The sequence below is a fragment of the Leptinotarsa decemlineata genome, unplaced genomic scaffold (genome assembly GCF_025532065.1).
Source record: "Leptinotarsa decemlineata unplaced genomic scaffold, Ldec_3_MD MMD2_tig00004839_RagTag_RagTag, whole genome shotgun sequence".
NCBI classification, from domain to species: domain Eukaryota; kingdom Metazoa; phylum Arthropoda; class Insecta; order Coleoptera; family Chrysomelidae; genus Leptinotarsa; species Leptinotarsa decemlineata.
Window position 1 is genome coordinate 55,385 of NW_027412612.1, and position 72,089 is coordinate 127,473.

At 33.2% G+C, this 72,089-nt stretch overlaps 3 protein-coding genes and 1 long non-coding RNA gene across 11 annotated transcripts; 2 read left to right on the forward strand and 2 right to left on the reverse strand.

Annotated features, from left to right (window-relative positions):
• Positions 1-18,863: 18,863 nt before the first annotated feature.
• LOC141484154 (uncharacterized) lies at positions 18,864-24,944 on the reverse strand. The gene is made up of 2 exons (XM_074179242.1): positions 21,291-24,944; positions 18,864-21,232 (listed from the first exon to the last, which is right to left on the reverse strand). The coding sequence occupies exons 1-2, from the start codon at positions 21,700-21,702 to the stop codon at positions 18,864-18,866; spliced, it is 2,781 nt and encodes a 926-aa protein (XP_074035343.1). The 5' UTR covers positions 21,703-24,944.
• Positions 24,945-43,899: 18,955 nt separating this feature from the next.
• LOC141484157 (uncharacterized) lies at positions 43,900-47,853 on the forward strand. 4 transcript variants are annotated; one of them, XM_074179249.1, is made up of 4 exons: positions 43,900-44,084; positions 44,863-44,999; positions 47,427-47,548; positions 47,607-47,853. In XM_074179249.1, exons 1-4 carry the CDS (start codon positions 44,034-44,036, stop codon positions 47,618-47,620), a joined length of 324 nt encoding a protein of 107 aa, XP_074035350.1. In that variant the 5' UTR covers positions 43,900-44,033; the 3' UTR covers positions 47,621-47,853. The 4 variants fall into 4 exon arrangements, with proteins under 4 accessions (XP_074035350.1, XP_074035347.1, XP_074035348.1 ...); XM_074179246.1 differs by having other exon boundaries at positions 47,427-47,853; XM_074179247.1 differs by lacking the exons at positions 47,427-47,548; positions 47,607-47,853 and adding an exon at positions 45,064-47,059.
• A 1,993-nt stretch (positions 47,854-49,846) lies between these two features.
• On the forward strand, positions 49,847-67,475 carry Mtl (Rac family small GTPase Mtl). Of its 5 annotated transcripts, none has more exons than XM_023171717.2 (4): positions 49,847-49,956; positions 50,242-50,367; positions 50,538-50,770; positions 60,134-67,475. In XM_023171717.2, the coding sequence occupies exons 2-4, from the start codon at positions 50,252-50,254 to the stop codon at positions 60,370-60,372; spliced, it is 588 nt and encodes a 195-aa protein (XP_023027485.1). In that variant the 5' UTR covers positions 49,847-49,956; positions 50,242-50,251; the 3' UTR covers positions 60,373-67,475. The 5 variants fall into 5 exon arrangements, with proteins under 5 accessions (XP_023027485.1, XP_023027484.1, XP_023027483.1 ...); XM_023171716.2 differs by having other exon boundaries at positions 49,954-50,043; XM_023171715.2 differs by lacking the exon at positions 49,847-49,956 and adding an exon at positions 50,001-50,140.
• Positions 67,476-68,600: 1,125 nt separating this feature from the next.
• On the reverse strand, positions 68,601-69,319 carry LOC141484158 (uncharacterized). Its single transcript, XR_012466508.1, has 2 exons — positions 68,901-69,319; positions 68,601-68,844 (listed from the first exon to the last, which is right to left on the reverse strand). It is a non-coding gene; the product is annotated as an uncharacterized lncRNA (long non-coding RNA).
• Between the last annotated feature and the right edge of the window lie 2,770 nt (positions 69,320-72,089).

A 72,089-nucleotide genomic window follows, 5' to 3' on the forward strand; every position in this document is an offset into this window, starting at 1 on the left:
TATATTCATCGACGTGCCAAAAAAGATTTGCGTACCATACGTTCCTTCGGTGCGAAAAAAAGTTCCGTATATTCGGAACTGAATTACTCATAAAAGTCAAATTTCTCACTTATCAAAAATAGTTTGTCGATGAAAATTCCAGAAAACATTCTTCTATTCTTCTGAAATATATCTATCGAAGTGCTGAAACAGATTTGCGTACCTTCGATGCGAAAAAAATAGTTCCATATATTCGGAACTGAATTACTCAAAAAAAGTCAAACTTTTCACATATCAAAAATAGTTTGTAGATAAAAATTTCAGAAAATATTCTTTGAAAGTATATTTATCGACGTGCTGAAACAGATTTGCGTACCATACGTTCTTTCGGTGCAAAAAAAGTTTCGTATATTCGGAACTGAATTACTCATAAAAGTCAAATTCATCACTTATCAAAAATAGTTTGTCGATGAAAATTTCAGAATATATTCTTCTAGAGTATATCTATCGACGTACCCAAACAGATTTGCGTACCATACGTTCCTTGGGTGCGAAAAAAAATATTTCCATATATTCGGAACTGAATTACTCAAAAAAATCGAGTTTCTCACATATCAAGAATAGTTTGTCGATGAAAATTTCAGAATATATTATTCTAAAATACATCTATCGACGTGTTGAAACAGATTTGTGTACCATACGTTCCTTCTGTGCGAAAAAAAAAGTTTCGTATATTCGGAACTCAATTACTTAATAAAGTCAAATTTCTCACTTATCAAGAATAGTGTGTCGATGAAAATTTCAGAATATATTCTTTGAATGTATATTCATCGACATGCCAAAACAGATTTGCGAACCATACGTTCCTTGGGTGCGAAAAAAAAATAGTTACATATATTCGGAACTGAATTACTCAAAAATGTCAAACTTCTCATTTATCAAAAAAAGTTTGCAGATGAAAATTTCAGAATATATTCTTCTGAAGTATATCTATCGACGTATCGAAACAGATTTGCGTTCCATATGTTCTTTGGGTGCGAAAAAAAAAAGTTCCTTATATTCGCAACTGAATTACTCAAAAAAAGTCAAATTTCTCACTTATCAAATATAGTTAGTCGATAAAAGTTTCAGAATATATTCTTTGAAAATATATCTATCGACGTGCTCAAACAGATTTGCGTACCATACGTTCCTTGGGTGCGAAAAAAAATAGTTCCATATATTCGGAACTGAATTACTCAAAAAAAGTCGAATTTCTCACATATCAAAAATAGTTTGTCGAAGAAAATTCCAGAATATATTATTCTAAAATACATCTATCGATGTGCTGAAACAGATTTGCGTATCATACGTTCTTTCTGTGCGAAAAAAATGTTTCGTATATTCGGAACTCAATTACTTAATAAAGTCAAATTTCTCACTTATCAAGAATAGTGTGTCGATGAAAATTTCAGAATATATTCTTTGAAAGTATATTTATCGACGTGCCAAAACGGATTTGCGAACCATACGTTCCTTGGGTGCGAAAAAAAATAGTAACATATATTCGGAACTGAATTACTCAAAAATGACAAATTTCTCATTTATCAAAAAAAGTTTGCAGATGAAAATTTCAGAATATATTTTTCTGAAGTATATCTATCAACGTATTGAAACAGATTTGCGTTCCATACGTTTTTTGAGTGCGAAAAAAAAAGTTCCGTATATTCGGAACTGAATTACTCATAAAAGTCAAATTTCTCACTTATCAAAAATAGTTTGTCGATGAAAATTTCAGAATATATTCCTCTAAAATACATTCATCGACGTGCTGAAACAGATTTGCGTACCATACGTTCCTTCTGTGCGAAAAAAAAAAGTTTCGTATATTCGGAACTCAATTACTCAATAAAGTCAAATTTCTCACTTATCAAGAATAGTGTGTCGATGAAAATTTCAGAATATATTCTTTGAAAGAAGATTTGCAAACCATACGTTCCTTGGGTGCGAAAAAAAATAGAGTCATATATTCGGAACTGAATTACTCAAAAATGTCAAATTTCTCACTTATCAAAAAAAGTTTGCAGATGAAAATTTCAGAATATATTCTTCTGAATATATCTATCGTAGTGCTCAAACAGATTTGCGATTTTTCACTTATCAAAAATTGTTAGTCGATGAATATTTCAGAATATATCCTTTAAAAGTATATTTATCGACGTGCCAAAACAGATTTGCGTACCATACGTTCCTTCGGTGCAAAAAAAAGTTCCGTACATTCGGAACTGAAATACTCATAAAAGTCAAATTTCTCACTTATCAAAAATAGTTTGTCGATGAAAATTCCAGATAATATTCTTCTATTCTTCTGAAATATATCTATCGAAGTGCTGAAACAGATTTGCGTACCTTCGATACGAAAAAAATAGTTCCATATATTCGGAACTGAATTACTCAAAAAAAGGCAAATTTTTCACATATCAAAAATAGTTTGTCGATGAAAATTTCAGAAAATATTATTTGAAAGTACATTTATCGACGTGCTGAAACAGATTTGCGTACCATACGTTCTTTCGGTGCAAAAAAAAAGTTTCGTATATTCGGAACTGAATTACTGATAAAAGTCAAATTCATCACTTATCAAAAATAGTTTGTCGATGAAAATTCCAGAATATATTCTTCTAGAGTATATCTATCGACGTACCCAAACATATTTGCGTACCATACGTTCCTTGGGTGCGAAAAAAAAATATTTCCATATATTCGGAACTCAATTACTTAATAAAGTCAAATTTCTCACTTATCAACAATAGTGTGTCGATGAAAATTTCAGAATATATTCTTTGAAAGTACATTTATCGACGTGCCAAAACAGATTTGCGAACCATACGTTCCTTGGGTGCGAAAAAAAATAGTTACATATATTCGGAACTGAATTACTCAAAAATGTCAAATTTCTCATTTATCAAAAAAAGTTTGCAGATGAAAATTTCAGAATATATTCTTCTGAAGTATATCTATCGACGTATTGGAACAGATTTGCATACCATACGTTCTTTGGGTGCGAAAAAAAAAAGTTCCTTATATTCGGAACTGAATTACTCAAAAAAAGTCAAATTTCTCACTTATCAAATATAGTTTGTTGATAAAAGTTTCAGAATATATTCTTTGAAAATATATTCATCGACGTGAGTAGGAGATTTGAGCCGGTTCTAAGCCTCCCCCCACCACTATGACGTATTAATTGCTTTTTTATTGGTTGTTGTTTGGTGAAGTCAATGTGATGTGACCTTGAAGGGTGTGGTGTATGGATCGTTCAGAAATTTTTTCCCGGTTCTAATCCTCCCCCCACCAATATGACGTGTTATTTGCTTTTTTTTTTGTTGTGCAGTGAAGTCAAGGCGTTGTGACCTTGAAGTGTCTGGTGCATGGATCGTTCAGATTTTTTTTTCATATGAGATTTTGTGTGTGTATGTGTGTGTGTGTGTGTGTGTGTGTGTGTGTGTGTGTGTGTGTGTGTGTGTGTGTGTGTGTGTGTGTGTGTAAGAGAATGCACGGTACAGGGTTTCATCATGTGCTTGTTTGTCTATGTACAAACATACGTCTGCATACTTCGAAGATCCTCCAAGTAATAAATGCTCCATCGGTGTTAGGGCACCAAGTTAGTAGTGGAGTGACGTCACAGCAATAACCGTTCAACGGCTAGAGAGCGACATGTTCACTCCACGACGTGTGGCAGAGTAATGCGTATTCATCGGTCTGCTCTCACCTCCCTCGATGTAGTGAAGGATGTGACGTAACGCCCCAGACTCGCCATCAATGGTGACACGCAGGCGGGCGAGGACTGTGTTAACGTCTGTCCTCTCCGAGAGCGCAACGACAATTGCTTGTTCGTATCACTCTCGAAGCAGTGAATGATGTGACGTAACGCATCACCCTACCCTCGCTATTGATGGTGACACGCAGGCGGGCAAGGACTGTGCAAACGTCTGCCCTCTCTGAGAGCGCAACGACCACTGCTTGCTCGTGCCGGCAACTGTTATCGCATCAAATTGGGAGATGGGTTTGGCTGTGACGTCAGGCATCTCTAGTGGATAGCAACTAGCAATGTGAACCTTTCACCGTTTCATGGTGGGGGTGACTCGCACTGTTTAATATAAAAGAAATGCCTGGCACACTATGAAATCAGTAGACGAATATATCTGCAGCAGTTAGCAATTGGTAGAGTGTTATTCAGTTCGTAATAGAAGGAAGACGGTGAGTGTATTTATCTGTTGGAAATTGTTTATATTTTCATATTTATTATCATCATGTCCGTTTCAAAAGTAGACTTGAATAAAATTAATAATTTGATTGTACAGGAGGTTGAAATACTAGAGCAAAAGGCCTTATCATCATTGCCAATTGATGAAGTGTACATAATTAAAAATATGTCAACTTATTCTACAAGATTTGGTAAATCAATTTTATTAACTTTGCAAGATGTGAGCAATGATAAATTATTTAAAACATGGCTACCAAAACGTATTTCGTTGCAATTCAGTGATGACGATATATCTTGTATCAACTCATCAGGTGGTAAATATACGATGGTGTATTTAGAACAGAGCCAACAAAGTTTTGCTGGCATGAAAACGCGATCTCTAGTTAAATTCAATATGATTGAATAATAATTGTAATAATTTATAGCGAATTTCTTTAGGTCATAGTTTACAAAGTTTTTTGGTGTGAAAACGCTAACTCTAGTCAAATTCAATATGATTGAATAATAATAGTAATTATAATGAATTTCTTATTGTTTTATTAATATTCATATATTAGATGATAATTATATGGAAATATAAACATTACTAACTTAGTTGAATACACCCACTTTGTAACTACAAGTAAAATGGGAATGTGAGTATTATATCACTGAAAAATTGGAGGTTGCTTATTGTTTTTTTTTATTCGATTTCAGTTCCACCATTTAAAGATGTGGATGCAGTACGCAAGTCAAGATTGGGTCGATGTTGTAGATCTCAAATCATCGGTTCAACATTTGTCGTCTAAATTGAAGGTGTTGGGTGATGGAGCCGAACATGCAAGCAATTATGATATGAGTGTATGCTATGATGAAAAACAAATCGAATTATGCCTTCGTGATGCTGAGAAGTATTGGAGTGGTGCAGAAGTTTGTAACAAATTTTTGGATAATGAATTGGAATTGTGGCAACTTTGTGAGGTTATGATTGAACTGAACCTAAGAAGATTCCTGTATAGCCTCCAACCATACTTGCCAGAATGGATTATTCATCACTTTGAATTGAATGATGAAAATCGAGAGGAAATTGAAGATGGTCGCGAAAATGATGATTATGAGGAAGAAGTTATTTTAGATAGTCTGTATGTTCCTGTAAATCATAAATAATGTCAAATAAAAAACTTTGTATTATTTTCATGTTTTATTTATTTAAATCTCATGAAATACAATAGAAAATGATAACAAAACAATAAATATAATATAAAATACAATACATGATATAAGTCAGTTACAAATAAAAAAAAAGATCATAAAAACAGTATATGATAGAGTGAAAAAAGTGTCAATATCTGCTATGAACTGAACCATCCAATGCATTGTATGTTAAAACTGTATCATGCAAAATTAATGCATATACTTTAGTGTTGTCTGGAAACTTGGTCTTCCTCGTCTCAAACTCAATCTTTATATCAATAGTTGATGATTTTGTTGCATTCGGTTGATGGGAACAATCGATGACGAATAGTGGATTCTCTCTAAATTGCCCAATGTCCATCAGAGGTTCACTCATATCTTTATCATAATAACTTCGCTGGAAACTCTCAAAAGCATAATAAGCAGGAGCATCAAGTTTTTTATCGAAATTCAAATTCCAACGCTCATATGGATAAACTTCAGAATTCAAGTATACTCGAATACTATTGATATCAGCAGTTGTGAATTTTGTAATATCCTGTGTTCTATCTTCAGATGTGGTAGTACTTTGGAATGCGATGATGACAAAACGAGGAGTTTCCAATGCATTAGTTGTTTTGATGGCCCATATGTCTGAAGAAGTCCCACGTAATGATGGTAGTTCATAGAGGTCCCACATACGATACGCCAACTTGATTTTGGCATTCAGACCGCTTTTGTTTATTCTACTCAAAAGTTTGAGCTTGTGTTTATCATCTGGTACAATATGTCTTATTTTCCATTCGATTTTATTTATTTCCAAATCAGCATCAACCTCACCTATATACGAGTTTTTGAATGATCGAGCGATAATCAAAATCAATTCCTGTTTGGCATTCAAGATACTTTTGTTGTAATCTTCAGCAAAACCCATCAAATATTTCAGTGGTAGTTTTCCACTAAAAATATGACTGTTTGTATCCAAGATATCTTGCTTCAATTGTGAAAGTCCCCAACCAGATGTCAATAATGTGTTAGCATGAGATTGTCCAAATGATATCATGGTTTTCATTGTAGATGTTATCCCAGGTTTTCTAACAACAGCCACTTGTTCACCACCCATTTCATAACGAATTTCGTCAAAGAGAAATGCAATTGCATTATTCGAGAGATAGCATGTTTTCGCTACATCTTTGGGGGTGAATTTACCTTCTATGTAAATGAAGCTGTCGGCAATATCTAGTATAACATCTTGATTATTGATTGCAATTCTGATTTCATCCGAATTCCTGAATAGCGGTGATCCATAGGGCTTATATGTGTGCTCATGTAAACTTATGAGAGAATGATCGAGCACTGGTTCATTGAATATATTCAACTTTTCACTGTTTGTTTCGAGCACCATTGTTATTTTCTCACTTTCAATCCAATCGATTTCAAAAATTTAAGATCACTCACAGACAGAGCGTTATGTGCTAACTGTTTAGCATACACTTATGGAATGACCTTTTTTTTATGCACACTTTTCTTTTTATGCGCACCTTTCTTTTTGATAGTGCAACTCGTTTGGGATTGTTCAATGCGATTTTGTCTATTGTAAATGAAACCCATAACAACAGTTATTCGATTTTCTTCAATTCCAAAATAATGAAAATCTCTTCTTCACTTCCAAAATCGATAAGGTTATTTTTTTCATCCAAAATACGCACTGTAATGTTGTGAATCAATTGACGACCTTCTGGACTGACAGGCATATATATAATACTGTGTGGTTCTTTAGTAAGATTGTAGCCAGGTTCAACATCAATATCGAACGAGAAAAGAATGTGAGATTCTTCACCATTTATATATGAACCTGATATTATATTGCAATCTAAGCGGATAAGTCTCACAGTTGTAATGTTTATTGGTAATGATGATTCATGTATCTGATTTGGTGGAAATATTCCATAAGCGAACCCCATCATTTCTGCTATAGAATTTGGATGTGTCAGATCAATTTCATATTTGGATCGCATTTCACATTTGAATGTATTATTATTGGCGTGTAGATAGAAAATATCATCTGCAACGACATCATTTGATTTTTTATCATGAAACAATCTGAACATGATATGTTTCTGTATGACGGCATTGATCTCTTCTATTTCGTAAGCACCACATGGAATTTCAATTGTCAACTTTTGGGGTATCGATGAGTTGTCATTACTGATTCTAAAACTAACTAAGTTATTAGCTTCAGTTATATTATTGATTGTATTGCATCCATAGAATCCCAAAAGTCCTAATCCATAACGACTGTTCCTATCCAATTCAATTGGTGGAAAAAAATCCGCACTCAAGACACTTGTCCCGACAGCTTGTAGCTCGAACTTTCGTGACATGACTGATGAATATTTTGAAACACATTTCAATTTATTATTGTACACAGCAACAGCACATTTGAGACAATTTACACTTTTTGGAAGGTGTTGTATTGTAATAAGTATCATTTTTATTGATACCAATATTCACATCCTCTATATTACAAATACAACACATAGATTTTCGAGGTATAGGACCATCATTAATATCCGAATCTGAATTTTGATCGTGGTGGTGCTCATAACAATATCTATGTTTCATTATATCGATGTCATCTTGCAGATGCTTAGGCAACTTTTCCCAAACATATGCAATCTCATGTGCAACACATGCAAGTATCACTTCCTTAGGCATATTTGCAAGCATCACTTTATCCATTTTTTTGAAGGTACCATATTTTGAAAACATTCTAAGTGAAAACCCCATTCCCTTGATAGCCTCCCGATCCAGTTTTGGTGTTGAATCCATTTTTATTTGGAAAATTATTTGGAGAGAAACTGCAAGCACAAGTGACCACAGAGAACTGTATTAAATTTCTGTTGTCGATCATAGTTATATTTGATTTTTACATTCGAACATTTTCGAAAGAATCGAGTCAATTCCAATGGTGGGGGTAGATCTCCAAAACTATCGAAATATGTGACTTCTTTCCCACATTTTTTATATGCCACCCAATGTGTTCCTGGTCCACTTATTCCATCTAAATTAACAATAGCTGTCTCGTTTTGTTTTGGACCTGGAAATGGTAATCTATCACGCATAAAAACACCACGAAAATGTGGAATTTTCATTTTTTGTGCATAATAACTGAGATCGAGATCAGTAAGAGGCCTCTGAGGTAGGGGTTCAATCAGTTTTTTGTTTTGTTTGTGGCTTTGTATGGTTTTAAATATAGTCCTAAACCTTTACGGTATGGTTTGAGATATATTCCACTTCCGCGTTTGCCTAATGCTACAGCCTCCATGGTTTTATTGTGACGATTGGCTTCCATTAAAGCCGCTCTGCTGGCTTTTGCCGAATTCACGGCCTTGGTAATACCAGCAGCGGCTCCCGCCAAACTTCCTAGTGCGGATAGTCCAGCAAAAATTGGTATCAATGGTAAAAGTCCACCGATCTTGGGAACAGGAATTATGCGTGGTGTGCGGATTTTCTTCTTTCCACCGGCAGCTTTAAGGTATTTACGTGCCGCCTGCAATGCCACAGTGATAGCTTTTTTGCTATTATTCGTCACAAATTGATTCCCACCAGCTTTCTTCAATACATTTCGCACTTTATGGACTATCCCAGCACCAAATGCAACTTTTTTAATATTATTTTTTTTCGTTTGTTTCCTCTTACATTTTTTCTTATTGGTACTACAACCCATGCCCATATGTCTTTTCGCTTTCATAATGTTGGTGACAAGTAATGCAGCTGCTCTTTCCCCAATACTCGCGTCCTTCGATTTAACCCTATCCCAAGCGCTGTATTCAAGTTCTTTGTCGGCTAAATGTCTTGCTGCAAGATCAGATGGATGCTCAGAATATTGAATATCGTGTTTTTTGCATTCAATATCTAATTTATTGATTCCAGGATCGTTACGAGCTAAACGTTGTTTCAATTTTGTACCCGGTCCACAGTATTGATATCCTCCGGGTAGATGTAATTCGAAAGGAAGTTTGTTTATTAAATCATTAACAAAACCACAACCTCTTTTAATTTTACGATCACTTTCAATACGTCCGTATCGTTTGATGGTACACATTGAAATGAATAAGCTAATAACATTTATATAGTCTCCAACCACGGCACGATGCGCATTGTAAAACAGAAAGAAAAGTTTGCTGTAGATAATCTAGATGAGAAATTTGGGTGTGGATTGAATGGACAAAGAGTATTCAGACATGGTCCACTACTTCCATCATCAGTTCGAGGACTCATTATAGGACCTTCAAATTGTGAAAAGACGAATGCAATGATATCACTATTAACACATCCACAAGGATTGAGATTTAGAAATGTGTATCTCTATTCGAAATCACTCAATCAACCTAAATATCAGTACTTGCGAAGTGTTTTGGAACCTATAAAAGGATTAGGTTTTTATACATTCAGCAATAATGCAGAAATAGTGGAACCCTCCTAACGCTAAGCCTAATTCTGTTTTCATTTTCGATGATGTGATATGTGAAAAGCAAGATATTATTAGATCATATTTCTGTATGGGACGTCATAAGGATGTTGATTGTTTTTATCTAGCACAGACATATTCACGGGTACCCAAACAGTTAGTGCGTGACAATACCAATTTCATTATAATGTTCAAACAAGATGAGACGAATTTACATCACATTTATTCAGATCATGTTTCACCCGATGTAACATTCAAACAATTCCAATTGATGTGTGTTAAATGCTGGGAGGATCAATATGGATTTCTAGTAATTGATAAGGATAGAAAAATAGATGAAGGTAGATATCGCAAAGGATTCGATAGTTTTATATACCCATGATCTTGTTTTTGAAACTTATTCGATCACTGAATATTGTAGAGGTCACTTCATCAACGAATTGAGCTATAATTTAAAAAGGGCATTATGAATACAAAAAACCATTCTGAACATAAAAACAATGAAATGAATTTGAAACGTCAACTAGTAGAGACAACAGAAGCTGTCAGACAGAAATTCAACTCTATCAAGAATGATAATATTGAAAATCGTTCGACACTTGAAAGATTGTATGAGCCCATAATGAAACCATTGAATGTTTTATCATCAAACGCTACTTCTAAATCAGCAGTGTTATCACCAAATCGTGGATCTGTTCAATCTACTTCAAATTATCCCATGAGTACTCCAATAGGAAGAAAACAATCTTTTGATGGTGTATCATCTGTGAATAGTGACATGAGCACACTTCAAGACGATATGAGAACAACTCTATTCGAAACACCATCATCGTCCCACATCGATTCCTCGGATCCTGACATCTCACCTGTTATGAATGAAAGTGGTGAAGATGTTTTGATGAAACATTTGAATAATGTAAAATCTAGAAATCCAGCATATGATGGAACATTTGGCGTACGTATGGATCCAATTACACAAAAGCTGAAAATGGGAAGTCTAGTGGTACATTTCAAAGATGGAAACATTTCATTTTGGGATGCTAATAAAGTGAAAAAATATGAATGCGCAGGTAGTCCAGAATTATATGATATGATCTTTTTGAAGAATCCACAAGATGTTGATAATGAAGAAACTCGTCAAGTATATTCCAAAATATTGAAAATAACGAATGCTCCATATAAACAATATCATCTGAAGAATGGTTTTAAAAATACAAATTCTAAAAAATTTCGTGAAGTTATCAAACCACTATTAGACTCACGACAATATCCAATAAGGAGTAGAAGTAAAATTGGTGGAGCACTCAAACGAGTGAAAATGGAGAAAACATATAATTCTAAACCTGTGAATTATGTGTACTGGAATTCACCGAAAGAGTTAGTTGCTCGCCTACGACTATTGGTAGCTTCAAAGTCAGCTGGACATACCGGACATGATAATAATTTCAATAATTGAAGAATTACGTGAAGAAGGTATAATATATTAATATATATCCACAAGTAATGATCACTGTCACATCATCATTCAATGCAGTAACATTATCACTTTTTTTCTCTTTAATCATATTGAAATAGAATGACTAATGAAGTAAGTGATATCAAACGACAAGTTGTTAATGAATTACATAGACCTGCAAGACCTAATTTTTGTAGAAGACTAACTACCATCAAAGGTTTTGCAGATCTATGGCAAATAGATCTAGCTGAACTACAACCTTATACAAAAAGTAATGAAGGATACAAATATATACTTGTAGTAATTGATTGTTACTCAAAATATCTATGGACTGTGCCAGTTAAAGATAAAACAGGTAGTACAATAACTAATGCAATGAAATATGTACTGAAGAAAGCCAAATTTTCCCCTAAACATATACAAAGCGATCAAGGGAAAGAATTTTTTAATAGAAGCTTCTCATCTCTCATGCGAGAATATAATATCAATCATTATTCAACAATAAAGGCATGGCTCTACAAGGAATTTTCGATGAGAGGTCACCACAAATGGCTTGATATTCTTCCAATTATAACTAGTAGATATAATAATAAAGTTCATCGTACAATAGGTATGGCACCCATCAATGTTGATTCAACAACAAAATTGAAATTCAAGGGTATCAATGGAATTGGAGGAAGACAAAGTAAACCCAAATTCCAATTGAATGATATTGTACGTATAAGTAAATACAAAAATATTTTTGAAAAGTCTTACACTGCGAATTTTACCACGGAGCTATTCAAGATTGTTAAAATTAATAAATCCATCCCAACGACTTATAATCTTGAAGATATGAATGAACAGCCGATTGGAGGATGTTTTTACGAAGAAGAGTTATTACGAACCGAGAATCCTGACGTATATCTGATTGAGAAGGTGTTGAAGAGAAGAAAAAATAAAGTATATGTAAAGTGGTTAGGTCTTCCTAGCGAACAAAATTCTTGGATTGATGAATCAAATATGGTTTAAATGTATCTAATAGTGACTTTTATGAATAAAGCAATATTAAAGTTCATTATTGTTTTCATTTCAATTATAAGCATGTGAATTGAAAAATATTGCAGCGGTAAACATTGCCCCAGCCATTCGCAATGTTCTGTGTATACCAAACCAAATTAATTGTATACTCCATTCCCGCTTATATTTTTCAACTCACGATATTGAAAACACATTATCATTCCCAAAACTAATCGCCGTCACTTTGAAATGCAGTATCCAACTCTTTTTGCCAATTATCTCTCACTGATAATGCCGTCTCATAAAGCTTAGTCGACTCCTCAAGCTCAGCCTGAGCTTGCATTCTCGAACGTTGATGGAATTGCTTATCTTTACCAGCATCTTTAGACATTCTAGCCAATTCAACCTTCGCTAATGCAATCTTGGCATCTAATGCTTCAAGAGTTTTATTATCAGCATTAATAGCTCGCTCACTCTTTTCAAGTTCAGCAATAGTCATCTGTGCCTTTACAAGACGGCATTTTGCTTTCCTTTTCATTTCCCCAAACCGATGGAGGGGACTGAAAGAAGATAGCGGTTCAGCTTTCAAATCACTCTTCATTTCTTTAGGAGTACCTTTTGGCTTCCTCTTCGATCTGTCACTTTTCGTTGCGGGTTTTTTCTGTCGCACAACACTTTTGGATTCTTTCTTTTCTTTAAAGTCGGTGACAATCGATGAAGATGCCTTAGTAACCTTCCTCTTGATTGTTCTAGATTTCTTATCAACACCAAGAGGAAGGGTAGATGAAGAGTGTTTGAGTGATGATAATTGCGAAACGATCGGATTTTCAATAATAATTTGCTCATTTGGTTCTGGCACATCTGCAAAGTTAACGAAGTCGTTAATATCAAAATCATTTATCGAATCTTGACTCGATAAATGTAATACTGGAATATTTTCAAAATCAGTCTGATCGATATCAACACGTGGTGAACCATCTTCAGCAATCAATAGCGGCATAGAGCTCATGATTATTAAGGTCTGAGGAATGATATGTGATAGCAATAGAATGTGGATAGGAAAGGTGATGATGTTACTGAGACCTCACCATTTATAGAAGAAAATAAACTAGCGCATGCGCTCTTTTATCAACTGGCACATGCGCTCTCTCACTAAACTATTCACGCATGTAACAATCTTTGTCATTTAAGAGGAAAACTTTTGTGTTGCATGCATGTATTTTTAAATGTTAGAAAATAATACAAATAAATTCAAAATATATATATATATTTATTAATAATAGAGGACAATAACGATAATAAAAAATATAAAATGAAAAATGTTAATATGTCTCTGTGGATGTGGAACGTTCTTTGACTCTATTCCTCAATAGTTGTTGCTCGTGCGTCAAACACCAACATTGAAAAAAATGGATTCTCCTATTGGGGTAGAGTTGACCAATCTTCTCACACAGATCCCAAGTACTTCTACATGCATTGCATACATGATTCCAACAATTCATGGAATATGTATCACAACGCAAACAACGTTGCAGTGGAGCTGGAACGGCAGCACAGGTACCACAAATATTTCTACAGATACCTATATTGTTAAATATTATAGGTTCGGAACACTTCAGACACTGTAACTGTTGTTGACGATAATCCGATTTTGTTCGCTTCGGTGGATGAGAAGGAGGCGATAGTTGAATCCGCAACACGCAATCACTACACATACCAGTACATGGATTGATTGAATCCTTAGGTCTACTTATTTGACAAAAGTAGCACACAATAGCCCCTGCAATCATCATTGGGTAGACACACACTTTTGGTTTTTCATTCCACTCTTTTGGAAACTCTTCCACCCTAAACGAGTCAAGTGGGAGTCGCATCACTACCTATATAAGTCGACTTGCAAACCTAGAGTTCATTCATTCACTCTGCAACTGTGAGAAAACGTTAAGATGAATACTCAAAAAATAGTTGCTGCATTAAACAGAATATCTGCTATTGATACAAATAATTGGATAGAAGAGACAGATGATGAGGATGTCAACATTCCGCTAGAGGAAGGGATACTTGAAGAAGGTGTTGGAGTTGAAGAAGGTGTTGGAGTCGATGAAGTGGAGATTGACCTTGAAGTCAACGAAGTTGAAATTGAGGCTGAGAGCGATGAAGATGAAGACTTGGTCGTTGAGCTAGTCGTAGATGGTGAAGGTGAAGATGAAGGGGTTGTAGCAGACTCATCTGAAGGTGATAGCGCTTTGAGAATCGGTCACCGAATGCTCAACATCACCGATACCTTAGAAGATCCTGCCGATTTATATTGCGTGATGAATGCGCATGTGCAGATCGAAACGATTGATGGCAGCATAAAAAAGTTATGTTGGTGCTGTTTCCGATTTTATTCAATAAGGAACAATAATGGTGGCTGGTATCAACACGTTAATATCCACGATACGGTCTCTATGATGGAGATGGGTCAATATTGGTGTGAGGCATGTGAAAGACCGCTTACGAATTTCACGAGAGTATCAGCTTGCGTAATATGCAATAATGTGAAACCTGTGGCAGAATAACCCTGGACCTATTGGTCAAAAAAAAAACAACAGCCCTTTTCAGGGCTACATTATTCACACAAACAGTAGTTAGTTGTATTAGTATTCATAGATTATATGACAAATGAATACTTTGACTAATAAAAAGTCTAAGTTGGAAATTTGTTAGTCTTTGAATATCTATACATTATATGACAAATAAATTACTACTTTGACTGAAAAGTCGATATTTGGAATTTGATAGTCATTGAATATCTATGCATATGATGAGTACTACTTTAAATGAAAGTTGAAGTTGGCATTTTGTCAATCATTGTATGTATATAATGATGAATACTTTTACATACATATATTTTGTTTGAGACTGTAATGTTAACAATGGTATGAACCTGTTTCTGTTTGAAAGTATAATGATAGCTCTGAAAAGAGCTATTTTTTTTTATTGTTTCAGTCTTCAATTGTAGCCCTGAAAAGGGCTGTTTTTTTATTAATCCATGCAATGGTATGGACTAACGCTCCTCATCATCATCAGAAACAATGATGATTGTATCATCATCTGTATCTGATGATATACTGATGATGTCACTCTCATACTCATCTGAATCAGACGATATACTAATGGCATCATCATTAGCATAATTATCTAGCTCGTTATCCTCTAGATCGTCTAACTCATTGACATCCATCTCTAACTCTGCCTCTACTTCCTCTTGCATACCTTCTTCCATACGTGCCGGGAAATCATCAGGTAGATCATAGATACGTTGCAGCATTTGTGCAAAATTTGTACTGAAATGATCGAACGTTGAATCTATTCCATGTACCTGGATGGGGCCTGTACTCGTCATAGAATACTCTGGTACACTCATCGGTTCGGTGGTGGAATCAGCACTCGACATTGTGGAAGAATGATATAGAACTGGGATTGATGCTTTATTTATATTGGAAAAAAAGGAGGGGGTGAAGTGTAAATGTAGAACAATTCAGTGTTTGAAATTCGAAAGCAATAAGAATGACAATTTTCTTGAAATTCTAAGTGATTATTATTATGAGAAACTCTGAGTGATTATTATAAAAAAACTAATAAGGGAGAGGGAAAAAGACACTGCCCCAACCTCGCAGTGCCTCGTGTACACCAACCAAAAAGTGTGTACTCCGTGGAAGGAAAGGAAAGGAATAGAAAGGATGGGAGAAACGAGGAAACGATTACATATCATCGTCTGAATTCAGGACTTCATCAATCAGGATAGGGGATGGTGGAGGACTATCATCGGACTCATTGTCAGCGTCACCGTCATCATCGTCATCGCTGTCGTCGTCGTCTGTGTTTCCGGACTGTGTATCCCATTCGTAATCATTCCGCCAATCATAGGGATCTGGATAATCCCCATCAGACAGGTCCGCTTGATCGGTTCCAGTAACGTGAAGCACTTGTATCCGATCATCATAAATTATGTTATCATAATTCATCGAGTGAGGTGCCGTCGTGGAAGTAACGAAACCTTCATGGATAGAAGCCCAGTAAGGATGTTGATGCGCTGGGTCACTGTACGGCTCAGTAGTTGAATCAGGTTCCATGTTGAAGGTGGCTGATCAACTGAATATTTCAACAGATAATTCCTACTTTTATACTTTTGAAAGGGAGTGGGGGAGGAGTGGGGAGGAGAGGGGATTAAGTGGGAATGAATTTCAAAAATGACATGAGCTATATTCCATGAAAGAGAAAATTGAAAATACTATATGAATTATATGGAATATACTTATTGATTTCATTATGAAACATATTTTCTTCCCAAGAGATTATTTACAATAGATTAGAGAACACAAAAATTGATGTGAGGTATTTGCATAGAAGAACTTGTAATTGAAATAAAAAAAGGAAATAATAATGAGACGAAGTGAAGAAAAATGCTCCAACCATCGCATTGTTCAATGTGTACCTAACCAAAACAATGTACACCCTTAATTTCACTTCTTTTTTTTTATTTTATTTTTATTTCCTAAAATTACAAACATAAACTTAAAACTATCTTAATTAAATATTCCTAACTAACCTAAAACTAATCTTACTACACTTACACTTAATCTATGGGAAAGTTTTTATAAAAGTCACTAACTTTTTATAAGTCTCTATCGAAGAGGTATCTGCTTCACACTTTTTCTCCAGAGATGCATACCTCCGATCTAGTTCGGCTATTTCTTTTTCTACTTCCCTCCGTCGGTTAACAATTTCAGCCATTTCGCGCTTCCTTTTAACCAACGCGGCCTCACTAGCTCGAGAAGCATGTTCTGCTTCCTTACATCTCTGTAGAAAACTGTCCAACATTTCACTAACCTCTCCGATAGGCTGTCGCACTTGTGGCACTAACACTTCAGGATTCGTCACCGGTGTTGCCAGCATCGGCGAAAGCGGCACCACCGACGGAGTGAATACGATGGGAGCCTCCTCCGATGGGGATAATACAACTGGTGGCTCCTCCGGAGAAGGCGCCCTAGGTTGTTCCACTACTGCTGCGGGTGGTGTGAAGGGCCTTAAGCTGTTTGGAGCGGTCGACCAACTACCTGCATAAGGATTAGTTCTATTGCAAGTAGCTCGGTACTTAGAAATAGGACCAACCTTCGCTGCAGGTCGTTGGCAAACCTTCTTCACAGGCCTGACTTCCTCCTCCTCCTCGAATAAGTCAGGGCTAGCAGATCTGCACCTAACTCGCGAACGTGAAGTGGTTGCCTGGTCACCCGGCACCGCTCCCGAAGATGCTGCCTCCTCCTGGTCAGCGGACACCGGCAGAATAGACGCCACAGCATTATTCACCTCCTGTGTATTGGTTGCCATTCTGAAAAAGAAGAAATAATACAAAGTTAGTTTTAGACATTGTGCACTCTACGATGATTCTTTTCAAACTGATATTTCTTTCATTTACATTATGCTATATACTTTACAGTAATTGGTTAGGAAAATAGAAATGAAACAAATAATATTTTTATCATTTTTTATTCATCTAAGTAACTTGGTAAAAGTGATGCATATACAATACATAATACAATAATCACAAATAATCACAAATGAGAATGTTCCGGTTTGAGGGAATAAGCAATAATACTTCGAATTATAATTCAATTATTCATCTCTACAGTCAACAAATTGATTAGTTGGTCTAAGGCGCTCTCTTGAGAAAAAGAATGAACGATTTCAGACACCCAACGAATGTTATCATTAGGATCATTTCGATAAAATTCTATATCGCTATGACCCCATGGAAGAATTCGAGTGGTATTCGGAATGATGAATCTCTTGTCGTCATGATACGATAAAGCGACTTTATTTTTCAATTCAGTGTAAATATCATGCAATACGCTTCTGAACGAGTTCATCTTCCTGAATATCATACCTCCCTCTTCAATGATTTTTTCATAGTCTCCACATGTCAATTCATTCTTTATAACAGATCGTTTCACACCTTTGGCCTTCTTCAGTTCACCATCAACAGATTTCACGTAATACGCTTTAGTACCTGTACCGTAAAAGCTGATTATTGGATCATTTGGGAATTCATCTTTGAAATTACCCAGAACTGACTTTGTCACTGGAATATTGAATTGGTTTCCTATTTTATAATTAGATGTATCGAACTTATTTGTATTATTTTTGATAAATTCATAGAAATTGTCTGTATTTACTTTGAGAATAAGGGAGTCGGTATCAGTGTAGAGTAAGGACGCATCTTCTCCAAACTGTTGTTTGATACATCCATAGAAAAAATCATACATAACTGTTTTAGATAATTCTAGAATGGAAAATCCTAAATATAGTGGTTTATCATAATGAACTTTTACTCTAGCCAATTGAATGGCAACAAAATTTTCTGTAAAAATAGAGCATTTTTTAAAATTTGGTCGCGATATGAGACAACTAGCACCTATAGTTCTTTTTATATTTTCCCAATGTGTAATGAGTCTAACATCAATTCTATTGTCTACGTTTTCCATTGTTTTTCCATAGACTGCATTATTCATTAGTTTCTAGAAATCTTTTTCAGATTTGTTATTAGACCTATTACGCATTTCAGTATTCAAATCTATATAAGGCTTCATCCAACATGATTGCTTAAACCTCAATACTCTATGTGTGTTCATCACTATCAAACCATGATTGACAGCTTGCTGTAAGTTTCTATAGTGAACAATATATTTTCTTTTGTCGTTTAAATTTGGAATTAATTTGGGAACTTTCGATTTTGCATATGGAGGTATCAAACGTTCAACTAAGAATGGTAAATCGGAATGTTTATCATGAAGTTCTTGGGGATAATGTATATCCACTTCCAATACATATCCATAAGGACTATCAATATCCACATTCATTATATCAAGATTGAGAATTTCATGAGGTGCTAACCATGAAAATTCACCTGTTGGTAATGGTTGCGACATGCTGTGACCATATAGATTTGTTGTACACAAATATGAAATGAATGAAGATGGTTCATTTGGATTATAATCCGGTAAAAATGTATTGTTTGCTTTATGTTTCCTTTCACTACATTGACTTATTCCACCACGAATACCTTTTTGAAAGAAGTGAACCATATCAATATCAGTTAGTAATTCCAATTCAATATTAGTATATTTCAACATGGCATCCCACGATAATCCGGGTGCAGTGAAGTATTGTGCCGGATCCAATTTATATTTATCAACAGATATATTTCTAAAGTTTTCAAAAATGTCACATAATAGTAACACATCTGACTTTAAATATAAATCAGAGTATTCACCCAAATCCTGACATTCGAATAAATTCCAAACAAGTTGAGCTCTCCCATAATCATTATCTGATATATGTTCACAATTGAGTTTATCATAAAATTGATTTTTGGTTGGAAGTCTTGGATGATTCAGTTTTTCGATGTCATCAACAAAACTATAGGGAAATACACCTTTCTTTCTCATCAAACTGAAATTTTCAATTTGTGGGAAATGTTTGCGCATCTCGATACACTGATCAGATGTTAAATTTGCACCTAAATTCTCCAAAGAACTAGGCATGAATCTGAAACTATCAATGAATCTCATTTTCAAATAATTCTTCTTCACCCTACTATCTTTATCCGTATAGGAGTGTGTAAAGAGATGTTTTGTGAAAGATATATATTTCTCATTAGTTTGTGGGATGACATCCACTTTATCTTTGTTTTTATACAATTCCTTTATGAATAAATGACAATCATATCCACTGAGATTGTGAAAAATTATAGGAATGAAATTTGGCAATTTAAAATTCAAATTACAAGATGAATGAGCAGCAGGGGACCTTTTTTTTCCTGTGAGGTGACAATGATCCCTCAGTTTGACTTCGCCATGATTAAATTGTTTGGAACAAATGCCACAATTTGTGGCAGAAGCAAACTGTTCCTCTTCCTCAGGAGTTTGTACATCCATAGGAATAGGAAACCTGAGATGATTTTCATAAATATTTTTCAAATCATCTTCGATTTTGCTAACGAATTTCTGGGCTGCATCCACACCCCTATACGAAACAAATTTTGATAAATCATCATTGTATGAACATTTAATCAAATAAGCAAATGAATAAGGCTCATGTTTGAATGTCTTGATCGAATACGAGTATTCAGGATTTGGTTTAGTGGTTTGAATCGGCTTCAGTACTGATTCAAAATCGGCATACACTACAAATGGTACCTTCATTTGTTTCTCAAAGTTTTCAAAAGTTAGTATATTTTCAGGTACCGTTTTCCCATATTTATTGACTTTGAAATTGGTTGATGGTGTTGTAGTACTCAAGTGATTACAATCATTTATCTTATGACGTAATAGTAATTGTTCATTAGAAAAATATAATAAACAGCCATCACAAAAATATTTCTTATGTTCATGAGCCGATAATTGGCTTGAAACTAATCTTGAAAGATCTTTGATCCAACAATAATGATTATTACCGAAATCATCTGTGATAAGTAACAAATTGACATGTCTTCTAAGTCTTCTCTGAGAGTAACGTAATGGTCCAATTATTTCATACATTATTTTACCCTTCTCGAATTTACTTTCTAAACCGTACACATTAACTGAAATATCATTCTTGTCTTCAAATTTCACAATATCTTTCAACTTTACCGGAAAATTCATACCTGTTACATCTATGACTGTACTGAAATGTGGATACGATGAAACTTCTGATGTTCTATCGATTGCAGGATGTAGTGCTGAAGTGATAGCCCATGCAAAACAATGCTGATCTTCATTACGGACATTAACCACGGCCTTACTACGCTCGATACATTCAGGCAGCTTCACATATGAACATCCACTGAGCGGGCTGTATTTATTAATGTTCAACTCCAGAAACATGATTTTTTCACAAGTCCAACCTTAAAAACAAAACAATATTACTAATCCATCCAATTAAAACTTGGTAGAAATGTTTACCTGAATCGCGTTCCTGGAATTCTGTAGTTTGAGCGATAATCCCATTTCGAAATCCATCAAATAAGGAATTCAAATCAGTAGATTGATCAACTGTTCTATTCTGTGAATTAAATGATTTGGTTTCCTTCAGGTCTTGTGTTTGTAGAATATAACTCCCAAATACTTCCATATTCACTTTGATGATTTTGTGAACCCTGATGGCCGATTCCAATAATTCTATAACTTTCTGCCTGATTTCATTAAAGAATAACATGTAATCGGTGGAAACAAGGGAACTCTGCACCCTGTATGTCGCAATCCGACGTTTGAAGGCGCTCTTTATAATTTGAACACCATCACTGAATTGAACACATGTATTATTCTTATGTTGTAGAGTTCTATTGTGAGAATTCACTTGAGTCAATGGAATCATCACATTACAACAATTACATGTGTACTAGGTGCTGCAGCGTCATCTAATCTCACTCGTTTCACTGATGGACCTCCTTGGCAACTCTGGAGCTGATGACGACGAAGGTTGTCACTACGGGTAAAAGATTTACCACATTCACAAGAATACATTTTCTATGATATGTTCTCACTAACTCACTCGATGGAAACTGACATAACCAACACTCGCCCGCTTCTTAAATACCGTAATCCACGTCGCCTGCGCATCACCGTAGAGAGTGAGGGTAGGTAAGGACACATCGATGCATCCACTAGAGATGCCTGACGTCACAGCCAAGCCCATCTCCCAATTTGATGCGATAACAGTTGCCGGCACGAGCAAGCAGTGGTCGTTGCGCTCTCGGAGAGGGCAGACGTTTGCACAGTCCTCGCCCGCCTGCGTGTCACCATCAATAGCGAGGGTAGGGTGATGCGTTACGTCACATCATTCACTGCTTCGAGAGCGATACGAACAAGCAATTGTCGTTGCGCTCTCGGAGAGGACAGACGTTAGCACAGTCCTCGCCCGCCTGCGTGTCACCATTGATGGCGAGTCTGGGGCGATGCGTTACGTCACATCCTTCACTACATCGAGGGAGGTGAGAGCAGACCGATGAATACACATTACTCTGCCACACGTCGTGGAGTGAACATGTCGCTCTCTAGCCGTTGAACGGTTATTGCTGTGACGTCACTCCACTACTAACTTGGTGCCCTCACACCGATGGAGCATTCATTACTTGGAGGATCTTCGAAGTATGCAGACGTATGTTTGTACATAGACAAACAAGCACATGATGAAACCCTGTACCGTGCATTCTCTTACACACACACACACACACACAAAATCTCATATGAAAAAAAAAATCTGAACGATCCATGCACCAGACACTTCAAGGTCACAACGCCTTGACTTCACTGCACAACAAAAAAAAGCAAATAACACGTCATATTGGTGGGGGGAGGATTAGAACCGGGAAAAAATTTCTGAACGATCCATACACCACACCCTTCAAGGTCACATCACAGTGACTTCACCAAACAACAACCAATAAAAAAGCAATTAATACGTCATAGTGGTGGGGGGAGGCTTAGAACCGGCTCAAATCTCCTACTGACGTGCCAAGACTGATTTGCGTACCATACGTTCCTTCAGTGCGAAAAAAAAGTTCCGTATATTCGGAACTGAATTACTCATAAAAGTCAAATTTCTCACTTATCAAAAACAGTTTGTCGATGAAAATTTCAAAATATATTCCTCTAAAATACATTTATCGACATGTTCGAACAGATTTGAGTACCATACGTTCCTTCGGTGCGAAAAAAAAGTTCCGTATATTCGGAACTAATTCTTTCAAAAAAAATCATATTTTTCTGCCTGATCATAATCAGATTGTTCCCTATATTCAACTAATTTTTGTTACGATCCTTCAAACAAAATTTACAAACAAAATCCTCACTGTAACTGTCACTTTCGGACTTTTCACATGTTGCATGAATCCAACCATCGCATACATCACATTGCACCCATAGTACAGTCACGTCAAGATATCCTTTTCCACAGTACAAACACATAGGTACTTGAAGTTTTGTCATTTTGTTCTGCGTAGGAATCGATAGCGGATTTTCCGAAATATTTTGGAACATAGGTTGGCTTCTTCCAAGTTTCTTTGTGATCCAAAATCTTCGCATCAAGATTTTTGTTTCTTGTACATCTCTTGGGATCGATGTTAGAGTCTCTTTACAAACACCAATAGTATATTCTCTGATTTTCCTTTTCAAAACTATATTTTTTATGATTCCAAAGAATCTTTCGACTGGTGCATTACTCAATTTTTTTACATAGAATTTCACTCCACGAAGGCAATAGTGGTATGTATTTTTTCATTACACAATGGTATAAATTTGGGTTATAAAATTTATTACTTTGCTTTTCTGAGCATATTTCAACTTGTTATATTTTCGTAAACTCTCTGAACTTCTACAATTTTCATACAAGATGTTGGCATCAGTATCTACTTCTTGTGGTGCAGATATCTGATCACTGTTCAAACTTAATGAATTCGGTAAAACTAATGCTTTTTTTGTCAAAACATTTTTTGCTCTTAAAACAGATTCAGTTTCTGTGGTGCTACCCAGTAGAATTACCAGACACTTGAGCCACTCAAATATTTCTTTCCATTCGTTGAGCTCAAATAAGGTAGCAAATTTGAATTTCAAAAATTCTCTCTCAGAAATGTCACTCGTGGTTTTATTTATGTCGTTGCAAATAACTTTGAAAAAATGACAGCAACACACATGCATTTCAGTTATCTCATTTGGTCTTGAACTACTATCATTCAAATAACTATATGTGTTGTTAATATATTCTAATAAAGACATGTTACTCCAAAATATAGAAATTGCATTAAAAAATGCGTAAGAAAAATCTACCACAATATTTGAAAATATTGGCCATATTTTAAAAATTTTTAGTGAGAAAATTTTAAATTTTGACAACCAATTACCAATTGATCCAGTGTCATGATTACCAGTGATCATTTCCAGAACTGGACAAGCCCGATAATTTTTTGTTTGTATTATTCCTGCATAATAGTAAATTTTATTTTTAACATTTTTGGTCTTCTGATGAATGTGTCTGTAGCATCTAAATAAAGAGATGGTTTGACCTCCATTGACGTTTCCTTTAAAACCAAATTAACTTGTTCTCGACTGAAAATATGCCTACAGAATTACATCATCGTCACATCTGTCATTTTTTGATAATTTCTCTGATCTTAACTTTCTGTGAACGCTATCTGATTTTATTTTACCTAAATTACCAGACTGAACATTCATTTTTGAAAATTCTTTTGAATCTTTCTGGTTTTTTAGTATAGCTTTTCTTGTTAGTAATGAATCACTTAACAATTTCCTTTCTGCTCCCCTAACATGACTCGTGAACATTTTTAAATGATAATAATGCAAAGAAGAACTCCGAACTAAAACAACATGATCATACATCTTAGTGATATCTTTTATTATCAAAATAAATAATTCACAATTGTGCTTTCAATAAGCGTAGATGATGATGTGATCTTTGCTTTTTACATATCTATCGTGTTTCATATTCACTATACAAATGTTGTTCACATATTTGATTTTTTTCGTAAGACAAAATTATACATTCCCCTCAGCAATTTATTTTTTGAACTGATTGAAGTAAATTCTTTATGTGTTGAAATGAAAGAGCCTTCGAACACGTTACAATGTGAGTATTTTGATCGCACCCAGCTTGGATTCTTTAGATTTTTACTAACAACTTGTAATAGATCCAATGATGATTTATCTTTTTTACTTGTTTTTTTAACACTTTTGGCAAAACATATTTTTCGTTTGAGACGGAATCATACAAACTGATATCGAAAGAATTTAATAAAGTTTTCTCGTAAGTTGAATGAACACTTTCTTTCACCCACTTGAAACAATGGGTTTTCTCATTTTCGATAACTATATTATTTACTACCGCTCCGTCACCTTCTGCCGCAAAATAATCTGACTTCATTAAGTAATTGAGTTCCGAATATATGGAACTTTTTTTTTGCATCGAAGAAACGTATGGTACGCAAATCTGTTCGAACACGTCGATAGATATACTTTAGAAGAATATATTCTGAAATTTTCATCGACAAACTATTTTCGATAAGTGAGAAATTTGACTTTTTTGAGTAATTCAGTTCCGAATATATGGAACTATTTTTTTTTCGCACCCAAGGAACGTATGGTACGCAGGTCTGTTCGAACACGTCGATAGATATACTATAGAAGAATATATTCTGAAATTTTCATCAACAAACTATTTACCTTAGAAGAATATATTCTGAAATTTTCATCGACAAATTATTTTTGATAAGTGAGAAATTTGACTTTTATGAGTTATTCAGTTCCGAATATACGGAACTTTTTTTGTTCGCACCGAAGGAACGTATGGAACGCAAATCTGTTCCAGCACGTCGAAAAATATACTTTCCAAGAATATATTCTGAAATTTTCATTGACTTTATCAAGTAATTGAGTTCCGAATATAAGGAACTATTTTTTTCGCACCGAAGGAACGTATGGTACGCAAATCTGTCTTAGCACGTCGATGAATATACTTTCAAAGAATATATTCTGGAATTTTCATCGACAAACTATTTTTAATAAGTGAGTAATTTGACTTTCATGAGTAATTCAGTTCCGAATATACGGAAATTTTTTTGTTCGCACCAAAGGAACGTATGGTAAGCAAATCTGTTTTAGCGGGTCGATAAATATACTTTCAAAGAATATATTTTAAAATTTTCATAGACAAACTATTTTTGATAAGTGAGTAATTTGACTGTTTTGAGTAATTCAGTTCCGAATATACGGAACTTTTTTTGTTCGTACCGAAGGAACGTATGGTACGCGAATCTGTTTCAGCAAGTCAACTAATATACTTTCCAAGAATATATTCTGATATTTTCATCGACAAACTATTTTTGATAAGTGAGAAATTTGACTTTATCAAGTAATTGAGTTCCGAATATAAGGAACTATTTTTTTCGCACCGAAGGAACGTATGGTACGCAAATCTTTTTTGGCACGTCGATGAATATACTTTCAAAGAATATATTCTGGAATTTTTATCGACAAACTTTTTTCATAAGTGAGAAATTTGACTTTTATAAATAATTCAGTTCCGAATATACAGAACTTTTTTTCGCACCGAAGGAACGTTTGGTACGGAAATCTGTTTCAGCACGTCGATAAACATACATTCAAAGAATATATTCTGAAATTTTCATCAACAAACTATTTTTGATAAGTGAGAAATTTGACTTTATTAAGTAATTGAGTTCCGAATATACGGAACTTTTTTTGTCGCACCGAAGGAACGTATGACACGCAAATCTTTTCTGGCACGTCGATAAATATACATTCAAAGAATATATTCTGAAATTTTCATCGACAAACTATTTTTGATAAGTGAGAAATTTGACTTTATTAAGTAATTGAGTTCCGAATATACGGAACTTTTTTTGTCGCACCGAAGGAACGTATGGCACGCAAATCTGTTCTGGCACGTCGATAGATATACTTCAGAAGAATATATTCTGAAATTTTCATCGACAAACTATTTTTCATAAGTGAGAAATTTGACTTTTATGAGTAATTCAGTTCCGAATATACGGAACTTTTTTTTCGCACTTTGGTGCGAACGTATGGTACGCAAATCTGTTTCAACAAGTCGATAGATATACTTTCGAGTAATATATTCCGAAATTTCCATCGACAAACTATTTTTGATAAGTGAGTAATTTGAGTTTCTTAAGTAATTCAGTTCCGATTATACGGAACTTTTTTTTCACACCGAAGGAACGTATGGTACGCAAATCTGTTCGAACACGTCAATAAATATACTTTCAAAGAATATATTCTGAAATTTTCATCAACTAACTATTTTTGATAAGTGAGTAATTTGACTTTTTTGAATAATTCTATTTCGAATGTACGGAACTATTTGTTTTTCGTACCGAAGGATTGTATGGTACGCAAATCTGTTTTAGCACGTCGATAGATACAGTGTGACCCATTTAAGATGGAAGCACCCTTATAAAACTTACATTTTTCAACCGATTGGAATGTTTTTTTTGTAAGGTAGATATTCAAAAAGTCTATTAGGACACCAAATATGAATAAATCTCAATTTCCAGGGCCAACTAATCTTATTTTTCAAGATCAAAAATCTAAAAAAATTACTAGCGATTTTTTTAGAAAAACTCTGACTACACCACTGGATTTGTTACATTTTCAAATGGGTAACATGTAAATTACGTTGAAATGCGTCAATCAATAAAAAAGTTATAAAGGAATGAAATTTGAAAAATATGCCGTTTAATCAACCCACCAATTCATGTTCAGGAATTTTATGAAAATTCTGAATACACCACTGGATTCAGGATGTCTTGAAATATCACTGGTCACAGTTTCATCGAAATCTGTTCAGTAATAAAAAAGTTATAAGGGAATGAAATTTGAAAAATATGTTGTAAAATGAAATTTTAACAACGTTCTTACTACACCACTGTTGATTATTGAAAAAATTATTGGGGTGATTATTGCAATGTCGTACAATTATAACATCTGAAAATCATTATGGTAAAAATAGTCTATAGGTATTTCTCGAAGTGGAGTGGATACATAAACAAGTACAATCAGGAGAGAACTCCTGGTTAATCTTCATGAAAACAATTTCAACAATATAAGACAAGTCTAATGTACTCCCAATAGAAATTATAACGAAAAAAATATGCAATGGATAATAATTATTATCATTCCAGTAGGTAACATCAGCTGTGATTTCTTCCTTTTGTTGAATAGCAAAAAATGAGATTTGCAATTTTAACTGCCTGTTATTCAGAATGCATTAATGAAATAAACAAGTTAGCTGTGACTTACAGTTTCTCATCTATTTATTTGCGCATGAATTGCCATTTTGTTAAATTGTCATTTTGTTACGCACCATTAGTGAACTGAATAATTTGTGTTTCAAAATAAAAACAGATAATGGCTCAATTGTCAATTCAAGAAAAAATCGAAATTATACGTCTTTCCGGTGATGATTACCGGAGTGAAAGAGAAGTAACTAGAATATTCAATGAAAGACACCCAAATCGTCCAGCCATAAGTAACAGCACGGTACATAAAATAAACCAAGTTTTCAATCGGACTGGAGCAGTAACCACATATATTTTAAAGAACAATATACGAAGAAGGAACGAAAATAACCAGACTATATTAGATTACTTCAGAAATAATCCAAATAGTAGTTTGAGGGATGCCAGCTTAGATTGAAACTTACCTAGGGAGAATGTTAGGCGATGTCTGAAGAAAAATAAATTGAGGCCATTTAAACCAAAGTTTTTACATACTCTGGAACTAGGTGATCAAGAAAAACGATTGGAATTCTGCTTATGGGCCCAGGGCGAGTATCTTAATGACAGGCAATTTTTAAAGAAAATTTTATTTAGTGATGAAGCTAGTTTCACAACAAATGGAGTGGTTTCATCACAAAATATTCGCTATTGGGCCACTGAAAATCCTAACTGGGTGATAAACTGTAAAAGGCAGTTTTCAGAAAAAGTGAACGTTTGGTGTGGAATACTGAATGAAAGGATAATTGGACCATTCTTTTTCGACGGCAACATGAATGGCGCAATTTTCCTACAATTTTTAAGGAATGAATTTTCGGACGCAATAGATGAACTTCCCCTTGCAGAAACAAGAAATTTATATTTTCAGTTAGACGGTTGTTCCATACATAATGCGGGAATTGTGAAGAGTTGGCTGAATCAAAATTACCCTAATCGTTGGATAGGAACGGGGAGTACATTAATTGGATGGCCACCAAGATCGCCTGACCTTACTTCACTCGATTTTTTCCTTTGGGGTTATGTTACACAAAAGGTTTACAAATCACGACCAAGGAATCGAGTGGAACTGTGCACCAGAATTCAGCAAGCTTGCGATGCAATTACTCCACAACAATTGAGGAATACTTTAAAAAATGTTCGTAAGCGATATGATAAATGCATTGAATTGGATGGAAGTTTGGTGGAGGCCACCAGAATATGAATTGCACTCATTTATTTTTCAATTCGGTATCTTCTTGGTTTCTATTTTTACATTGATTGTGAATAAAAGATTGTTTTCCGCTAGTTTGTAGCAATTAGAAAAATGTACTTACAGTTAGTTTTTTGTAGATTCATTTGAAATTATTGACACTAAAGTTTGTTGTGATAAACTGATTGATTGATATGGTTCGACATACATTATGAAAGGAAATTGATTCTCCCATAAACGTTTCATGAATTTTATTTGAATAAATAATATTTTGTTGAATATTGCCCCTAATCCAGTGGTGTAGTAAGAACGTTGCTAAAATTCCATTGAACAACATATTTTTCAAATTTTATTCCTTTATAACTTTTTTATTACCGAACAGATTTCGATGAAACTGTGATCAGTAATATTTCAAGACATCCTGAATCCAGTGGAGTATACAGAATTTTCATAAAATTCCTGAACATGAATTGGTGGGTTGATTAAACGGCATATTTTTCAAATTTCATTCCTTTATAACTTTTTTATTGATTGACGCATTTCAACGTAATTTACATGTTACCCATTTGAAAATGTCACAAATCCAGTGGTGTAGTCAGAGTGTTTCTAAAAAAATCGCTAGTATTTTTTTTAGATTTTTGACCTTGAAAAATAAGATTAGTTGGCCCTGGAAATTGAGATTTATTCATGATATTTGGTGTCCTAATAGACTTTTTGAATATCTACCTAACAAAAAAAATCATTCCAATCGGTTAAAAAAGGTAAGTTTTATAAGGGTGCTTCCATCTTAAATGGGTCACACTGTATACTTTCGAAGAATTTATTCTGAAATTTTCGTCAACAAACTATTTTTGATAAGTGAGAAATTCAATATTTTGTGGATGAGTCTTTCCTGGGCATTCGGTATTGTTTAACGCAGGATATTTCAAATGACATACTTTTTACAAGTCATAAAATTTTTACCGAGAAATTAATTTTCCAGTTCTCATACGCTACCTGTTTCGGTACAAATGAATTTTTCCTGAATAATATTTTACTCTTATTTTACATTTTTTTCGGTATTAATGCTTGTATACGGACAGTTGGCTGATATAATGAGTTTATGTAGAATGCTGACTCATTTATTCGACATGTTTCAATAATATATCGTGTTTTTAAAATGATAACATCGAAATACAGGTAAAATTCTCAATATTTGCAATCTGGCAACACTGTTCGCAAATCTCATCCTAAACCCTGTTCGATTGTCCTTCGTCATAAACTGTGGATGAAAAGTTGTGGGTAACTTCACACTAATCGATTTTTCGCTTCTTTTCTATACTAACAAACACATAAAATTAATAAGTCAAATTAAAATACTTTTATTGACGGGTGTTACTTTATTTCACAATAGACAGTTTCGCTTCCTTCGCCTTTTCTACGCAGACTAACTCGCAGTTGCGCCGCTAGCCTTTTTATATCCAATTATTACTGCCACCTCGAGGTGATCGGAATACACTAGCTAGAACCAGAACTTTCTCGAACCAACGCGGTAATTCCAAATATTTAATTACGCCTAATACCACCTAGGGGGTAGCTGAAAAAGATAGTACATAGTACCACTACTCACCACTAGATGTCGTTAAGTGTCACAATACACAATAATAATTGAAATGCAAAAAAAGCGTAAGTTTGCTTAGGTCACGCACTTTGCGACTATCCCAGTCTAGAAATATAGTTAAGGGCAGAAATTGGCCTTTGGAACAAACTGATAAAATCATTATGGCCAGAAGGCTTCAAAGTTTGGAGACCCCTGATCTAAGGGGTAAAACATGTTTTAGACAAGTAAATTGATGGATATAGCCGTTACTAAGTGGTAGAAGATCATCATGAAAAATTTAGATTTTAGACAAGTTCTATTGTGACAGTAATTTTTATAATAAAAATACGTATTTTGAAATTTTTTAATCTCTCAGTAAAACTGCTCCTGAACTTTCACTAAACGTTTTTCCTGGTCCATCCTGTAGTATTCTATCCGATTCACTAGACTCTGTTCCAAAACATCCATTATTAAATTCTAGCAGTATTCAACTAGAGAATATTCCTAATCCCATCTTGGTTTCAAATATTTGATGACATCCAGATTAAACCAAGATCATTTGGAGGTGATAATGTTCACATATCCATAACAATTCCAATCAACTTTGTTATCATTTTCAGCACTTTTTGGGATGATGAGAGCTGCAGGTGGATGCAATACTCATCCCGAGTCAATTCAAGTTGGACAAATATTCCGCCTGATGTCGCCCAGGGAAAGTAATGTTAGTGGAGGAGAAATGATGAAATCCCTTCTTCATATTGGAGATATGGAAGAAAAAAGCAAACATTTAAATTCTATATTGAATTAGAAGAAAATATCTCCGAAATTGAAGAGGACTTCTCAGGTATTGATGAAGCTTTTGCTTATTTCTGTGGATATGTTGCAAAAAAAATTAAAGGCAACACCAAATGTGGAAAATGTGTGGATTCGATATTGGGGAAGGGAAATGAAATATTCAATTTCCTCATAAGAAATAAGAGCAGGGGATTTTTAACATTTCCATCACAAAAAATTAATAGCTTTCTTCACGATGTTGAAGCCACAATATCAGTTGTTTTTGAGAGCGAAATTAAAAGAAATTGCCTTTCAGTAATTTTAAGCAAATTGCCAAATTTTTCTTCCAAAAATATTATAGGTTGTGAACACCACAAGGAAAATTTGATATAAGAGGAACTGAGGGCATATTTGATCTCTAGATTGAATATCTGCTGTGCTAAAGAGCATAATGTAACACTAGTTGCACACACACACACCGATTTTGGACGGCCGACTTTGTACCGGTCGTCCAAATTCCAATAGTGAACCACATGTGGGAACGGGACCTTGCACACATGCCTACCGGTGATCGTCGATGGTAAAATACCGTTGAGCAGCCGTCCACTGCCACTGTATCGCCGGCAATACCGGGAAGTAGTGGCGTACATGACTAAATACACTCTTGCATACTCACCGGTTTTTTTACCGACCATTCCAGTCTCGAATGCTCGGTGAAATTGTAGTTACTACGCATTAACGTCGTTTTGGTAGTGCGTGCTAATTACGACAACAAAGCAACTGATTGTTTGACCGATAAAAATCCGGTGAGTGTGCAAGCACCCGCTACCAATAAAATATCGGCCGATTTTATACTGGTCGTCCAAAATCGGTGTGTGTGCAACTAGCGTAAGAGCCCTCGAAAATATTTTTTTTTAAATACAATTTTTCTGTAAGTTAAATTTCGAAAAATCTGAAAATATCTGTTGAGATGTGATACTCTCATCAGCTGTATGTGTTTTTGAAATTTAACTGAATATTTTCAAAAAACTACAGGTATAATTGATGGTCACATCGTTTGAAAAAAAGAACTATTTTACACACTCAATGTAAAAGGTTGTAGTAAGCAATTAAAGTATATTAGACGACATTTTGTATTTGTATTTTGAAAGAAAATAAACTATTTTCATCACATCTCTTTCCAAGGTCACGTTCTAACAATAAACGGCAAAGCTTTGGAATTCACTGCTTCAGAAGGTTTCCTTTAGGCTTGCAGTCTGCAGAAATTCAACCATGGTGTTCTCTGAACATTACGGTATTTTACTTTTCGTGGGAACATGAATATGAACATAGTTCTGGAACATAGTTCTGGATACCCTAATTAATCACCTTAACAAAAATGGATTCTACACAATTGCATACGCAGATGACATAGTTATCTTGCATACCGGCAAATTTGTAAACACACTGTGCGATAGAGCGCAGGATGGGCTCAAATTAATAGAAACATGGTGTAAGGAACACTCACTGTCGATCAATCCCAAGAAGACTGAGATGGTCCTTTTCACCAGGAAAAGAAGTTTAACGGGTTTAAAACCTCCCGAAATCTTCAAAAGCCAACTAAACTTCTCTGAAGAGGTGAAATACCTTGGTATTATCCTCGACAAGAAGCTAACATGGAACTCTCATCTACAGAGTAGAGTAAAAAGAGCATACGTGGCTCATGAGCAATGTCGGAGGACAGTGGGACGCGCATGGGGTCTTTCACCCCGTGTAGTCGCCTGGATCTACACTGCAATAATAAGACCTATGTTAACGTATGGAGCCATTGCATGGGGACCGAAAGTTCTACAAGCAACGGCCATCCAAAAATTATATCAAATACAGCGACTGGCTTGTTTAAACATCACAGGAGCCATGAGAACAACACCAACCGCGGCAATGGAATTAATCACGGGTCTGACCCCTCTGGATCTGTACGTTAAGGAGGCTGGTGTAAACGGCTAGTGTAAATGGCTGGTGTAAACGGCTGGTGTAAACCTAGAAGTAGGAATGGGTCGATTGAGGCTGGGCCTATGGCGGGAAGCGCTTACTGCGCAACCTCTGCTGCAGGCAACAAGTGATGCAATTGAACCCAGGTTTGTGTTTAATAAACCCTACAAAATACAAATTAAGCAGAACACAGAGTCAGATGCTACAAATGCAATACGGATTTATACAGATAGCTCAAAAACCAAAGAAGGCTCAGGATGTGGAGTGTACTCCAGATCACTAAGCCTAAGGATTAAGTGGGAAATGGGAAGAAATACCAGCGTGGTCCAAACAGAACTGGCTGGTATCTCAATCGCCACAAAAGAAATAACAAAGAAAAGAATTTCTGGCAAAAACATAACAATCTGCACTGATAGCAGACAAGCACTATTAGCCTTGAACAGACACCGTGTTACTTCAGGGCTAGCACTAGAGTCGGCACTTGGGCTAGCCACCAAGATTTAGCTAAAGCCTCGGCAGATAATAACATTATCCTGAGATGGGTTAAAGGGCACGACAGGAGTAAAGGTAATCGCATTGCCGACTCTTTAGCCAAGGAAGCGGCTGGACTAGGAATTTTAGGACCCAGTGGCACCCACGGCCTGATGACTTCGACAATTGCGGGACTAATCAAATGTTACACCCATGCTCAATCTTTAAAGAGATGGGATGAAATCAAAGGATGTAATCTTGCCAGGATCACCTTGGGCGACCCTGGGAAGCTGGCGCCGAAGAAATATCTGGCGATGACCAGGAAAAATCTACGCCTTACAGTAAGATTTCTGACTGGCCACTGTCAGCTAAGGAAACACCTACATAATATGGGGCTAGTGGACACACCTCTATGCAGGATGTGTGAACAGGAAGATGAGACTGTCAGGCATGTCCTGTGCGAGTGCCCGGAGTTATCGTCAATAAGAGAGTGTGTGTTCGGCGAGTCTTGGCCTACACCTGCCGATATAAAGGAGATGTCTCCCAGCGACCTGAACACCTTCCTGGAAAGGACAGGATGGACGACGACCTAGGAGGACAACTCCTCGGGAGGATGTACAATGGGTCACATGTGTCCTAAGTGCGTGGGCTTACACTCACCCTCCCTACTCTACAGATACACACTCAATGTAAAAGGTTGTAGTAAGCAATTAAAGTATATTAGACGACATTTTGTATTTGTATTCTGAAAGAAAATAAACTATTTTCATCACATCTCTTTCCAAGGTCACGTTCTAACAATAAACGGCAAAGCTTTGGAATTCACTGCTTCAGAAGGTTTCCTTTAGGCTTGCAGTCTGCAGAAATTCAACCATGGTGTTCTCTGAACATTACGGTATTTTACTTTTCGTGGGAACATGAATATGAAAGAAATCCCATCTAAAGGAAACTAAAAATTAATGTACCACTGGTAAGGACATTAAATACCATTTCACTTCAGATCGATAAAAAACTAACTTAACTTTTGAACGGTTTGACGTAGAAACATGAAAAAAAACGTTTGAGGGCTATTACCGATACTATTTTTGCAAAAAAAACACATTGTGATTGCTCGACAGATGGCTGGGGGAGGCACTTCAACTTTTTTCAAAAATTTAATTGGCATGGGGGTCAAATGTCAAATTAGTCTATCAGTGATGGCCTGCACATGAAATCATAGCAAAAAATATGACTCAATGAAATCAAATTGAAATAATAATGGGAGATATTTGAATTGAACTTTGTTCAATTTATGCTGGAATTGTAAATTTCAATAACCATAATTACAGAAATATTATTAACTTCAATATACTTCAACAGACAATAAATAGTTCACATTCTTTCTGAACCAATACATATGTACCAACCAATACATCTGATGACAGCTGATTAACGGAAAAACAGATTTAAAAAGACAGATTCAATGGAAGATAATTGACCATCTAACATCCATTGTAAATTAATAAATTTTGCCTTGTAATTTCTCTCAAGTTATTTACAGAACCCAAAGGCTTGCATGAGGAGTTACTGGTGAAGGTGGTACTGTAGTGCTATTTCTCTTGAATGATTTTGTGTATGTAACGAGATATGTATGTATAAGAAAATCAATGTCCTGATTCATGAGTAGAACTGCTAGGTGTGATATACATACATCCATAGTCACTATGAGTAGATGTATTTTGGTTGAATATCTATTAGAAAACAGCTGTGTTTCTACTCATTACATTGTTCTTCGTATATAAACCGCTTATTCCAAATTTTACGCATCAAAGAGAAAACTTTTTTATTATTAATAAAAAAAAATCAGTTAAAAGTTGGTGCTTATCAAAAGGATCTCTTAACAGGTAATCGAAAAGTTCGACAAAGATTTCACTGGGAATATTTCTGTGTAATCTAGTGAATTATTCAGATTTTGAATATTAGGAAGGTCCTCATTAAATTGTTTTATATTTTTTTTTAATCTCACTGGTATGTCATCACCTCATTATTCAAATCATTTTCGATTAATATTCCTTAGTTCCGTAGTTATTGAAATATTTGTTGTTTCATGAATTCATAACAGTATATAAGAAATAATTGCTTTTGATTTTTGTTCTTTTTATGAAACATTAAAATATTCCCAATGATTTTTTCTGTATTTCCAAAAATAGAGAGGCTTTTGAATGACTTTGTGAAAAGAATGACGTTTAATGCACAAACCAAGGACTCAACACAACTTTCCCCATCACCCATCATGGAATTCCTTGCGAAGCACCAACTTCTATCACAAATAACTTTTTTTGGGACACTCAGAGTAAAATAGGTTTTAATTTGTTGCATACTTCTTGTGACACACTGCATTTATATATAACACAGTTACACATTCATTATCTCATGTTTTATTGCTGAAATTTTCTTCCTATCATACCTATATAATTGATTTTTTTGTGAAGTTTGCAAATAAATTTTGGGAAAATGAGGAAGTTATTATTATTTCTCACCTTCACAATGATTTGACTTGTATTATATGTATGTAATTTGTATGAAAATTAAAGATTATAGACATATTCAGCTGAATTTCAAATGAGTAGGTACTTATTGTTTGTATATTGGTAATGAAACTGATTTCCAGTATCAATAAGTGGAAAATCAAAAATTCTTACTGTTTCTTGCACGCTGTTGATTCACTTTTCTTGATGCAATAAGAATATGATGGGAATAAAATAAAAAACGTAAGGAATCTTCATCAGATTCTTGAAGGAAATATTGTAGTTTTATGTGTTGTGATATAAATGAAATATTGCTATCACACAAATAAGTAATTACCTATATGTTTACAAAAATCATGATTAGCTTCTGTCCAAAATAAAACGAAATTTTTCTGAAAACTTGAGACCTCTGTGGCTGAATAAAAAAGTTTTTCCATTCCAATACCATACCAAAAGCTTGTATTCAAGTATATAATCTTTATACTTACCACCTGTTTTGCGGAATTCGTTCTGATAAACAACCAGTTTCAAGTACATAATAACATCTGCCAACATTTCTTGGGTTGAAACTTCAAATCTTTCGATTTAACACTGACAATTCGTCAGTAACACTCAAAACACAAAAAATGCATTAAGTCACTTCTTAACCCGTAACTACTACCCACATAAATATGTTACTTAACCACTACAACAGAGTCCCTGAGACCCGTTACAAAAATAAGCAGAAAAACGAACTATTCTGCAAAAATTTATTTCAAAATGAAAACAAGTATTCTATGATATAATGTTAACCCATATCAAGTATAAAAAAAAATCACAAACAATTTGGACAAATTGTTTTTGCACATTGCAAACATATAGGTTTTCTTGGCTATGTCGCAACTATGGTTGGTTTTACGGTCGTTTTTCGATGGACATACAGAACATCTTTTTTTTTTGACCTGGAAACTTCAGCAGGTAGCTCAACAGGGCGTTCTGGATCAATATTGAAGATATCGGAGGCTGTATCTCGTAATTTGCAATTAACTTTTCGATTGGAAATTCGATGTCTAATTTGTCCTAACTCACTATCATCGGAGTCATAGTCTTGATCATAAAATTGCCACTAATAAATTTCACTGTCTGTATCGTGATCGCTTATTTCCTCAAAATCCATTTCTTCAACATCACTTGCATTTCCATAATGAAGTACATCTTCAATAGCACGCAACCGATCTCCTTTATTATTCAAAACATCATCTTTGTTTTGAATATCGTTCCAAAATTCATCATTATCTACTATTTTCATCAACTCTTCATCCGATCTAAGAACAGTTAGTTTCTGTTAGTTGAAAATAATAATAACAAATCAAAATTGTTTTTTACCTTTTATGAAATCACACAGAAAATATAACGTTAAAAGTACCCACGGGTCCCGTGGACCCAAAATTAGTTCAAATTCGTTAAAATGGATTTAAAAATTAATGCGCACTCGACGGCCGTTCGATTGCAACTATTTTGAGGAATACTCAAGAGGATACGAGCGATTACTGTATAGTCCGAGAATACCCAACGATAATGGACATACAGGATTGCTTTCTTTTGCGATTTTGTTGGATACGTCACGTGATCTCGTGACGTAACAGTGGTGACTGGGATTGATTCGGTAATCCACTTTTAAATTAAAATAAACAAATCTCATGTAAATAAATCCCTTATTAAAATATTATTTTTATATAGGATGGATTTATACTAAGTAAACATTTTGCTTTTATGGATGATAGAGCGAGCTATTTTGCCCTTTTTGAAAGTAAGAGGTTTCGTCAGTTTTTTATTATTTTCGTGAAAACTTCCCACAAAAATTTTGTAATGAAGTTTGTTTTAGATAATAGTATTATCTAAAAAATTTTTTAATAACTTTTTGTTCCATCTTTCATAATAAATGCTTAATAATCAAAAATATATGTAAGTAATAAATTGTTTATAGGTGTAACAACTTTTTTTTATTCATCTGACAGAAAATACATGATACGGTTTTTATTTTTTATTAAGAAAATGAGAAATTTAGATAGAATAATTTAACTTAAACTTTGTTCCATAAATGATGAAATTGATAAATCTACAATTTAATATATTATAATACTACATTAGAGCAAAAAGGAAGAAAATTATCCACTAAATATATTTGAATTAATTTTTTTACATGAATGTAGAAAAATAAATTTAAAATACTAATGTATGACTTTATTTAATTTTCGTTTTTTTTTCTATCAGAATTGTTTAAATTTTTTTTTTAAGTGACCTTTTAAGTGACCGTCGGCATTTAAGTTATTATTGTCAAATATAGAAAATAATCATGAAATGATTCAGATTCATTTGAGTAAATATATGAATTGAAAGATATTCCAACCTCACTTCAATATTTTAACACAAGAACACTCAGTATTCAGAATTCCATCTTTTGATATTTCAAGTTCATAGACATCGAAATTGATCCGATCACAGGATATGGAATATAAAACAATCTCCAAATATGCAAACTTGGCACAGATTGCATGCTGTGCATTTTACCTCAGTACAGTGACCGGATCAAAGTCGCAATGTCAGCGTATAATTCTTTCTAAATATTGAGGGAGGTCAAGATCATGGATAAGAGTTAACAGTTAACAGTCAACAGACAGTATTCATTTACGTATCGATTGGGTCATCAGAAATGCAGCACATCTCCTTTTCTTCAATCCTGCTGGGTGGCAGTATAATGTAAGTTTTTTGATTATTTTAATGTATTTTTTTTATTAACATTGAGTGCGAGTTTATTTAAAGTATTTTTCCGTTTCTTTCACAATAAATATTTTATTAAGTTTTAAATGAGTTCTTTCATTATTTGGGATGAATAAATGAGCGGGTGAAACAGCAAATAAAAATCCTCTCGTTAATAGCCAAGCGAGAACTGAGTTGCGACATTATATTTCATTCTGATAATTTATCTCAGTTTGCAAAATTCAAAAATAATATTTAGAGGAAAATCTTCCCTTTTTGCAATTTTTTTTGAAAGAGTTTTTACAACTCCTGGCACTTTTCTAAATCCATTTAAATGATGTTTTTCGAAAAGCTTGTTCCACTTTTTAATTTTTTCTAACCAATTATCTGTGGGTTTAATATTATAATTATGATCTGCTTTTATTTATAAGTATAATCGCCCAAACCAGGTAGATCATTTTTATGCTTTTTAGCAAAGTATCCAGCAATATATTCTAAAGAGTCCTCTGTTATTTCTGGAATATTTGTATTTGAAGTTGAAGGAATGTTAGTAGAAATATCAGAACTACTAGATGAAAATGAGCTACTGCAATTTGATCCTATTGTCTGCTCTAAAATCGTGTCTGCGTTAATTTCAATTTACACCTTTTTTCATGACTTTTAGAGTAATATATTCTTCTATTGTCGGTTCTTCAGTATTTACTGCAGCCTGGAGGATGGTAGAATTTTTTCCCAGAATGATCATTCTGATTCGGTAAATTGCTTCCAATGGACTAGGATGTTCATTTGGACCAAGGCTTTTAATTTGAGAAAAAAGATTTTCAAGTCCATCTTGGTTTAGTTTATGGGTGCATATATAATCAATATTAAACAAATCTTTCATATCCTTAAAAAGCAATTTCAAAGAATTTATAGACATTATCATGCCGTTTTGAACAATTTGCAATCTAGTTTTACCAATTGGTCGCATTGAAAATATTTGATCAATAATTTTTGTTAGGTGGTCTTCTTGCATATGTAAATGTGTGCCATAAGCACTTTTGAATGGAACAGTTCCAGTTTTGACATAACTATTGAAAATATCAAACCAATTATTAATATATTCAATAAATTCTGCCAAATCCTCATTTTCTTTAATGTTTTGAGATGGCTTGTACCGTAAAAGTGCTTTTGCTACAGTATGTGATAAAAGTTTAGCAGCCATTTTCACATTCTGCCTTTGACTTTTCTCACAATCAAGATGAGATTGATTGATTTTCCAGCAGGGATCAACTTCGACATTTGTTAAACCAATAAGTGCCTGAAGGGGCTCTTTGGTAATTTGTATACTTCCATACAAAATGAAACCTGTGTCAAGTAACCAATTACGAATAAGCTTTAAAAGATGTGGAGCATCAGCAAACATATAAACATTTTTATCAGTGCCAGGATGAAGAAGGTTTTATTATGATAATTTTTTTTTAATCTCACTGATATGTCATCACCTCATTATTCAAATCATTTTCGATTAATATTCCGTGGAACCCCCAATTCTTTCCATAATCCAATATTTCCACCTCCACAGTCACTTACACATGCCACCACATTATAATTGATTTTGTGCAATTCAGAAATAATACTTAGCAATATTTCCCTTGTCATTTTTTGGTCAAATGCAATATAGACTGGCTGCTTCCACTTAGAAAAGAGCCCACGAGCTAGTACAACTTGCATGTAACTGTGGGGTCCCATAATTTCATCAATTGTTACGTAATATTCTTGAACAGATTCAACTTTTATTTCATCAAATTGAAGAACAACTGTTTTCTCAAAGCCAGTGAAATCGTCTCCAGCTAATTTCATCATTATTAAAACATGTTTGGATACAAAACATTTGAGTGCTGGTAAAGGATAGTTTAAACTATATCTAAAATACAAATAACATTTTTTGCTATAATATCTTATAGTAAATGCTGTAGCTATCTCATCTTGCGTCCAGTGAACACTCTTCTTTTTATTTGAAAGCAAATCAATCTGATTTTTAGTAAGACTAGATTTTAAGATGTTCTCAGCAATATTTGTTTTGGTACTTGGCTTTGTAGTACTTATTTTTGTAATAATTGGTAAGATATTTCAAATTATTCGTTTTCTTTCTACAGTGAAATTTTAAATTACGGTGCTCTCTAAGCAGGAGCTCATATTTTGCTTTATAATCAATATCCACCGTGTCAACAGAGGGGCCAAGTTCTTGTTATCCTTGTATATTTTGTTGAACAGCTTGAGGTTGAGGAGATACAATATTATGAGAAGAGTAACTTTGAGAGTGGATGGCTTAAAATTATCCAAATTTGATTCAAGTAACATACTGATAGTTTCATTGTGTTTTTTTCTGTAAGGCTCTAATATTGCGACTTGTATTCTGTAAAACTACCCTCTCTTTATCAATTGTTGGATAATTTAGGTTAACACTAGGTACTGCAGTTTTTTCAATTTACGAAACAAAGGCAAACCTATAAAAAAAACATATTTATTTTAAGCAGTAAATTAATAGAATAAGTTTTTACCTAACAATTCATTTTCAAGGTCTCGTTCATAATCATTTTCTGTAAAATGTTTGGAACAAACAAATCCATTTTTGAGAGTGAATTTATCCCCTCTTTTGCAGCGACGAATCCATTCTTTTTGCAAAGTTGTGGAAACCATATCCTTAGCAATAGGAAAAGAGTGAAATATTACATCAGTAACACCACTTTTCTTTAAAGTCAATTGATTGCTTTTGCAAGTTGACACTGCACAAATACGACCAGCCATTTTAACTAAAAATTACAAGGTTATTTAATGGTTAGACAATTATTGCTATTACTTACAAAAATGTGAATATTTCCAGTTTTTACTTAATTTAATTTAAAAATGTTCAAAAAACAAAAAAGTTCCACAATGGCAAAAAACAAACCTCAAAACTTTCATCCTTAGTGGACTTATTTATTTCAGAGGATATAAAATGATTATATAATATAAGCATTATTCTATTATCATAACTTTATTTTAATTTTCTATCTAATGAATTGGATTTACAAAATAAAGTAATTTAATTTATTTCTTATAAAAGCCAATTCATCATAAATAATAATAAATTGACCACATAGTTGAATATTCTCTATTATTACTGCGAAAGTTGTTCAATTAGCAATATTAAAATTGAATGGAGTAAGATGCCCTTCACACTATAATTTTATATTTCACAGTGAGCTCACGTACTATACTAGAACGTAAGAGTATGTATTTTTATTAGTGTATATCGCTGAGAGGTCATTTTTCTCAGTGAACCACGTTGTCTATCACTCAAAATCTTCGGTTCGGAGTTGGGACACCGAACATCAAAGGATCCGACGTTAATGTCGCTTCTCTGTGGTAGGTATTCTCGGGTATAGTACTTTTTGACAAGAATCAACATGTCCATGGGTCCACAGGACCCGAGGGTAGCGGTTACAGGTTAAGTTATCCTAAAATCACTATGAAAAATTAATGTGGAATGAAGCGTTTTCCTGAAGCACGAAAAATCACTCACTAGCAGCGCTAGTAGTTCGGTAGGGACAAACACTGCCTAATCCTCATATGAACATATGTAATGTACAATTAAAAAATAATGTTTTTAACAGAAGAAGATGTTCCTGGAGCAAAACTGAAATTTACAACTGTAAAGGATAACAATGTTGTACTTGACATTAAAACGTTGGCTTGCATGCCGTAATTTAAAAGTAACTAAAAAAAAGTGAATTAATAAACAGGTTAGTACACAGACTCTAGTAAGAGTAGCGGTAGATTCAAACTGTAATAAAAAAAATTCAAAATGATTATGAATTTTAGATTTATTTCCGAGTGAAATATGAATCAAATATAGATGGTAATGAAATAAATTTGATTAAAAATAATGAATGAATATAATTCAATAAACGATTGAGGTTATATCTCATTCTAATCAATGGTAATTAACTATGAAAAATTTACTATTCATTTCATGTTTAGAGCATACATATGAATATTTATTTATTTTTTGCACTTTTAAATCCACTCTCTTCGAAGCATGTATCCATTTCTTACATCTAACCTCATTATTATGAGGTTTTATAAATGGTATAAAAACACGTTTTCTTCCGCATATCAATTATCCGACGTACAATTCGTAAAACAGCAATGCTTTGTTGGCATTATACTAGCACAAAATAATTTTTTATATCAACTTCATATTTTTAAATAATAAATTAATATTAGGTACGTAAATAACACTGTTTTACATGTGAATAGTTTATTGTTTGTCCGTACTACTAGTGCTGCCTCTCAGGTATGAGTAGATTAAGATTCCTAAAAACCCTGGTGTTGGTAACGCATAGATTTTGTTTTGAACTTTTTGAAGGAACCACCTGTTGCTTTTAACAACACTTACGAGAGTTTTCCTAAGATGGCGCTATTCTGAACTGTTCGAGTCCCCGCTGAGTCAGTCAAATTAATTATTATCTGTCATTGTCAAAAAGAATTTTCAACTTTTGGTATTTTGAAATTGATATTTTTTGTCATCCCAATCTTTACATTACATTACATTTTTTATTATAGTTTTCGTTCGTTAGTTCTCAGTTATTTTAGTTTGGATACATTTTTCAGTAGTAATAAATGCGTGGACAGTGTAAAAATTCGAGTAATCATCTGTATTCAGTGCCAAAGGTAAATGAAACATTTTATAATTACTGTCAATCCACCACGGATAAACTAAGTTTGTATCAGCCTACACCAAAAACCAACTTTATATTTTGAATAATCCTTCAACCTTTCAAATCCACCTTCTGCTACTAGAGTATCATTATTTTCTTAATCATAATATCAAATTGAAAATAAACATTTACTTATGATTTTTTTAAATACAACTCAATACCTAGTTGCAAGAAAAGTCTACTCATAGAATCATAGATACCTACAGATGAATATTACAGTATGCAGATAGATTTATTGCATTTCTACAGAATTATTATGAGAAATAAGTAAGTTTACAGTTACATGAAATTTAACATCCATTTAAAATATCATGATATTAATATCAGCATAAAATTTAAAACAAATAAAAAATTAAATCTATATCAACAATTAATAAATCATAGATTAAAAGTTTGAAAATCACTGACTGAGTAGGGCTCCATGTCAAACAAATAGTTCCCCAAGCCTAACAGAATGTTGTATATTTTTGAAATCTTGTGGAAAATTATTGTAGAACTCGAGGGTGTTGTTGTTCTGTGGACTTGTATAAGAAAAAATTATTGGGTGGTTAAAAGACTATTCATGTATGATGAGAAACCTAATGCTCTCTTAAATATATACTCGTAGTAATTGTTAGCATATAGAATTCCAAGCAACCAAACAGTATGCTCTTTTAACTTTACTTGTTCTCAATTGGTGATTTGAATGGTTTTATTTGTGCATTGTACCTGATCGAAACTGTAATTTATAGGATGAAAACAAGAGGAAACTGTGGATGGATGCTGTTAGGAAATATCTGCCTGATGGTGCTTTTATTTGCTCAAAGCATTTTCCCATCCATTTCATTGGTGAGAAAAAACTATTGAAGGGTGCCAAACCATCATGCATGTGAGTATTCAGTTTCTACAGCACTACCTATAAATCCTATCAAAGATTTGTATATTTTTTCAAGGTGCACTTATAGAGAAGTACTTAATTGTACGAATTTCAAGAAAACGTGCACCATTTCCAGAACCAGTTTACTAATAATTTCTATAGTTGGAAAGTATCCGTTGAATAAGGTATCAAAAGCAAATTTGATCACATACAAATCAAGAGAGAACACTTGGTGTTATCAAAATGATAAATATCAAATTATTCATATATGAAATGATAAATAACCCCTTCTAGCTTTACCTATCTACAAAAAAAGGTTCTTTTCAACCGGCTGTTCTCTAACGGTAACCCTGAGAAGTTCGCAGTTGGAAACAAACACTCTATGCCATTCATTTCTCTTGAAGATAAAAGATTGTTGTTGTTTTCAGTTCAACTCAAGCATATCAATGTCCTTTTACAAATTTCATATAAGGCTCATAACGGACTTTAAAGAAAGTTATTGATAACATAATATGAGAAGAGATATTTATTTAACAATTATTTAATTGAATCATGTTGAAAAAGGGATATGTCACAAATTGTCTGAATGTGTGGAGTTTAGTTATATCATTTCATATTATTTTTCATTTCAATGATCGCAGCTGCTGTTTTGTTCAATATTTTACATCATATTTTCCCTTCATACCTTTCATAAAAGTACATCATTATTCAATACGGGCTAATAGATGCTAATATAATAAAAGGTGATAGTGGAAGAAAGTTGAACAACATTTTCTACAAATGCCTGATTCACAGAAAATTAACTTCATTAACTTCACCCTGTATTTCCTGATATTTCATATTTGTCAATATCTGTGTAAGCATCCTGCTTACACATGAAAATAATAAATACGATATCATTATTATAAACAGCCTCTTCTGAGAACATAATCAAAAAGAGGTGTATCTTTTAGAATCTTTCTTGTGAGACGGGAATAATGAAATGCCAGTAGGTATAAAAAAAATTAATGGAAAAGTTGTTATCGAACAAAGGGTTATATTTAGGTATACATGCTAAGAATCGCACGTTAAAAGGTAAGATTTCGTTAATCCCTGTTCGCACAAGTTTCGACTTCTGAGGGCTGCCGTTTGTAGGGGAACGACAGCTGGTTAACAGAAAAACAAATTTTAACAAATACCATTTTAGTCTTTTGTCCATGTTTATTTACAGGGATCTCAATTTATTCATTTGTATATAGGTGAACCCCAATTTTTGTTTACAATAAATTATATAACAAAGACAGCTTGTACTGTAACCACTTATACTACTACTAGTATAATTATTATAGACACATTTATGTGTGTTGAATGAAGGACAATCAAAGTAATGAAAAACATTTACATGAGCAAAGAGTGAGATTCTTAAAAATATTTTCATTATTACAGAAGAAATTGATTTTATCAGAGTAGTTATTTTCAAGTCTCAACATTTCAGATAAAGGAGAATGATACCAATAGTTAGTTAAGTGATATGGTGTAATAAATAGCTTTATTTGTCTAATGGACCTCCATGGAACGTTGGAAGTTATAAGGGAGAGAATTTCTGGACAATCAATGAAACCAGATATAATTTTGAATAGATAAAATAATGATTTAGTGTAACTTCGATTCTGAAATCAACATGAAATATTTCTAAAATCGAACTGAATGTATAAACCCATCCTGTATAATTTCGTAATAGTTAGTTTCCTGGCTTTGCCCTGATCATTTTCAGTAAAAATATTTGACTGCAACTGAGACAATCATATTCAGTTGCGTTGATGAAGTAATCTTAGAGAATAAAGTTGATACTGAAATTAGTTTCAATGAATATCTTATGAGGAGTACTTCGTCAACGCCGCTGACTGTCGTAGTTGCAGTTGAAACGTTTGGAGTTTACCAAAGAAGACAACAGCAAAACCCGAAAACCAACCAAAACATTGAAGTCAGTCATGAAATCATACTACATGAGCTATTGAAAATTGTTGATGAAGGATGCTGAAATTTTCCCAGATTCAAAGATTGATTTTCATTTTTTAATAACTGGTTTTATTTTTCAGTTTGCAGTTGGATTATCCAGTGGAAAAAACTCCGTTTGAAACATGAACAACTGAAATACTTGAATTCCTATATTTAGTTCTGTGATCAGTTTTTTCAAAGAATATTTGATAAAGCTTCTGCCAAATATCTGATAAGGATTGTGTGATTATTTATATAGTTTTATTGATTTAATTAAATAACATTTATTGATCTAAAGGGTAAAACATGTTTTAGACAAGTAAATTGATGGATATATAGCCGTTACTATGTGGTAGAAGATCATCATGAAAAATTTAGATTTTAGACAAGTTCTATTGCGAAATTGACGTGATAGTCATTTTTAAAATAAAAATAGGTATTTTGATATTTTTTATTTCTCAGTGAAACCGCTCCTGAACTTCCACTAAACGTTTTTCCTAGTCCATCCTGTAGTATTCTACCCGATTCACACTCTGTCACAAAACATCAATTGGCAAATTCTAGCAGTATTCAATCATTTGGAGGTGATAATGTTCATATATCCATAACAATTCCAGTCAACTTTGTTGATATCATTTTCAGCATTTTTGGGATGATGAGAGCTGCAGGTGGATGCAATACTCATCCCGAGTCAATTCAAGTTGGACAAATATTCCGCCTAATGTCCCTCTATTCTCTGATAAAACCGCCCAGGGAAAGTAATGTTAGTGGAGGAGAAATGATGAAAAATCCCTTCTTTATATTGGAGATCTGAAAGAAAAACAGCAAAAATTTATATTCTATATTGAAATGGAAGAAACTATCTCCAAAATTGAAGAGGACTTCTCAGGTATTGATGAAGCTTTTGCTTATTTCTGTGAATATGTCATAATTGATGATCACATTGTTTGAAAAAAAGAACTCTTTTACACGCTCAATGTAAAAGGTTGTAGTAAGCAATTAAAGTATATCAGAAGACATTTTGTATTTGTATTCTAAAAGACACTAAACTACTTTCATGCAGTCTGCAGAAATTCAACCATGGTGTTCTCTGAACATTACGGTATTTTACTTTTCGTGGAAACCTGAATATAATAGAAATCCCATCACAAGGAAACTGGGAAGTTAATTTACCACTGGTAAGGATATTAAATACAATTTCACCTCAGACTGATAAAAAACTAACTTAACTTTTGAACGGTTTGACGTAGAAACATGAAAAAAACGTTTGGGGGCTATTACCGATACTATTTTTTGAAAAAAAACACTGTGATTGCTCGATAGATGGCTGGGGGAGGACTTCAACTTTTTTCAAAATTTTAATTGGCATGGGGGTCAAGTGTCAAATTGGTCTATCAGTGATGACCTGCACATGCAATCATAGCAAAAAATATGACTCAATGAAATCAAATTAAAATAATAATAATGGAAGATATTTGAATTAAACTTTGTTCAATTTATGCTGGAACTGTAAATTTCAATAATTATAAATACAGAAATCTTATACTTTAATATACTTTTACAGACAATAAATAGTTCACATTCTTTCTGAACCAAAGAAGTTATTCAATACATCTGATGATCAACGGAAGGTAATTGACCATCTTACATCTATTGTAAATTAATAAATTTTGCCTTGTAATTTCTCTCGTTATTTGCAGAACCCAAAGGCTTGCATGACGAGTTCAAGGTGGGACTGTAGTGCTATTTCTCTTGAGTGATTTTGTGTACTTAACAAGATGTGTATGTATAAGAAAATCAATGTCCTGATTCATGAGTAGAACTGCTAGGTGGGATACACATACATCCATAGTCACTATGAGTAGATGTATTTTGGTTGAATATCTATTAGAAAACAGCTGTGTTTCTACATTGTTATTACATTGTTCTTCGTATATAAACCGCTTATTCCAAATTTTATGCATCAATGAGGAAACTTTTTTTATTATTAATTTAAAAAAACCGGTTAAAAGTTGGTGCTTATTAAAATGATCTCTTAACAGGTAATCGAAAAGTTCGACAAAGAATTAACTGGGAATATTTCTTTGTAATTCAGTGAATTATTCAGTTGTTTTTCCATTCCAATACCATACTAAAAACATGTATTCAAGTATATTTTCTTTATACTTACCACCTGCCACCTGTTTTGCGGAATTCGTTCCGATAAACAACCAATATCAACTACATAATAACATCTGCCAACATTTCTTGAGTTGAAATATCAAAAAATTACACGAAATTTCTTCAAAACTTTGCTTGGGTTGAAACTTCAACTAATAATTCACCAGAACTTGGACACTTATCTTTCAATTTAATAGGTACTGACAATTCGTCAATAACACTTAAAACACAAAAAATTCATTAACTCACTTTTTAAGTTATCCTAAAAGCACAGTAGGTATGAAAAATTAATGTGGAATTAAATATAAATACAAATACACCCTGTGTGATCTTATGATTACAGTTTACTGTAATGACTGCTTGCGCCATCTGAAACGGCGTTGATCTCTGCTAATCAAGTTAGCCATAAATCCCTCATTTTACCCCAAACTTTTGCAGGTATGAGTAGATGCACCAGGGTTTTTAGACATCTTAGAGTAGATGCACCTGGGTTTCTAGACATCTTACCATCAATCTACATAATTTTTGGTATTTCCACATAAACAAAAAACGACCAATCAAACGATCCAAGTAAAATGTCGATTCTTCTTCTTCTTTTCGTTTTTTTAGCTTTGTTACTAGGACAATAAACTCAGGATCAACAGTTTAGTCATTGAGTTTTGATGCGTATGTCATAGGAATAAATGAATAATCGTGTATATTTAATGTTTTGATTCTCTTTGTCAATAGAATAATATGATTGCTCACAAATCGATCACTTCCTGCTAGTGCTCACACTTTTACCCGTAGCAATTTTCTTTATTGTTCTTGAATTTTGCAGCTCCACCTTGTGGTAATGATTCCCTGAATTAATTTAATTCCACTTATTTATCTATTGGATTTTATTTCGAAAAATAGTTGTTTTGTGAAGTCAAAGAAAGTAAATGGTTTATTCTATTAAAAAAAGAAATAATCATTATAATTTTGTCGTCCAACAAAATATTCATAGGGAATTTTAAAAAAATACCGTCTAACTGGTAATGAATCAGCCCTGCCCACAATTTTTAGGTTACATGATTTTCGATGTTGTGATTTCAGTCATATACTCATATTCATAACGTCTATGTTTTCATTCTAGAAAGGTTAATATGTCTTCAGGCCGGCCCATTAAATGTGTTGTAGTTGGAGATGGAACTGTTGGGAAGACATGTATGCTTATTTCATATACTACAGATAGCTTTCCCGGAGAATATGTACCAACAGTGTAAGTTAAATATGTATATTTTATATATAAGCAGAACACGTCGTATACACATATATCTGGTTAATGATTAGAATACTGATCCCCAAGGTACTTCTTGACCAATTTCATTGGGTCTGTAGCTTGGAAACTTGAATATTATTACAGGACAAATCAATTTTGTAACCTTTTAGATTCGACAACTATTCAGCACCCATGGTAGTTGATGGTATATCAGTAAGCTTAGGATTGTGGGATACGGCAGGACAAGAAGACTATGATAGATTACGACCTCTTTCTTATCCACAAACAGATGTTTTCCTAATATGTTTCAGCGTAGCATCTCCCTCTTCATTTGAAAATGTTACTTCCAAGTGGTATCCTGAAATCAAACATCACTGTCCAGATGCACCCATGATATTAGTGGGTGAGTAGTTTAATGTAGTTTAAAGGGCTACTCAAATTCTAGTCTATGCATGAGGATCTCGTAAATGGTTAGGGAGTAGGTTAAAGTGTGTAAGTGTGTTGAAGCACCCTCAACATTGTAATTTTCAACATTGACCTGTATTTTTTATAGCATTTTATTGATGACTAATGTTCATATAATAACGTTATAGTTTTTTTTTTATTTTCCTGAAAGTTTTGAAAATCTGATAAATAAATAAAATGTACCACAACTTGTTTTCAAAACCTTCTATAAGTACCTGAAATATGTTTGGACAAACCCTAAAAATGGACCAAGGAAGTCGTTGGTTCGACAATGTGAGTATTCCTGTTTTGTCTTCATAATGAAGTAGCAGACCCGGCAAACTTTGTTCCGTCTAAAGGTATTTCATTACCTGTTCATTATTTTGCAGCAGCTGCAAAAACCGTTAGTCAGTATTCGAGGTACAGAGCAGTTAACAACATCATTTATAAAAATACATGTGCAGGTTAAGTTACTGTGACAACAGTACCTGCAGCTAATTCAACATAGTCGCAGAAAAACCTCAGATAATATTCCAGAGTTCAATTATCAGAACCATACAAAAATACCATTTTTGCAAAAAAAGATTATCCAACGAGAAAACCAAGTACAAAATGAAAATGTTAATGGAAAGATTGCAGTCACAAGAATTTTCCTATAAACAAGATGCTGATGCTAATATAATTAAGACCTCGGTAGAAAGCATGGTAAATTCATTATTGGACGATAATTTTTTTTAAATTTGGCCAATATTTTTTATAAAAAAGTTGCAATTAAATCTATTTATAAATGTAAAAATGACAGATAGGTTTCAAAAATATCTATTGGCCAAAATTAAATCATCTTTCATATTCGAAAATCTCCCACTCATAGAAGATGCAGCAGAATAACATCGTTATAGGGCATATTATAACTTTCAGACTTGGCTGGGTAACGAACTAACAACAGATTGGGGCTGGAAGCAACATCAACGTGCCGTTATGCCCAAATTCACAGAAAAGGAATTAATTCCGGAAATATTGCTCAGAACTATTTGCTGCACCTGTGAAACTGGATGTAATAATAATAATAATAATATTTATTAACTTCTCTCGTTAAAAAGTATAAAATTTATTTCACAAAATAGTACACAGTAACAAGGAAGACGTCCATAGTGTGTAAAACACAATAAACATAATACAATACAAATTAAAAAAATGGAGTGTAAAACATATTAAATATAAAACAATACAAATTTAAAAACATTTACCGTCTAACATACAAATGGGGTGTAAAACATAATAAATATATTACAATACAAATTTATAACATTTATAGTCAACATACATATGAGAGGGTAAATTGTTTACTAATAGCTGCCCGTCTAGAGTGAAGAATTATTGATTTGCAAAAAATTCATTGATGGTGTAGCAGTTTTTTTGGATGAGATAGGCTTTCAATCGTGCTTTAAAAATCGAAATATTAGGAGATTCTCTCACTGTGCCGTCCAACTTATTGAAAAATTTTGGGCCAAGGTATAGATAACTTTTCTGAAAAAGTGCAGTCCGATGTGCAGCAGTTACCAAAAAATTTTTTGATCGAGTTGAGTAGCCATGATTTTCTCGATTCGCTTCAAATGAAGATATATTTTTGAACACATAAATACATGATTCATATATATATACAACCCAGCAAGAGTGAGAATTCTCAATTTCTTGAAGGAATCTCTACATGACTGTTGCCATTCTAGATCATCAATTATTCGGATAGCATATTTTTGGAGTATAAAAACTCTTTGTGCAGAAGATCCCTTCCCCCAATTTAGAATTCCGTTCTTATATGAGAATTGATGGTCGCATAGTACAGGCTGAGCAGAACTTCCTTGCTGCAGTGATTTCGCATGAATCTTAGTGCGTAGCAATTTTTTTTCAATTTATCGCAGAGTAGGTCAATATGTGGATTCCACGTAAGTCTGTGATCTACAGTGAGACCAAGTATTTTTGTTGTTGGGCAAGATGTAACCTCCAGATCGTTATATTTAAATATACTAAGAGGGTCATTCCTATTACCTAATGAGAATTTCATTAACACTGTTTTGTTGATGTTGAGTGGTAGATGGTAAAATGTGGCTACCAAAAACATGGTTTGAAATACACAAATTTCTGCTCAATTTGTCATTGTTCTGAAAAATGCTCTAATTTTGAAGAAAAAACCTATGAATAAGTTAATTATTCACATGAAATTGTGGATGAAGAACCAATGCAGACTGGAAAAAATATTGGAGACATAGACAATGATGGTCTTGAAGAATTCGAAGATCTGCTAAAATTGGAAAGGTTTGTCGAATCTAACGAAGGAGAAATCTAATCAAAGAGACAAAAACTAATATAAGTGATTAGAATTTAAATAAAATCCCCTTTGAATTCCATCTTTGATATATAGAAAATAAACTATTTTTACATATTTTTTGCAATCTCTATGTTATAAGATTCGATTTTTTTGTTTATCAATGTAACATGGATTCTTACATTTTTATAAATATGTAGTTCTAAATTTTACTTAATGATCAAAACAAATAACAAATTTTTTGGAATCCAGTTTTTTCGTTTTTTTGCCTTTTCTGGGAAGATTTGTAATGTATATTTTTTCACACAATCAGAGAGAGATTTCAACGAACAAGAAGCATACTGACAAAAAAATATTTTGATGTGGGAATTTTCAATTGAAAGTTAGGGTGCTTTTTCGATATTAATAATAAGGGGGAGAAATGAATATTTCAAATAAAATATTTAAAAAAATTGGTTTTACTTACACGACGCTTTCAAGGCACTGATTCATAAATAATTAATAACTCCAAAAAGAACAAAATTGAGGTATCTTAATGGCTCTTTGTCTGGTACTGTGAAAACTGCCATAGATCAAACACTCTGAAACAACCGATAATTATATATATTGTTTGAAATTTGCTTTGTAACTCGTATCAAAATAATGGAATCACAGTTGATCATCATCTTAAGTCATTGATCGATATGCCGATATGACGTAAATAAAAAAAGTTCAAGAATGTTTTTAGATGAATACAATTCCATATGTATTTTATGAAATATCTTAAGCAACTCACAGTTAGTTGGGATCCTATGGTCACTTATTTTATGTCAACAAAGAAGATTTTTGAACCAAAAAGGAGTGACAACAGCATGTCAGCATTACAAATTAATTTCCCTCAAGAATTTTCAACTTATGATCAATTTATCTCAGTTCTTTCCAATAAATGTCAACTTTTGGCAACCCTTGCCAGTTATAGTCATTCCTCATAGTCACTGGAATACTCAAATGTAATTGCACAATTTAAAAAAAATTGATAAAAGGCTATTCTTGTTTAGCTTCAAATGAAAAAATTTGCATGTCGTTACTGCAAAAAGCGTCATTATATTTAGTTACACTTGCAAAGATTTTCTAAAGATTTCAATACGAGTTACTTTTTCACACATTCACATGTGTTTTTCTCTTTTGCCTATTGAACCACTTTTCATTATACTTTTCATCTGTTAAATGATCAAAATAAGTTTAATAAATCGTTTGTTATTACTACTTTGTAGAAGGTCATCATGAAAAATGAGAAAAACTTAAAGTGTAGAAAACCTAATGGAGATCGTGAAAAAAATGGGTAGTATACAGATGGAAAATAAAAATATTAGAATATATAGGCTTGGGAAAGGATCCAAATATCCAGCACCAATAAAGGTCTGTTTTGAAAATCAACAAAGTAAAGAGAAATTTTGGCAAGTTACCAGAAAAAAGAGAATTACTACCGAAGATCTTGGTTTCGATAACCCTTCGATTGAACCTATATACGTTGACCATGACCTTACAAAGAGAAAATAGGAGCTATATAAAAAGGCCATGAATTTCAGAAAGGAACACAATTTCAGGTTTAACTGGGTCAAGGATGGAAACATTTTCCTGAAGAAGGATTAAGGTAGCAAAGTTAACTTGATTAATGACGAAGACAACCTTAAAAACTAGTTCTTAGACTGGCAAATAAACTTCTTATTTGCTATGCTAATATGCAAAGTTTGCGTAATAAGTTGGACGAACTACATTGTTTTATAAAAACAAATGGCTGTGATATCTTGGTATTGACGGAGACGTGGCTATCTGACAATGAAGTTCAATTTTTTGATCTAGATGGATTTGTGGCTGTTCATTCCTGCAGAGAAGGAAGAGCTGGAGGTGTTTTGGTATATATTTGTGAACATATTGATTTCAGTGTGATAGAAAAAATTGATGGTTTTGATCAATATAATGTAATGACAATTTCGTTAAAATCTTTAAAGCTGCAAATATATGGTACGAATAGACCACCTAAATATCAGTTTAGGGAATTTATCGATATATTTTAGAATATATTATGTAAGAAAAAGAATAAAACTATTGTACTAGGAGATATGAATGTCAATCTCCTGAATGCAGATTTAGAGGAAACAAAAGAATATATTGATGAGTGGTTTTAGAGTATGTAACATAGTTTACCAGAATAATGCGACTAGACAAACAAGCAAAACGAATTCTCTATTGGATCATGTCCTGGTTAATAAAAATATTAAGTGATACAATATACAACTATGCTCTGGGTGATCATAAGCCATTAAATATCAATGTAGATATTGAGCCTGTATCTATAAACCAAAGATACCAACAAACTTTAGTGTAGTTGAGCAAGATTTATTCAAACAAAAATTTAGGGACACGTCACAAAATTGTGAATTCATTGACACAATGGATATGCTAACAAAGGTAATAAATGCATGTTAAGAAGGTTCTAGTTATAAGATAAAATTAAAACATCGCAAAGGGAATGATTAAATGACCTATGATCTATTGAACTTAATAAAAGAGCGAGATAGTATATATAAAAAAATAAAAGGAACAAATCCAAATCTGAAAATATAAATAAATTGTGGATGGACTTAAAGTATTCAAAAATAAAGTTACCAATGAGATAGGGAAACAAAAATCAATTCATATCAAAGCAGAATGGCAAAAAGCAGATAACAATGAAAAAAAACAATGGAGTGTAATAAACTCGATAATAAATATAAAAAGGAAAAAAACGAGTCAATTAAATTAGTTACAGATGATAGAACTATCACTGAGCCTCAAGAGGTGGCAAATATGTTCAACAGGTACTTTACTAGCATAGGTCAATCAATTATTTCCAATATAGATATTAATATAGAAAGTGTAGATTTTGAGGAACTATCGTGTGGCAACTCAGTACTCCTAAAGGAAACCAATGCTAAAGAGGTATCTGAAGTCATAGTTGCACTCAATAAAAACCCTGCAGCAGGGCACGACAACATATCCGTTAAAGACATAATATTAATTGAACAAAATGTCATTTCCATACTCGTTAATTTGATAAACGATATTTTCAAAGCGGGGATATTTCCTGAGATACTGAAGACTGGAAAAGTAATACCAATATTTAAGGGTGGTGATAACAAAAACTTAGAAAATTATAGACTTATAACAATTGTGTGCTCATTCTCTAAAATTATTGAAACTATGATAAAGACAAGAATAATGGACTTTGTTGATCATTATGTGGGATTTGATGAGTATCAGTATGGTTTTATCAAGGGTAGCAGCACTCTAAGCGACACAATAGATTTCATTCATAATATTACATCAGAATTGGATAAAAAAAGAATGGTTATTGCAGTGTTTATTGATTTAAGAAAGGCATTTGACGTTGTTGACCATACTGTTCTTCTGAACAAACTATGTTGCATGGGTATAAGAGGCAAAACTTATTCTCTCATTGAGAAAATTTTAAAGGAAAGATCCCAGTTTGTCGCTGTTGGTAAGAGCATGAGTGAGCATATAAAAAATAATTGTGGCGTACCACAGGGATCCGTTTTGGGACCCCTCTTCTATACACTGATGGTACTGTCACTGAGGCAGGCCGGGCTTAAGGGAAGGTATTTCCCGTTCGCCGATGACACGGTCCTTTTGTACAGTGGATATGATTAACATTTTTTGGAGAACACAGTTAATGAAGATCTCTCTAAATACTCAAATTGGTCTGCACATAATAAACTTGAGGTGAACTCTGCAAAAACCGTTTACATGCTATCTAAACAAAAAAATAGAATTTGTGGAAATTTTGAATTAAGAATAAATAACTTACCCTTAATGAATGTTGCAGTTAATAATTCAAATAATTATAATAGAATAAAAGAAAAGGGTACATTAACAAATAATTGGTGCCCATTTTGTAAATTTTTTTATTAATCAGATGATTTACTCTGGGTATTGACTGACAAATCATTGATTGTTATTATTCATAACTTATTCATACATTCCATCTATTCTTAGATAATGATTATGTCAAAATTGAGTAATTTATGCAAACAAGTTATGTTCAAGGGTACATAATTTGAAATGTTTCTCTTTAGAGACATTAATTTTACTGGTTTGCTGTATTATGTAGAAAAATCAATTTAACAACAATTTACCTTTCCTAATTGAAAGCTCAAATAATGTTCTTGAGAGAAGTCACATATAACAGAAACCAATAATTGAAGTTCTGACATGTTCTTAGTCCAAAGATACCGGGGAAATAAACTTGGTATCACCATCGGCTGGTTACCTTTTGTTTTACTGAATTTCACAAATAACATTATTTGGCTTCAAATTTGGCCAGATAAATCGATTTAAAGGAAAAACACATTTTTGAACACTACAAAGGGGTGTATTTTTAGGAGAGATTAATTTTTGGGAAAAACAGTTTTGGCTTTCTACTTCTTCCATTCTTATACAAAAAATGTAAGAATCTACACAATATAGTAAATGAAAGAGGTAAAATTTCACTTACATGGAACACTGTCATCCTTACTGGTAGACATCTAATGTTTCACCTTAAGACACTTGCCTTATCGGCTCTTCAGCACCAAATCTGAATAAAATTATGCAAGTCTCTTATGCTGTTTCAGCATATGAGAATTGCCTTATCGCCTCTTCACCAATCTGGATAATAATATAAGATGCAGTACTCAATTCATTCATGAAATTACGACGTCATGTCAGAAATGTCATCGATGACAGTACCCAATGAAATTCATTGGCTTATTTGATCAAACCCCATCCATAGGAATCTTGTTTGAATTGAAAGGGGTTATTTTTAGGAAAGAAAGGTTGTGGTTTTCTACTTCTCTATCTGTATACAAAAAAATGTGGGAATCTTCGAAAGAAAGGAAGGAAGCAATCAATTTCAAAAAATCAACTCCATACAAAGATACGTACATCATGCAAAAAAGTAACTTTTAGACACAAACTGGAAGAAAAAGCCCTCTTGAAACACCTACTTGCATATAAACATTGAATTACACGAAAGAAAAATACTTTCGAAACACTTTCATATGAACTCTGAATTATAAAAAAAAACACTTTTCTCCATTCAGTTTGTATTCCGAACACTCGTTACAGAATTGAATCAGATATTCACAGGATAGCGATTCTGTGAATGTGTGTAGTAAAACAATATAATAAAAGAAAGGGTAAAATTTCACTTACATGGAACACTGTCATCCTCACTGGTGGACATCCGATGTTTCGCCATAAGACACTTGCCTTATCGCCTCTTCAACACCAATCTGGATAACATAGGATGATGCACTCGATTCATTTATAAAATTACATGACATTCATTCGCTTATTTGATTAAATCCTAGCCATGGAATCTTGTTTGAATTGAAAGTGAATATTTTCAGGAGAGAATAATTTTTGGGAAAGAAAAGTTTTTACCTGAGCCATCATTTCACCTACTTTTAAAATCTGTCCTAATTACTAATTTCCTCATTGCAAACTAAATTCAATAAAGGGGAACAACTAAAATCAATCAATTAATTTCTAAACATTCCAAAAGGTTGAGTTTTGAACCTTTCTCTTTAAAATGTAATACATCATAATTGTGATTGAAATTGTGCCCCTCTGTCAAAAGATGGTTCCCAAATATTGAATTAGTCTGCCTATTCAAAAAACTACTTCTGTGCTCTTTTATTCTTTTGTATTGTATTCTATTGCGGTATAGCGAAAAATGTGTCGCGGTTTTGTAAACTTTCAAGTGGAAATCTCCCATTGTGTTTTTTTGAATACGTAATGAGTCGATGTTTAGGAATTTATCATGTAAATAGATTTATATTTTCCTTGTCTTCTCTTTACATTTGAAAATCACTTTTTCATCACTGTTTCTCCGCACCGCTATATTTTCGGCGGCGTTTTATGTTGTAGATGTTGTAGGATTTTGAAATTTTCCAAGTGGGGGTCCCCACTGGGGATAAGAGGGGAGCGTTTACATGTGAAAATTAGTTTTTCATCAATGTTTCTCCATACCGCTACATTTTCGGAGGTTGAAATTTTGTATTTAGGTTCGTTTTATGTTGCAGATGTGCAATAAGAAAGGAACGTTGAATATTCCAATTGGGGCGCCAGCTGCGGGGAACAAGGCGCGTTCATAATAAAATTAAGTTACTTTTTTATCACTGTTTCCATGCCCTTAAATTTTCGCTGGGTGAGTTTATATTTGGGTATTAGCATTGCACCCGTGCGTCGCCGGGGCAAGTCGCTCGTATTTCTATATATCTATGCAACCCTTCTGAAACACTTTTCTCGAATGAATATATTCAATAGTCGTTTAAATCTAACGTAAATCGGCACGGTCGCACAGGCACCATTTTCAGATTTTCCTGCAGTAGTTGTGCGTCTTCATACAATATTTTTGTATCTAACATAATTATTGGAGATATTTATATAAATTTATAACTTTTAATAGAAAATCCTCTCTTCCATATGGGAAAAAAGTTTATGTTTAAGAGATTCATAGTATGGTACAAAACTCTCACTAATCTTATAAGAGATTTTTTTCAAATTGTCTGAAAGTTGGCAGAAATCTTTTATTTTTCATTCCCATTTTCAGAACTTACCACTAATTGATAATTTTGAACCTCACATGGTCAAAAACTCCACACATGCCTACATCTATTTACGTAAGGATTTGTGAGTGACCTTGTTGTTCAAAATTACTAATTCTCTTATATTGTTAAAAGTGTTTTCTGGTGTAACAACTATCTGTTGTACCACCCAAGTCAACAAAGCTAATACTAGGCTTCAGTCAATGTTGTTGTAAGAATAACTCAACATCTGCCACATAGTCATTATAAACTAGAAAATTCGGCCTCAAGAACTTTTGTTCAACATTTTCTGTAGAACATTTCTGCAGAATAGTGTGTAATACTTGTCATTTTCGTTTGCTATTTTATTATGTTGAATTGTTTGTTCTAGGTACAAAAATAGATTTAAGAGATGATAGAGAAACTCTCAATTCATTGGCTGATCAAGGTTTATGTCCTATTAAAAGGGAGCAGGGTCAGAAACTGTCAAATAAAATAAGAGCAGTGAAATATATGGAATGTTCAGCTTTAACTCAAAGAGGGCTGAAACAAGTTTTTGATGAAGCAGTTCGAGCTGTTTTGAGACCTGAACCTCAGAAAAGACGGCAGCGCAAGTGTTTGGTTATGTAACCTCTATGTAAGAAATACAGTAATGTTCTTATATATTTAGTTCAGTTTAATATTTTTGACAAGATCTTTGAGCGAGTTTATTTATTTTCTCTAATCAGTGTCTTAAGCAGAAGGGTGAAATAGAAGATAGTCGGGGAACATCACCAATCAAATCGTTGATATTTTTGGTATTATTAATATGTGGCTGATAAAATATTCAGATATATGTGGAACTTTATAAATACTTAAGACTATTTTCATTTTATTTCACCTGCTTTTTTGTGAATTTGTGACTTTTGTAAAATAAAGATTGGCTTTTTGTGTCACAAACTGGATTTCAAACACAAAAAAATATCATCGAATTGACCCTGATTCTGTTTACGTTATTTTATATTATGTTGTGATAGTTTTTTATAATATTATAAGAAAACAATCAATATTCAACTATATTAATTTTCGACTTTTTTCTATTTTCTCATATTAACACTTTTCCACAAAAATAAAAAAAATGCTAAATGCTTTGGTGAACAAAGTTTTATATCAGGTTCTGAGAAATCAGTTTGTAATTATGAAATGTTTTTCTTTAGTCATGAATGATTTGTTTGAATATTTTATTATGACCATTTATATCATTATTTATGGAATTAGTTCAAGATATATTATTTATTTCAAGAATTCACAAAATTAGTCAACAACCATCCTTATAAGAAACATTGTCATTTCTGGAACCAAATCCATTGTTATTTACCAAAATTGAAATAATATTACTTAAGATTGACTATTGGCATATTCTATCAACTACCATATCAAACTGTGATCTTTGTTTGGTGTAAGAATCGTTTACAAGTCTCTAAATGTAATGATGAAAAGTTATCACAGCCCATAGAAACCAGTGTTGAAATGAGTTTTGAAGAAGGTTTTTCTCTAGGATAACGGTATGAGAAGAACTACTTGGAAGTACGAACACTGTAGTTCTCTTAGTGGTTGTCATACACAATAATTCATCCAACACATAATTAACATGTCTGATCATTAGAAAAGTTTGAAGTGGGTATAGAATGACAGTAACAAATTCATACGAAACCAGAAAACAAAATGGAAGCTCCAAAAAAATGTTTGCCTAGAAAATATCATACATTAATGGTTTCAAACTATTGGAATGTAATAAGTTCACAGTGTGATGTTGGAAGACACGAACATAAGTAGAAAATATAATAAAAAGAATCTCAATTGTCAGGTGATCACCAGATATTTTATCTCATACCAAAACATTACCTTGTCGCATTTCATTAGTTCGGACTTTCATTGTCTAATATGATATAAGTTGATTTGAAATACCTGAATAAAAAAAATTAAAAAAGATCAGCTGAAAAATAACAATTATATTAAGCAAATAACTGAAAATACAATGAATTGAAATACAAGCAATACCAAAAAAAACTATTAACACGAGATGAAATAAAAAAAAAGTATATTAACAAGAAATGAAAATTGAAAATTAAAAGATTCCAAACCAAGTTACTTCACGACGTTTCGATTGTTAGTATCCACAATCATCTTCGGGTGATAACTGGACTTATTCCTCCGAGATCTGACTATTTATAGGTCATTCGAGTGCTTTCACTTATCCCCTTTTCCCTCTCTCCGCTTTATCGGTTTTAGCGGAATCTGACCGTTTGGCGGGAGTTAGTCGTGTTCTGCTTGATTAGAGGTTTCCATATGTTGCGTATCTCTACGCTAGCTTGGCCAAATGCGTTGTTGGACAACATATATGCGGCTTCTTTGAATTTTCTCCTAATCCAGTGTTCTTCCTTGTGGATGATTTCAGCTTGAGCCCACTTGATGTTATGTAGATGAGTCCAAACATGCTCTGCTATTCCTGATTTGCTGGTTTCATCTCGAGCTAATAGATAATTTTTTTGATTTTTTGGTTGTTGCTTGTATTTTAATTCATTGTGATTTCAGTTTTTTGCTTAATATAATTTTTCTTTCTCAGCTAATCTTTTTTAATTTTTTTACAGGTTCTTTCAGGTATTTCATATCAATTTATATCATATTAGACAATGGAAGTCCGAATAAATAGGTTTTTTTTATGAAAGTGTATAATTATAAAATTATACACTTTCGACTTTCATCATCATCAATGCTCACTTGTCAGGCAACATGAAGTATCGAAAACGAGTACATAGCACATTTATAATATTTGATTTATATAAAACAAAATAGGCAGGTAGCCAAGGAAATACTTTTTGTAAATTATCTATCTTTTTGTATATTATCTTTCAGATAATACTTTCACTGAACCACATGGCTTCAATCCAAAAATGCATTTTCTTGGCTATCAGCCTATTTTGTTTTATATAAATCAAATATTAATGTGCTATGTACTCGTTTTTGATACTTCCTGTTGCCTGACAAGTGAGCACTGATGATGGCGAAAGTCGAAAGCACTTTGCAAATATTTTATAATTTATACACTTTCATACAAAACACCTCTTCGATTCATTAATGGAAGTCTGAACTAATGAAATGCACCACGAAACATTGTCAAAAAAAACGTTACCTTGTCATTATTATCCTTTATTGATATTAAGAAAAGATATTATATGAGGGAAATATATAAAATATATATAAATATATGAAATATTTTGAAATGTTAATGTTCTTTTTATTAAATAAGTTGTTCTTTGCAGAAGAAAGGTTTTGGATTTCTACTTCTCCATTTTCATACAAAAAAGTGGAATCTTCCAAAGAAAGGAAGAACATAATTCAAAAATAAGTCACACATTTTTTTGAATGAAGATGGAGAAGTAGTTAGCCAAAACCGTTCGTGCCCAGAAATTAGTCTCTCCTAAAAATCTACCCCTTTCAATTTAAGTTGTTCTTTTTCTTAACTATTTTACTTCAGGTGAATTTAGAATGAATTTTTTGACTAATTTTGTGCTATTCTCCTTTTATATATATATATATATATATATATATATATATATAAAATCTAGAAAGGTTAATGCAGTCAAGCTGCTGGAAAATAATTCCATGAAAATCAAAAAATAAATAGATAAGTACTCTTTGATCATTCCCATATTGATTTCAATTTAAGAGCCACCGGTATACAGCTGTTTCAGCCTATTTTGTCTTCAATCGAGGACCGCCTGCCCGGTACTGACGATGCCCAATAGGCTGAAACAGCTGTATACCGGTGGCTCTTAAATTGAAATCAATATGGGAATGATCAAAGAGTACTTATCTATTTATATATATATATATATATATATATATATATATATATATATATATATATATATATATATATATATATATATATATACATATATATATAGTAGACCCATTTAAACTGGAAGCAATCTTATAAATAAAACATATATTTCAACCGATTGGTTTTTTTTCAAGACATTCAAGAAGTCTACTAGAACACCAAATTTTATGAATGAGTCTACGTTTTCAGAACCCACTTTTATTTTTCAATGTCGAAAATAAAAAAAAAAGTATTAGCGATATTTTGATTCTGACAGCACTGGATTCACGTGAATAATTATCATTTATGTCAGAATTACATCTGAATGCCTCCTTAAAAAAAAATATAAGAGAATAAAATTCGAAAAATATGCCATTTATTTATCCCACATATTTCATTTTAGAGTTTACATCAAAATTCTGATTACTCTAGTTTTTGTTTTATCATTTTCATAATTTCATCAAAACCTACTAAAAACGTTATGAGTTAAGAAAGTTTGATGTTTCAAACATTCTATACTTTTAACTTTTTCAATGATGAACAGATTTCGATGAAATTCTGAACAGTGATAAATCTAAAACCTGCTGAATCCAGTGGAGTAGTCAGAATTTTGGTTTTAGTTTTTAATACCTATTAACGTAAATATTTCTAAAATACAAATCATGAAACTATAAAACAACAAAAATTAATTGGCGCTCCGGGCGCATTTGCTTGTTCAGCTGCAGGAACACCTGGAAAAACCTGCAGTACCACATCATCTGAAGATCTTGATCTGCCGATATCCTCTTTCTCATAAAACAAAATCTAGGGTGTCTCCAGTGGCTCCACTAAATTCAATGCATCGCCAGAACACTTAGTGACACGACTATCGTCAAATTTAAACCAGTCCGTTTCGTCTTTGACCAATGCATAATAATGACCAGATTCAACGCCAAAACCACAGTGAACAATGACTGCATGAAGATTATAACTGTGTATATCTATTTCGAACATTCATATGAGTTTGGTGCTTCCGTCAGAGGTTGAGTCATGTTTGAAGATCATCAGTGTTATTATTAGATTGACTGGTGCCTCAGTCAGTTTGGCGCATATTTAGCAATACAGTCGAACATCACCTGTTGAAAGTTCCATTTCAGATGATTTAACAATAAGCTTTTCATGGACTGGTTATTAGTCATATTAGGAAATGCTAGTTGAAGCTCCAGAAATTCACATACGTTTTTGGGATAATCAATAATATTCATATAATTTTTTCAAAGAGGAACGCATTTCATTGACCTTGAAAATAAAGACTCATTCATGAAATTTGGTGTTCTATTAGACTTCTTGAATTTTAAATGGGTTTCACTGTAGATATATGGCCCTCTTCATGAAGTAGGAGCAGTAACAAATCTTGATAATATCGAGATGATGGCAAAATGCTGACATTTTCTTCAAATGTGGATGAACACCCGGATAATTCTTGAAGTTGCATTTAATAACAAATGGTTTGTTCACTCTGGTATATGTCGAGCTTTTAACAATGTTTATTGCCTTCTTTAGGACAACTGAAACCTTTTTCTACTTACTATTGTGACGATGAATGAAAAAATTGAATTTATATGAAAACATGTAAAAACTAATAAAATAAAACAATGGAATAGAATGAAAAATCAAGGAGGAAAATTTGGAATAGGGGGTGATATGTTTTTCTTTTTGATTTTTTAGTTTCGTTATACATAGCACAGTAGAACGTAAATCAAGAATGGGCAACACATGTAAGAAGGAGCATAAATATGTGGCAGCATAACTGTGGTGTAATGAGATTGGAGAGAGAACTCACGGTCAGGTATACGCAGTTTGATATATTCGTGGGTTTTCTTCTCATTGCAAACACACTTGTGTTTTTGTACTCTGGACCTGGATGTTACTCAAGCAGATAGCTATATGGCTATGTGTTAGGTGTTTCCTGCGAATGTTAGCTCTTTTGAATGAAATCACAGATATACGGCTCTAGACTTTAACTCTGAAGGTATGTGTTGCTGTCTGCCACCAGGTGTTGCCCATCTTTGCACGTGGCTACATAGTGCTGCTGAAGGTCAATAAGTCAGAATATGTGTCCATGGTTGTAGGTTTCAAGGATAAAGGAATAGTGGATACCGCTAGGTTGTTTCAACAGGTGATCATTCTTTGTAAACTACTCAAAGGTCGACGTTTTGCGTCATCTCAGGGCATTATCAAGACTTTTCATATATCATTAACATATTTTAATATATAAAATAAATCTCAAGAATCATTGAACGTTAGTTACCCCACACGGAGCAGTAACATGTCTTGATAATGCCATCTGAAATAATGAAACATACATATGGAATAACGCTGAGATCCCCAACTTTATATATATATATATATATATATATATATATATATATATATATATATATATATATATATATATATATACTTGATATTTATATTTTCTATTTATTGATATTATTTAAATTTATAGTTTTTTTTATATTGTGAAAAAGATTGAATAATTGTGTCAATACACAATTATTGATTTATTGAATAAGTTACTACTAACACATTTTAAGAATCTCAAAATAAATTCTAGGCAATCAAGTCGTAACTCAAGTAAATGTTTTTTTTGTAATAATTTGAACAATATTTTGTGAAGTTTGATAAAAATATATCAGTAGAGGGCATAACATCAATATTTGCACATTTACCTTCTGTGACATCTGATGAAAGAAACATTTGCATGTCTAAGATTGCTTTCAAACATTGTGCTCACAGTCTTCTTACAATTTAGAAATGTGTCTTTCATATCAGATCCTTTTGAATTTTCTCTTCTATACTTTTTATTGAGAGTATAGGACTATTAACTGTCATACAACTTTTACTTAGTTTTAGTCAAGTGTACCTAGTTTATCTCGAAACTCATTGTAAAATTATTGTTTTGGAGGTAATTACAGTATCAATATTTCACGTTGAGAATGATTTAAAAATACATTTTTCTAGTAACTTTATATCTTTTGAAAATGTTGGGTAGTTTTCGTACCCTACTAGAACCAACTGTCAAATGGTTAAATTGGTTACAAATTATAGTTTTAACGAAACATTTGATATTGTATCAAATTGAAAATAAAAATTTTTTGTAACTGACTCAGCCTGTGCCATTTTGATAATTTTTTATATTGATTGAAATGTTGTCTTATATAATGTTACCACTGAGATATATGAAGTATATTCCTTTGAATCTCTTTTTCTGCTTACTTCTTTCAAATTAAATGCCTGGTATCTGCTCAATAATGAAGAGTTTTTGTCAATTTCCTCCCATTTTTCACCATAAAAATATTAGATTAGAATTGCATTTCAATTAAGTTACTTTCAATTACACAGGTAATAAAGTTTAAGAAAATTTGAAAACTCCTCAGTGAAACTGATTGAACTGTCATGTGTTAGGCTTTTCAAAATACATTTTTCATTCAACTTTCATTTCAGTAATTAATTTTTGTAGTCAAAATCATCATTCTGTATATAAAGTGTATTTTGTTGTGGATCTAGTGGCATCTTGGAAACACGGATAGGCAAATTGTAAAACTGTTTTACATATTTGTGTTATTGTTATCAAAATATTTATCTTTACTGGTTCCAAGACGAAAGTATAAGCTGTCAAAATTTAGCCATGATTATGTGTACTATTATTGATCAATTTCAGATAATAATTTTAAGACCAAAGTAATATTTAATTTCTAGTCACAATTTTTCAACTATGAATCATTGTTCAGCACATATTTTTTCACATCAAAAAAGAAGGTGACTGCAATTTTTATGTGAGATCACCATCTGTAACATTGAAATAAAACTATGTAATTTGCAGTAAGTGTCTGGCTTTTCAATTATACACCCAATTGAATTGAACTTATCTGGGAATCAATTCCAGAGATTTGTTTTATCAATATTATGATTTTGTTCCCAAAAAAGTTATTTGAGGTGACCTCTCAATGCATTGTTCAATAATAACATGAAACGTTTTTGAGGGCTTGAATCACGAAAAATGATTAGTACATAATTGGAGTTTTATTGAAACTGTAAAAACGGGCTATTCAATATGCATGAAGATCTCGTAAACAGTAAGAGTTGGACAGTAGATTAAATTGTGGTTGAATGATACTGAAAAATCAACTCTAACTTTTTGGTTCCAGAGATATACATAAAAAAAATAGAAAATTTATAACTTCAATTTTTCGCGCTCTACATTTTCTATTTGCAGAAATCCTCCAGAAGTTTGAGGAAACTTTTCCTGTCTCTCGCGGTATTTAATCAGGAGTCAATCAGTAATAAAAAATAAGAGTTTTTGTTTTAGAAAAATAACCTCAAACTGTAAATAATATTTCCTAATTCAAACACATATATGACGTTCTTGAGAGAGGTTGCATATTTCAGAAACTAACGATAAAGATTCTGACTAGTTCTCAATTTCAAAGGTACTGGAGAAATAAACCTATTTATTTGATTTTGCTCTCATATGAACTTTTCAAATAATACTTCGTGTATGAACTTGGAATTAAGACAGATACATTTATTTACAGTATGAAAAACCCTAGCTGATTTTTCGTAAACATGATTAATATTATTCAATGGTTCAAACCAGAGCCCAAAAACAAAGCATTCGTGATCCAACACCAGGCAATGCTGTTTTAACCTACCAAAAGTCTCATCAATGTTTCTGGGCCGAACCACGAATACATTTCCGTCTATAATTTTTCTACCCCTTCACAATGAAAAATCATGAAGAAAAACGACTGATGAATCTTATTTATATATACGGGTAATCCCCATGAGGAAAAATTAATGATATAAATACAGTATTTTCTTAAAACTAACTTAACCCGTCATTTGTCGCTACCTACTGTCAAACGTGGTTTGTCGCGCGTGAGTATTTTGCTCACATTGAGGATTTCACCGATTGTATGGGTATTTTAGCCAAAATAATTCAGTAAACAAGTGTATCTTAATAATATATTATTAAAACATTATGAATGTAAATCGTTTTAGCCTAATAACACAGAGCTAGGGGGTTGTTGGGAGTTCTTGGCTCTGAATACATCTTTGACATATCCCTGGTAGTTGGTACTGGAACTTCGTCTGAGCCTGCAAGTTGCCTTATTGATTCCCGCAACTTTGGAGGTAAATTTGGGATAGTCTACTTTGTGCAGCCTGCCGGGCTGCGAGCCATGGAATATTAGCCTCTGAGAAGAAATATAAAATAAGTACAAATTTATGCTATTGATCATCAATAACTCACCATAAGCCATTTGTACTCATTATATATATATATATATATATATATATATATATATATATATATATATATATATATATATATATATATATATATATATATATATATATATATATTATTAAACTCAAAACGATATTTACAACAAAACATACTTATTCGCTCAATGAGTAAAATGTTCACAACAAAAAATGTGTACTACGCGGTTTGTCGCTCGATGAGAAAAATGCTCCCACAAGTAACGCTGATGCAAACAGACTAACTAAAAATGAAGCATGCAGGTACTGACTGAATTTGCTCAACACGAATCGTTCAGGTAAGGATAGAAACTCAGCTAGACGTATGCGCAAAGTTATTCAAATCGACATTGCCAAACTGCAACAATTTTACCAAAAATGTAAGCAAAATGCTCATATAGCGACAAATGGCGGGTTAACCTCAATGTATGTATAAATGTAGACATATATCGATGTAAATATATAAAATTTTAATGAAATAAACTTGAAATTATCATTCTAGCTGGTTATCTAATGAAGTCTGTTGCTAAACTGTTTTTTAAAAGTATTGAGTGAAATGCGTATAATGTCACAATCAAGACGGTTGACTTCTCACATAAACCTTGACATGGGTGAGAAGTATCCATAGTTGGTATGATGATTAGGGACAGCAAAAACATCATTCTTCCTTGTTGAACGAATAGGTACTTCGAATGAGACTTCATGTAATAGATCATTACAATTAATGACACCTAATATAATTTTAAATAAGGTAATGATATCTGTGAAGATTTGCAATATCAAGTATATCCGAATGATCATATTCTCCAATTGTTAGCCCAGATTTGAAGGCAACAGGTCTGAGGAATCTATTTGGCACTGCTTCAGTATTATTCATATGTACATTATAAGAAGGAGACCAGACTGGTGACGCATACTCCAGAATAGATCTTATATAGGCTGGGTAAATAATTCTGATGGTATCTACTCTACTTAGTACTTTACAATTTCGAAAGACAAAACTAACGAAAGTCTCACATCAAAGATTATATCCAAATCTCTTATTTCATTAAGCCGTTTTAGATTGACATTGTCAAGATCATAGTTAGGGACGATTATATTATTTATTTATTATGTTATAGAGAAGCGTTTCAAACCAATGTATAAAAAGTTTGTCATGAGACATAAAAATGACAATAAATACAGTAAACTTTTCTTATATATAAATTCGTTTCAATAAAACTTTTCGAGTTCATCAGTCAAATCGTCGATGAATTCTCCAGTAGATCATATTCGGTTTTGAAACATACATGACCTTATCCTGTCAGAACTCGATTCGTCAGTTCAGTATAATTCAAGACGTGCTAGGGCCATAACATACGTGTCTAATATTCTATTGTAATTCAAAACCTGGAAGATAGAACGAACTTACCTATAGAAGTAATCATGGAATTACTATGGTGCTGTGTACAGAACTGCTATTTCCAACTGAAGGACGAATTCTTTACGCAAGATGAAGGACAGCCAATGGGCCACTTTCACCAGTTATAAACAAATTTTATATGGAGTGGTTTGAAACTCTGGTCATTGAAGAAGCCCCGAATCTGATTGACACCTTCATGGTATGGAACCATGGAAATTCAGAAGTAGACACCTTTCTGAAGCACATCAACTGCATTTGCAGAAATTTGGGAAGCTTTCCTGGAATGTCATCGGAAAACGAATCCACAATTTTCTAGAAATGATATAAAATCAAGAAAGCTTAATGCAGTAAAGCTACTGGAAAACAATTCCATGAAAATCAAAATATAAATATAAGTACTATTCTGATAATTTCCAATTTGATTTCAATTCAAGAGCCATTGGTAGACAGCTGTTTCAGCCTGTTGGGCATTATCAGTACCTTCGGTTGATTGGTCAAATCAACAACGCCAACATAAAAACTGGGGTGTCACACCAATAGGTGGTTCCACTTATGCCTTGCCTGCTTTTACGCAGTTATCTTTGTCAATTACTCTTCTTGGTTCTTCGCATTTTGTCTTGGATCGAGGACCGCCTGCCGGGTACTGATGATGCCAACAGGCTGAAACAGCTGTCTACTGGTATGAGACCCACATCTGACTACTTATTTTGATACTTGCGTGAAGATTATATTTCTAGTGGAGATATCTATTAGGATGTTATTTCTTTCCGTAAACACTGGTATTAAGAGTGTTTATCGATTTGTTGATCATCGAAAAAAGGAAGTGGATTACAAAGTTCCCCTTCGAATTCGAATTGTGGGTTTTTTGTATTCAAATAATTAAAAAAAGCGTTGATGTTAAGGTCTCAGATGGTGAATGCATCACTAACTTATCTCCAACATATCTTTGAGCCATTGTGGTGAGTCTTGATGTGTTTCCTCAAAATGTTTCATAGCAATGTTACTCAGAACCGGTCACGGGGAAGTCTATTGCCATTCCGAATTCTTGTAGATAAAAGTCCTCTTGGTACAGGAAAAATATTTTATCGGCAGATAATTTCAGAAGCTTTGAAATAGCTTTCACATTGATTTTTGTTCTATTTTTCAAATCACTATTATTCTCTAATTCAGTTTTTACAATTCTTAGGGTTTTATCCGTTGGAACATTAATGAACGAAGTTTCGAATGAGTCTCGATGTTCTGAGTTCATCACCAATGTACCAGTTGATAAAACCCTAAGAATTGTGAAACAGAAATAAGGAATTAATAGTGATATGAAAAATAGAACAAAATTGAATGTGGAAGCTATTGTGGAGTTCTGACTAACATTTTGAGGAAACATACATCGAGACTTAACAGAACGGCCCAAATATATGGTGGAGATATGTTAATGATGGAATCATAGTGCTTTCTTGAATTATTGGAATACAAGAAAACCCATGATGAAATTCACTTTCCAGTTTGGTCTTTATTACTATGCTTTAATGACTGTTCATTTTTCAGATTGTGGAAAGTTAAACACCCACACAGTAAGAAACACTAATGCTATGTGACTCACTTTGTGTGGGCACATTCTCAATTGTAAACGTTTTGATGATATTGACAGACTGATAGAAACTCAACTTCAGTTAAGATGCTTGATCTGGACTCCTCAATATCGACAACGTATGCACAAAACTGAAAATATACACAAGGGGTAAACAACTGTTATAGTCGAAGTAACCGATATAGTAATTC

What these genes read in the sequence shown, in the direction of transcription:
- LOC141484154 (XM_074179242.1), bottom strand. Translation starts at nt 21,702, where the DNA reads ATGATTCCATTGACTCAAGTGAATTCTCACAATAGAACTCTACAACAT. An exon ending in ATTCCAGGAACGCGATTCAG is followed by an intron (nt 21,233 to 21,290) that starts GTAAACATTTCT and finishes TTTGTTTTTAAG; the next exon opens with GTTGGACTTGTGAAAAAATC.
- LOC141484157 (XM_074179246.1), top strand. Translation starts at nt 44,034, where the DNA reads ATGCGTGGACAGTGTAAAAATTCGAGTAATCATCTGTATTCAGTGCCA. An exon ending in ATCTGTATTCAGTGCCAAAG is followed by an intron (nt 44,085 to 44,862) that starts GTAAATGAAACA and finishes TGTAATTTATAG; the next exon opens with GATGAAAACAAGAGGAAACT. An exon ending in GGTGCCAAACCATCATGCAT is followed by an intron (nt 45,000 to 47,426) that starts GTGAGTATTCAG and finishes TTTATTTCTCAG; the next exon opens with TGAAACCGCTCCTGAACTTC.
- Mtl (XM_023171717.2), top strand. Translation starts at nt 50,252, where the DNA reads ATGTCTTCAGGCCGGCCCATTAAATGTGTTGTAGTTGGAGATGGAACT. An exon ending in GGAGAATATGTACCAACAGT is followed by an intron (nt 50,368 to 50,537) that starts GTAAGTTAAATA and finishes GTAACCTTTTAG; the next exon opens with ATTCGACAACTATTCAGCAC. An exon ending in TGCACCCATGATATTAGTGG is followed by an intron (nt 50,771 to 60,133) that starts GTGAGTAGTTTA and finishes TGTTTGTTCTAG; the next exon opens with GTACAAAAATAGATTTAAGA.